Below are 72,089 nucleotides of genomic sequence, written 5' to 3' on the forward strand. Positions count from 1 at the left end.
GTAAGGTCTCTTTTGAGAAATCAGCTGACAGTCTGATGGGAACTCCTTTGTAGGTAACTGTCTCCTTATCTCTTGCTGCTTTTAAGATTCTCTCCTTATTTTTAGTCTTGGGGAATTGAATTATGATGGGCCTTGGAGTGTTCCTCCTTGGGTCCAACTTCTTTGAAACTCTCCGAGCTTCCTGAATTTCCTGTAAGTTTATTTCCTTTGCCAAATTGGGGAGTTCTCCATTATTTGTTCAAATAATTTTTCAATTTGTTGCTCTTCCTCTTCCCCTTATGGTACCCCTATAATTCAGATGTTGGAATGTTTAAAGTTGTCCTAGAGGTTCCCAAGTCTGTCCTCATTTTTTTGAATTCTTGTTTCTTCATTCTCTTCTTGTTGAATGTTTCTTTCTTTCTTCTAGTCCACTCCATTGATTTGAGTCCCAGTTTCCTTCCCATCACTATTGGTTTCCTGTATATTTTTCTTTATTTCATTTAGCATAGTCTTCATTTTTTTTGTCTAATTTGCGACCAAATTCAACCAATTCTCTGAGCATCCTGACTACCAGTGTTTTGAATTGTGCATCTGATAGGTTGGCTATCTCTTCATTGCTTAGTTGTATTTTTTCTGGAGCATTGATCTGTTCTTTCATTTGGGCCTTTTTTTTCTCAGCATGCCTGTTATGTAGTAAGGGATGGAGCCTCAGCTGTTCACCAGGGCAGGGGAACCTATGTCACTGCATTCTGATGCTGTTTGTGGGGCAGGGGTCTGAGAGGGAAGAATGGTGCTTGCTCCACTTTCTGATGGTTTTCAGTCACTTCCCCCACTACCCACAATCAAATTGGGCCCTTCTGGTGCAGACTCCCTAGTGGGTGGGCTTGTGTACATTCTAACACCCTGTGGGTCTCTCCAACAAACTCTCCTGTGAGGTTGGGAGTTTCTCCTGCTGGCTCCTCAACCCCCACAGGTGTTTTCAATCCGTCGTTGGAGGCTTTATTTTCTCACACTGGGACCCTGGGCATGGTCTGTTTCACTCCCCAGCTGTTCCTCCTGGTTTATGGGTGCACAAATTGGGACTACCCGGTCCACCTGCTGCCACCTGGCCAGGTCCACCAGCTGCAGCCTTGCCACAAGTTCTCTCCACCGGGCTCTGCCCCTCCTACCAATCTGGATGAATGTGTCTTCTTGAACTCCTTCATTGCCAGACTTCCATACAGTCTGATTTTCTGTCAGTTCTCACTTTTTGTTCTTAAATTGTTGTCCTTCTTTTGGTTGTGTGAGGAGGCACAGTGTGTCTACCTATGCCTCCATCTTGGCCAGAAGTCTAGCCATTATTAATATAATTAGAACAATTTGCATGGTATCGATGTAAACTGGCAGCCAAAGATAGTGGACTGAAATGTGCAGGTATGAACAATAGTATCTTCACTGTACTAGTCACTGGGGATGGTAGACACCACTGAGTGAACTTGTGTACCATGTACTTGTGGCATTCAATATGGCTGAGTAGAACAATGAATATGATTCCAATTTTGCATTAAGCTAGGATGTTCTTCCACACATACTATTTGTACTATTCAGAAGGCCATAGCTATGGGCAACTGGTGATTGGCAGCTTCATCATGACAAAGCATCTGCACATATACTATGTCTCATGCACAGGCTTTATTGAAACTTCAAATCACCCAGGTGACTCAGCCCCCCTACAGCTCAGATTTGGCTCCATGTGACTTCTGAGAACTGTGTGAGATCCCAAGGTGCCTACTTTAAAGGGCATTGAAGCATCATAGTCCTATGTATAATGTTTCTTATATCTTTTTAAAATTATATTTTATTTATTATGCTATTACAGTTGTTCCAATTTCTCCCATGTCCCTCTCTACCCAGCTTCCCCCACTCCCTCAGGCAATCCCCTCCAGCATTGTTCATGTTCATGGATCATGTGTATAAGTTCTTTGGCTAGTCCACTTCCTATATTGTACTTTACATCCCCATGGCTATTCTGTAACTGCCTATTGGTACGTCTTAATCCCCTCACTAATTCACCCATTCCTCAGCACCCTCCCTCCCATCTGGAAACCATCAAAACAGTCTCCATATCCATGATTCTGTCTCTGTTCTTCTTGTTTGCTTAATTTGTTTTTTTAAGATTCAACTGTTGATAGATATGTATTTATTGCCATTGTATTGTTCATACTTTTGACTTTCTTCTTTTTCTTAAATAAGTCCCTTTAACATTTTATACAATAATGATTTGATGATGATGAACTCCTTTAGTTTTGTCTTGTCTCGGAAGCTCTTTTATCTGCCTTCAATTCAAAATAGTATCTTTGTTGGGTAGAGCAGTCTTGGCTGAAGGTCCCTTCTTTTCATGACTTTGAATATTTCTTTTTAGTCCCTTCTGGCCTGTAAAGTTACTTTTGGTAAATCAGCTACTTCTTGTATCTTCTTCAATAAATGCCTCTATTTTTTATATTACATGCACAGATAGCTTCTGGACTGACCATAATATAAATATTCATCTCAGGCCTGAAAGAAAGTGCTAGTTTTCTTTAATTTTACTCTTTGTAGTTCCCAATGTTCTTTTTAGCATACTTGACGACCTTCTAGCTTTTGGGTGTTCAAATCTGGTAACAGGAGTAGGGATTAAAATACAAGTCAGGACAAAATGCACACTTTGAAGCATCAAGTAATACCTCAACCTTGAGCCCATGGTTTATGAGTGTTGTTGAAGGAAAAGATTCAGTCTGACAGTTGTAATCTGAGCATTATTATAAGCATCATCACCTGGCCTTAAAGGCTAGGTTGTAAACAAATAGAAATCTCTTAAAGAAATGAAATAATAATTTTTATTAATTCAAATCTTGAACCAGGGACATGTGTAAGTAGAAAATTGTCAATTTAAAACAAAATAATAACAGATGCTTAGATACATAAAACAGGCTGATAGCTGCTGGAAAGGAGAGGGTGGGGACAGGATGAAAGATGGTGAGGGAATTAACCAAAGAACATTTATGCACCACACTTGGACATGGGCAATAATGTGAGGATCAACTTGAGGAGGGGAGAGGGTGGGACTGGGTGGAGGTGGGGAAAAGGAGAGAAAAGAGGAACACGTGTAACACCATAAACAACAAAAAATAAAATAAAATAAAAATAAGTAAAATAAGCAGCTAACTAAACCTTTATTTTTTTTTTGCATTTTTCATACCCAGGCTAAATAAGGTGGAGAGACAAGTCTAGAATTTGAACTCAGCCTTTAACAGAGTGTCTTAGTTGAAATGCTTTTCTTTTCTGTACCTGTTTATTTGCTTAGAAAAAATCTTTCTTACCTCTCATAAATTAAAGTATAAGAGTTTCAGCCTTGGCTGATGTAGCTCAGTGGATTGAGCACCAGCCTGCAAACCAAAGGGTCACCAGTTCAATTCCAATTAGGGCACATGCCTGGGTTGTGGGCCAGGTCCCCAGTAGGGGTCTCATGTGAGGCAATCACACATTGATGTTTCTTTCCCTCTCTTTCTCCTTCCCTTCCCCTCTCGCTAAAAATAAATAAATAAAATCTTTTAAAAAATAAGTACAAGAATTTCAGCAAATCCATCCAAAATATATTGGGGCTATACAAGGTAACTCCATCAAAGGCCTAAACCAAGGAATTTCTCATCTATCATGAAATTATCCTCTTTGGGGTTAGGTGAATACAGGCTGAGAAATTTTGCCACAGATGGTTATGTATGAGGCTGGTGACCCAGAGTTTGAAAAGGCAGACTTTTTCATTTGTGAGGAGTGTGAAAACAGGTATTTAAACAGGACCATTAAATAAGCAGGCCAAATTCATGCTAGGACACTAGCAAATAGATAGTACAAGAAAAAAAACTTTTTCAGAATATTCTCAGACTTGGTATTAAATAAGAAAACAAAATATAAGCCTTAGAAGTAGTCATTATTAGAAGTGTGGACTTCCATTCCTTTATTTTTATGCTTCAGTATGGTTTTTGTTTTGAAATACATATGGCAAGGGTGTAAAACTCATTTTCAACAGGGGCCACATCAGTCTCGTGGTTGCCTTCAAAGGGCTGAAATAATTTTAGGGCTGTATAAATGTAACTACTCCTTAACTGTTAAGGAGTTGAAATTACATTCAGCACTTTTAAGGCAACCTCAAGGCTGATGTGGCCCCCAGTGAAAATGAGTTTGACACCCCTGATATATAGGAAGAGTGACTCTTGAATTCTTATGAGTGCTGAGTGTCCTTAAATGTCTTACTGTGGCTCTAAATAGACAATTAATATAGATGACGTCTTCCTTATCTGTTGTTCTGGACACTCCACATTCCATCTTACATGGCTTAATCTTATCTATGAAAAAATGCAGATCTCTCACTGCCTTCATTCTAAGCCCAGCCCAAGGAAGCCTTGTCAGTTTCATCAGCCTAACATTAAACTTCTGTCCTTCCTGCAAGAAAATATTCATTGTAGGAAAAGTGAATTTGAGAAGATGAGGATTCTTGATAGTTTGTTCATTTTTTTGAAGGAAGAGGTGGTACAAGATTTTTTTGGGCAGATGGTTCCAGTGTCCAAGAATTCTCATTCTCAAGTTCTTCTTAAGACTAACTTAATTTTTCTTGCTGAAATTTAAGCTCATTTCCATTTGCTCTGTTTTGATTAATTAAAAACAGTTCATCAATTCTGTCTTTTAAGAAGGGAAGAAGGATATTATATTAGAGTTTTTCACTACCAAATAATCTCCTATTGACCAACACTAAGACCTGTTCTTTTCTCTAGGCATTAAGTTCCTCATCTGTAAGTCAAAGAAAACAGTACTTTTTTCCAATTTTTTTTAATTTAATTATTTTTCAAGTACAGTTTTATCTCTATTACTCCCATCCCACCCCCCGTGCTTCCCCCTCCCTCCCCTTTCCACCCTTCTCAGTTGTTGTCCATGTATCCTTTATATATGTTCCTTTAAATCCCTCCCCAATTTCCCCTGAAATTCCCTCCCCTCTCCCTCTGGTCACTGTCATCCTGTTCTCTATTTCAGTGTCTTTGGTTATACTCTGCTTGCTTGTTTGTTTTGTTGTTTAGCTTCCTGTTAAAGGTGAGATCATATGGTATTTGTCCTTCAACACCTGGCTTATTTCACTCAAAGAAAAGGTGGAAGTCTCAGAAATAATGTCAGATGAAAGAGAGGCAAGTCAGCTATCAGATATTGAATTCAAAGCACTAGTTATCAGGAAATTCAAAGAGCTCACAATGAGCTACCAGAAACTAGAGGGGAGCTACAATGAGCTCTCTGCAAACTATATCCACATGAAAAAGGAAATAGAAACTATCAGAAAAGGCCAAGAGGAAATGAAGAATACAATTTCTGAACTGAAGAACACAGTAGAAGGAATGAAAAGCAGGATCGATGAGGCAGAAGATCAGATCAGCGAGTTGGAGGACACAGTAGAAAGAATCTCCCAGAAAGAGCAAGAAAGGGAATAGAGGCTCAAAAAGAATAAAGAGGGACTAAGAGAAATGCAAGATAATAGGAAACGTAATAATATCCGAATAATAGGAATACCAGAAGGAGAAGAAGAAGAACAAGGGATAGAAAACCTATTTGAAAGAGTAATGATAGAAAATTTTCCTAATTTGATGAGAGAAAAAGTTACAAGAATCCAGGAATCACAGAGAGCCCCATTCAAGAGGAACCCAAAGAGGCCCACTTCAAGACACATCATCATTAAAATGGCAAAACTGCAAGAAAAAGAGAGAATCTTAAAGGCGGCAAGGGGGGAAAAGGAAGTAACATACAAGGGAGCCCCAATAAGGTTACCTACTGACTTCTCAATGGAAACACTGTAAGCAAGAAGAGAATGGCAAGAAATATTTCAAGTAATGAGAACCAGAGGCCTACAACCAAGGCTACTTTACCCAGCAAGGCTCTCAATCAAGATAGAAGAAAACAGTACTTTACCCAAATGGTTGGTGTGACCATTCAGTGATGAAGCATCCATGTAAAGAGTGTGCATTGGTTTCTGACATAATAATAGATATATTCAGCACACTGTTTTCTCAATCCATATTTTGCTTTTTTGCCTACATTCCTCATTCTCCTTATTAATCTGTATTCAATAATTTACATATGTTTTACTTTTCTGTACAAGAGCTCAGCTCAAAACATGACAATTCAAAGTGTTAGTTGTTTGCTAATAGGCAGACTGTATCAGAAAAAAAAAGAGAGCTCCTTCACAACTTTTCTTTTCCCTAGGAAACAGAAAAAAAAACCAAAAAAACAAAAAGAATGCAAGGAGAGTTAATACCTCAGAAAAAGGAGGAAGGCATTTTTTTTTCTACAGAAGCAGAAGATGATAAAGCATACTAATTGCTTAGGGTATTCAGAAAAGTATTATCAGCAAAGTTGAGTTAGTGTTAACAAGTGCCAGATGGCCTTCAGTTAAGTTGATGGTACCGTAGGCTATATCACTAGGTGTGTGAGTCCCAAAACAAGAAAGATGGCCATCTTGCTTTATTCTAGTTTGTTTAGAATCTCTGTAGTGCTATACAATAAGTTCTAAGCTGTATATACTTATCCTTTTCTCAAAATAAATAATATTTATGGTAAATAATTTGAAAATTACATGACATGACACATAAGAAAATAAAGCCATGATTGCTGATATACCAATGTTAAAGTACTGGTAAATTTCCTTTTGTTTTGTGACTATTTTACAAATATGTATGTGTATATAGATATATAGATATAGACACATATACAATCATATAAAAAACAAAGTACTTGATGTCATACAGCTTTTACTTTTTTAAGATTTTATTTATTTATTTTTAGAGAGAGGGGAAGGGAGAAGAAAGAGAAGGAGAGAAACATCAACGTACAGTTGCCTCTCATGCACCCTCCAGTGGACACTTGGCCCACAACCCAGGCATGTGCCCTGACTAGGAATTGCACTGATGACCCTTTGGTTCACAAGCTGGCACCCAATCCACTGAGCCACACCAGCCAGGGAAAGCTTTTACTTTTCTGTAATGGCTTTACAACAGCTTTTCACTGAATATACCTTAAGCATTCTTCTATGTTGATTTTCTTCAAAATCATTTTAATGGCATCAAAACACTGCAATTAATATAGAAATGATCCCTAAAATTATAGGTGGGTATACAATGCAATATGCAGAGGATGTACTATAGAACTGTACACTTAAAATGTGTATAATTTTTATCAATGTCACCCCATTAAATTGAATAAAAATAAAAAATAAAAGCACTGCAATTGGAAGTATTGTCCACAAATTAGTTTGCATTTCTAATTAATTTTTAACATTTCCCTAAAATTATATTACTGAGTCAAATTGGAATGAACATTTTTAAACTAGAGAAAGTAATAGGATCAGCCATGGTGGTAGCTAGAATTTAACCTTATCCGAACATCATTTACCAAGCCTTGTGCTAGGTACTTGATAAACAAACATAAATCAAATCTTATCTTTGTCTGCAAGAAACTCCCAGTATAGGAGGGACATTATATAAGTAAACAGACAATTTTGAATTAGTATAATCATCGTTAGAAAGTAAAATGCACAAAGTAAAATGGAATTTTAAAAGAAGAAAAGGCTCAAAATATGTAACATGAAGTTTCTCCTAAAATGTGTCTGGAAGATAAAATTCAGACTAGATTGAGCTTCCCTGGTACCTTGTTGGTATGAATCCTTGTTTAGCTGAACCTTTGTCAGGAAGAAGAGGCAGCAATGAACTTAGTCCAACCAAGACACCTGCCATAGGCCTATGGGAATGATGTGACAAAGGAATGGGCAGAATGATCAGTAATTCAGAGTGCATCAGTATCCAAAGCAGAAGTTGTGTGAGAATGGAGGTGTCAGACAAAATAACATCCACGTTAGATGGGCTTGAGTTGTGAGAATTTGAGGCTAGGTAGGGTTCACTTTGATTGTGAGACTTAAGAAGAACAGAGTGGACAGTTCACCTCTGCAAAAAATCAGGTAGAGTAAATAGGACCTATTGGGTACCAACCAATGGAAAATATGGACAGATACACTGGAGAACCCATAGACCTTTGTCAAAGAGAAAGAGAAAAAGTGAGGGAAGATTATGGGTGGATGTCAGTGAAGATTGTTGCATGAAGATGATGTGTGGATGTCAGTGTCTTATCCTCTGCTCCCAGCTTTTCACAACCAACATCACCTCTATCACCATCACTAGATTCTCTACAAATGCTGTATTTCTTTTCTTTGAAACACTTATGTAATTTTAAATTATGTATTTATCTTTGTATCTATTTGTTCTATTGTTATATATCCCATTGAAATAGACTTTCTTTTCAGGTAAGCAATGGTATTCAGCTCTATTCATATTCTTACTTAGGACAAATACAGGCACATTATAGACTTCCTTTAAGCATCTGTTGAATGAATGAATGAATGAATGAATGAATGAATTGATTAATGATATGTCTATGGCTCCAATAACCAAAAGAAGCTACAATGCCAGGGTCTTAGAAAGAAGACTCCTGGGCTTGTAAATCAGAGAATAAAATAATTTGACTAAGCTTTTATTTTCTTTTTTAAAGTACATTTAATTGATTATCCTATTACAGTTGCCCCATTTCTTTCTCCCCTCTATTCTCCTCCATTCTGCAAGCCCCCATCCTTCAGCATTCTCCCTCCTCTTAATTCATGTTCATGGGTTGTACATATAAGTTTTTGGCTTCTCCATTTCCTATACAATTCTTAACCTTCCCCTGTCTATTTTATACCCACCGGCTATGTTCCTTATTGCCTGTGTGTTTTCAGCCCATGCTCCCCCTCACCGCTGATAAACACCATGTGATCTCCATTTCTTTGATTCTGTTCCTGTTCTGGTTGTTTGCTTAGTTTTTGTTTTTCTAGTTCAATTGTTGACAGTTGTGAGTTTGTTGTCATTTTATACTTCATAATTTTGATCTTTTTTTATTTCTTAGATAAGTCTCTTTAACATTTCATGTAATAAGGGCTTGCTTGGTGATGATGAACTCCTTGAACTTGACCTTATCTGGGAAGCCCTTTATCTGCACATTCATTTTAAATGATAGCTTTGCCAGATAGAGTAATCTTGGATGTAGATCCTTGCCTTTTATGACTCTGAATACTTCCTTCCAGCCCTTTCTTGCCTGTAAGGTCTCTTTTGAAAAATCAGCTGGTAGTCTTATGGGAACTCCTTTGTAGGTAACTGCCTCCTTTCCTCTTGCTGTTTTTAAGATTCTGTCCTTATCTTTAATCTTAGGTAACTCAATTATGATGTGCCTTGGTGTGTTTTTTCTTGGATCCAATTTCGTTGGAACTTTCTGAGCTCCCTGGACTTCCTGGAAGTCTATTTCCTTTGCAAGATTAGGGGAGTTTCCCTTCATTATTTTTTCAGATAAGGGTGGTGGGGAGGGTGGGGGGAAAGGGCATAAAACTGTACTTGAACAACAATAAAAAAGTCTTCAATTTCTTCCTCTTCTTTTTCTGTTTTGGGCACCCCTATGGTATAAATATTGGAGCACTTAAAGTTGTCCCAGAGGTTCCTCAGGCTCTCCTCATTTTATTTTATTGAATTCTTGTTTGTTTATTCTGTTCTGATTGGATGTTTATATCTTCCATTTGTTCCAAATCACTGATTTAAGTTCCAGTTTACTTTGCATCACTGTTGGTTCCCTGTATATTTTCCTTTATTTCACTTTGTGTAGCCTTCATTTCTTCCTTCACTTTGTGACCAAACTCAATCATTGCTGTGAGCATCCTGATTACCTGTGTTTTGAACTCTGCATCTGATAGTTTGTTTATCTCCTCATCACTTAGTTCTTTTTCTGGAGAAAGAGAACATTTCTGGAGTTTTGATTTGTTCTTTCATTTGGACAATATTTTTTTTTGTCTCGGTACACCTCTTATGTGTATGGGATGGAGTCTTAGGTATTTGCCAAGGTGAGACAACCTTCTTTGCTGCATTGCAGTGCTGCCTGTAGGGGAGGAGTCAGAGAGGGAACAAAGTCACTTGCTTATCTCTGGCCCCACTTTCCACAACTTCTCTTGCTTCTCACAAGTGATGGTGCTGATTCCCAGGCAGGTGGGTTAGTATATATTCTAGGACCCTGTGGGCCTCTCCAATGGACTCTCCTGTGAGACTGGGTTTCTCTGACTTTTGCAACCCCCACAGAATTCTACTGCCAGAGGTTCTGTGTCTTTAATTTCCTGCACTGAATCCAAGGGTTGTACAGTATGTCTCCATCCTCAGTTGTTCCTTCAAGCTTATCTGCATGGGAATGTGAGATCTCTCAGTCCACCAGCCCCCGCCTTGCTTGTGTAGTCTGCCACCTTGTCACACATAATCTCTGCCCAGCTGCCCAACTCCACCCCTCTTACCAGTCTGGATGAATGTTTCTATGACTCCTTGGTTGTCATAATTCCATGCAGATTAATTTTCTGGAAGTTCTGAATGCTTTTTTGGTTTTTTTAGTTGATTGTTATCCTTCTTTTTGTTGTGTGATGAAGCAAAGTGTATCTACTTATGCCTCCATCTTGGATGGAACTCCCTTTTGACTAAATTTTTAATCAGTTGTTCCTGATGAACATTTTGATATGTATTATTTAAAACATTAAATATGAGGAATTTCAGTCAAGACCTGTACTCACAAAACTACACAACAGCAAAGAAAGAAACTAAGGAAGACACAAATAAATGGAAGCATATATAATGTCCACGAATTGGAAGAACTGGCATCATCAAAATGTCCATATTACCTAAAGCAATTTATAGATTCAATGCAATCCTTATTAAAATACCAGTGACATATTTCAAAGATAGAGAAAAAACATTTCAAAAATTTATATGGAACCATAAATGACCCAAATAGTTGTAGTAATTTTGAGAAAGAAGAACAAAGTAGGAGGGATCACAATACCTGGCATCAAACTGTATGACAAGGCCACTGTAATCAAAACAGCCTGGTATGGCCATAAGAACAGATACATAGACCAATGGAAAAGAATAGAGAACCCAGAAATAAACCCAAGTCTCTATGGTCAATTAATATTTGACAAAGTGGGCAGCAGCATAAAATAAAGCAAAAATAGCCTCTTCAATAAGAGGAGAGAATCTTAAAGCAGCAAGAGAAAAATGCCTACTCACACACAAAGTATCCTCAGTAATATTTAATAAATGGTGCTGGGAGAGCTGGACAGCTACATGCAAAAAAAATGAAACTTGATCACCACTTACACTATACACAAAAATAAATTCAAGGTGGATAGAAGACTTATATATAACTCATGATACCATAAAAGTCCTTCGGAAGAACATAGGCAGAAAAATCTCATATTTTTCATGCAGCAATGTTTTCACTGATATGTTCTCTAGACCAAGGGACATAAAGAAAAAATAAACAAATGGGATCCCATCAAATTAAAAAGCTTCTGCGTAACTAAATAAAACAGCATTAAAATGAAAATAGAAGCAACAATATGGGAAAACATATTTATCGCTGGTGCCCCAGACAAGGGTTTGATATCCAAAATATTTAAAGAACTCACATGACTCCACTCCAGGAAGACAAACATTCCAATTAAAAAATGGGCAAAGGACTTGAACAAACACTTCTCCAGGAGGGACATACAGAGGGTCCAGAGACATATGAAAAGATGGTCCAGTATTGCTAGACATCAGAGAGATGCAAATTAAAACCACAATGAGATACCTCTTCACACCTGTGAGAATGGGTATCATAAACAAATCAACAAACAATAAGTGTTGCAGAGGTTGTGGAGAACAGGGAAACCTAGTGCACTGTTGGTGGGATTGTAAACTAGCGCAACCACTATGGAAACAGTATGGAGTTTCCTCAGAAAACTAAAAATGAAACCACCTTTTGACCTAGCCATCCCACTGCTGGGATTATACACTAAGAAGCCTGGAACACCAATTGAAAAGAACCTTTGCACACCAATGTTCATAGCAGCACAATTTACAATAGCCAAGTGTTGGAAGCAACCTAATTTCCCATCAGTAAATGAATGTACCAAAATCTATGGTACAGCAAAATATAACCAAAGACACTGAAGTAGAGAACAGGTGGACAGTGACCAGAGGGCAGAGGGGAGGGAATTTCAGTGGAAAAGGGGAAGGATATACAGGAACTAGTATAAAGGACACATGGACAACAACTAAGGTGGGTGGAAATGGGAGGGAAGTGGGGAGCACTGGGGGGGGTGGGCTTGGCTGGGAGTAAAAGACAGAAAACTGCACTTGAACAACAATTAAATAAAAAACCTATGATACATTTACGCAATGGAATACTATGCAGCAGAAATAAATAAGGAGCTCCTACCCTTTGCAACAGCATGGATGGAATTAGAGAGCATTCAGCCAAGTGAAATAATCCAGGCAGTGAGAGACGAATACCATATGATCTCACCCTTAAGTGGAACCTAATCAACAAAATGAACAAGCAATCAAAATATAACCAGAGACATTGAAATTAAGAAAAATCTGACAGTAACTAGAGGGGAGGTGGGAGGGGATAATGGGGGGAAGGGTTTTCAAGAACTACTACAAAGGACACATGGACAAAACCAAGGAGGAAGTGGAAGTACGGGATAGAGCTGGGTTTTGCTGGGGTCAGGGGAGTGGTAGGGGGTAAATGCCAACAACTGTACTTGAACAACAATAAAATAATTTTCTTATAGAATAATAAAAAATTAAAAATGGAACTGCATTTTGACCCAGCAACCCTACTTCTGGAAATATATCCTAAGAATCCGGAAAGACTAATCAAAAAGAATATATGCACCACTATGTTCATAGAGACATTATTTATAGTAGCCAAGGTCTGGAAGCAGCCCAAGTGCCCATCGATTGATGAGTGGATACAAAAGCAGTGGTACATTTACACAATGGAATCCTATATTTGTATAAAAAAGAAGGAACGTTTACCCTTTGTGATAGCATGGATGGACCTGGCGAATAGTATGCTAAATGGAATAAGTGATTCAGGGAAAGATGAGTATCATATGATCTCATTCATACGTGGAATCTAATGAACAAAATAAATTGAGGAACAAAATAAAGCTAGAGGCATGGGCAGTTGGAATAGACTGGTAGATCACAGAATGGAGGAATATAGAAAGACTGGACAAAATTAGCCAAAGAACATATATGCATATGTGCATAGCCCATGGACACAGACAACAAAATGGTGAAAGCTGGGGAGGGCGCTTTGTGGAAGAAGGAAAAGAGGGGAAAATGGAGGATATCTGCAATAGCGGCAAAAATAAAAAATGTTTTTACTTTTTCACTCAATATCCATTGTCCTACTGATTTAGGCAAAGAAAGTAAGCCAATGGTAGAAATATAAATGCATAAAGTTGCTCATTTTAGTACTATTTAAAAACAATTTACAGCAGTTCATGTAGTAGATTATGATATATGTCTTGAATGAAATATTAGTTGTCCATTAACTTAATAATTAACAAGACTGTGAAACAAACATAGAAATTTCTCATGAAGTTTGAAAGAAACAAAAATTAAATTTATTCTGTGACCACAACTACATAAAAATAATGTTTGTGGATAAAGATCAAAAAGAGTATGGAAACATGGAAATTTGATATTTTAAAGTAACAAAATGGAGGAAGTGTTTTTCCTTGCTTTTCTATTAGTGTTGTTTCATGTTTTATACATTAAAAATAAAAGTAGTAAAACTGATCCATCTTTGTTCCCAAATTGTTGTAAGAAACAATGAAAGAAATGATTACCTATGAAAGTACTTTCATAATTAGAAAAGAGATATTCTACAGTTTTAAACTAATGCTTAATTTTTCTAAAATTATTTATACATAATCCACATAAAATTAAATAATAAACTTTTCATTTGGAGCATTGTATCACTCAGTGGTCCTTAAACTAGTATTTTGTATGAACATTGTAAAACCAACAAAAAATAGATTAAACAGATGATATAGACAGAAAGACAGATCTCTGGACTGGTAGAGAGAAGACTCTGATAATATGCTGTTCTATGAAACCACTGAAAACACTGACAGGACTGTATAAATCAATTATTTTTAGAACTCTACAATTTAGTAAAATCTCATAACAATCCAATAAGTATTCTTCAAGAAAAAGACATTTCAGGAAGAGAGGAAAGATAAAGAAAGGCAGAAAGAATATATGGAAAAATTATTTCTAAAGATTTCTCCAAATATGATTAAAAACTTTAACCTGTTCATTCATCAAACTCCAAGTTGGATAATCTCAAAGAGATCCACATTTAGATACTTAATGGTTAAACTACAAAAATACAAAGAGAATCTTAAAGCAGCAAGAGAAAAATGCCTATTCACATACAAAGTATTCTCAGTAATATGTGTAGCTTATTTCTGTTCAGAAACCAGGGAGGCCAGAGAAAGTCTTATGATGTATTCATTTTTCTGAATTGAAAAGGAAAACACCAGCAAACAAGAAGTCCATATGTCATTGAAATTATCCTTCAACACATGAAGACATTCCAAGATAAACAAAACTGAGAATTTTTTCTAGAGACCCACGCTTCAAAAAAACACTCAATAAGTTTTAAAGGATTGAGTTTAATAACAAACTGACAGTTACCAGAGAGGAGGAGGAGGAGAGGGATAACCGGGGAAAATAGGGGAAGGGTTGTCGAGGAACATGTATAAAGGACACATGGCTTTGGACAAAGCCAAAGTGGGTAGGATCAAGGGTGGGAAGTGGGGAGCAATGGGGTAGGAGGGAATGGTGGGGAGGAAACTGAGACAACTGTACATGAAAAACAATAAAAAATAAATAAGAACATCCAAAAAAGGATTGAAAGCATACAGAGTATGTCTCTGAACACAGTGGAATTAAATTTGAAATGAACAACAAAAAAGATGTTTGGGAAATTCACAGACGTGTGGAAATTAAACAATACACTGTTAAATAAAATCACAAAGAAAATTAGGAAATTCTTTGAGATTCATAAAATAAAGAAAATAAAACACAAAACATATAGAATTCAGCTAGAGCAGTGCTTAGCTGAAAAATTTATAGTTACAAATTCTCTAAAATAAAGGAGAAATAAAGACATTCCAAGATAAATAAGAGCATTAAAATTGTTACTAAAATATCTGTTTATGAGAATTACTAAAGAGAGTCAGGCAAAAAAGAAAAGCACACTTGACAGAATTCAAATTTACATGGAAAAATAAAGGACATTTGTAAATGTAACTCCGTAGGTAAATTAAAAGGATATAAAATAAATTTTATTTATAACTATAATTCTATGCTTTTAAAGATTTTATTTATTTGTTTTTTAAAGATGGGGAGGGGGAAAGAGAGAGAGAAACATCCATGTGTGGTTGCCTCTCATGCCCCCACTGGGGACCTGGTCCTCACCCCTGGCATGTGCCCTGACTGGGAATTGAGCTGGCAACCCTTTGACTCACAGGCCAGCTCTCAGTAGACTGAGCCACACTAGTCAGGACTCCATAATTCTGTTTTTAGAAGGATACTAGCATTCAGTAATAATTATAAAACTTCGTTATTGGGCTGTTCAAAAGTCCTTTTTGTATGATAGTAGGATAAAAAAAGGATGGAAAACATGAAAATAACCAAAAAATCCCTTTTAAAAAATTATTTTCATAAAACAAAATTTATTAAAGAATGACCCTTTATTTTGTGACTTCCTTGCCTCCTTTCTGTGTTAATTCTGTTTGTTTGTTTGTTTAATATATTTTACTGATTATGTTATTACAGTTCCATTTTTTTCTCCCCTTTAATTCCCCTCTGCCCTGTAGCCTCCTCCCACCATCATTCCCCAACCTGAGTTCATGTCCATGGGTCATACATATAAGTTCTTTGGCTTCTCCATTTCCCATACTATTCTTAAATCCCACTGTCTATTTTATGTCTATCATTTATGCTTCTTATCCCCTGTAACTTTCCCCTCATCCTCCCTCCTTTCTCTCTACACTGATAAGCCTTCATGTGATCTCCATTTCTGTGATTCTGTTCCTGTTCTGGGTGTTTGCCTAGTTCATTTTAATTTTTGTTCTTTTAGATTCAGTTGTTGACTGTTGTGAGTTTGTTGTCATTTCCCTCATAATTTCACTCATTCATAAGTTTGATTATCTTCTTTTTCTTAGATAAGTTCCTTTAACATTTCATATAATAAGTGCTTGGTGATGTTGAACTCTTTTAACTTGACCTTATCTGGGAAGGATTTTGTCTGCCTTCCATTCTAAATGATAGCTTTGCTGGATAGGGTAATCTTGGATGTAGATTCTTGCCTCTCTTCACTTCAAATACTTCTTTCCAGCCCCTTCTAGCCTGCAAGTTTTCTTTTGAGAAATCAGCTGCTAGTCTTATAGGCACTCCTTTGTAGGTAACTATTCTTTTCTCTTGCTGCTTTTGAGATTCTCCCCCTATCTTTAATCTTGGATAATGAAATTATGAGGTGCCTTGGTGTGTTCCTACTTGGGTCCAACGTTTTTGGGATTCTCTGAGATTCCTAGGCTTCCTGGAAGTCTATTTTGCTTTATTTTTCCCCAGTAACTTCTCGAGTTCTTGCTATTCCTATTCTTTTTCTAGCACTCTTACGATTTGGATGTTGGAACATTTAATGTTGATCTGGAGGTTCCTAAGCCTCTCCTCATTTTGTTAAATTCTTTTTTTATTGTCAATGATTAAATTATTTTGTTTTATTTATTTTAATGTTATTCAAGTACACTCATCTCCATTTTCACCCCACCATGGCACCTGCGCCAGCCATCCCCACTTCCCACCCTCGAACCTACCCCCTTTCGGCTTTGCCCATGTGTCTTTTATACATGTTCCTTGATGGCCCTTCCCCTATTATTCCTTTACCACCTACCCTCTGATAAATGTCAGTTTGTTCTTATTTCAATGTCTCTGGTTGTATTTTGCTTGCTTGTTTGTTTTGTCAATTAGGTTCCACTTATAGGTGGGATCATATGGTATTTGTCTTTTACTGCTTGGGTTATTTCATTTACCATAATGCTCTCTAGTTTCATCTATGCTGTCCTGAAGGACATGAGCTCCTTTCTTTCTGCTGCATCGTATTCCATTGTGTAAATTTTGAGTTTTTTGATCTACTCATTTACAGATGGGCACTTGGGCTGTTTCTAGCACTTGGCTATTGTAAATTGTACTGCTATGAACATTGGGTTGCATAGGTTCTTTTAAAGTGGTGTTTCGGGGTTCTTAGGGCATAATCCCAGCAGTGGTATTGCTGGGTCAAAAACAGTTCCATTTTTAGTTTTCTGAAGAAATTCTATACTGTTTTCCACAGTGGCTGCACCAGTACACATTCCCACCAACACTGCACTGGGGTTCACTTTACTCCACAACCTCTGCAACATTTACTGTTTGTTGATTTGTTTATTATGGCCATTCTGACCAGTATGAAGAGGTATCTCACTGTGGTTTTAATTTGCATCTCTATGATGGCTAGAGTGATGCTGAGCATCTTTTCATATGTCTCTATAGTTTTTATTTGTATGCTCTCCTTGGAGAAGTGTCTGTTCAAGTCCTTTGCCCATTATTTAATTGGGTTGTTTGTCTTCCTAGCATAGAGTTGTGTGTTTCTTCATTTTGTTCTGATTTAATATTTATTCCTTCCTTCAACTCCAAATCATTGATTTGAGTCCCAGTTTCCTTCCCATCACTGTTGGTTTCCGGTACATTTTCCTATATTCCACTTTTCATAGCCTTCACTTTTTCTCTATTTTATGACCATACTCAACCATTTCTGTGAGCATCTTGATTACCAGTACTTTGAATTCTGCATCTTATAGGATGGCTATCTCTTCCTTGCTTGGTTGCATTTTTCCTGGAGCTTTGATTGGTTCTTTCATTTGGGCCATATTTTTTTTCCTCAGGGAATCTGTTACACAGAGCCTTAGGTTTTTGCCAGAGTGGGGCAATCCAGGTCACTGCATTGTGGTGTGTATGTGGGAGAGGAGTCAGAGAGGGAACAATGTGGCTTGCTCAGCTCTCAGCTGGCTTTCAGTCTCTTCCTCCACTGCCCACAAGCAAATTGGTCCCTTCTGGTGCTGATTCCATGTGCATGGTTTTGTGTACACTCCAGGACCCTGTGGGTCTCTCCAACAAACTCTCCTATGAGGCTGGGAGTTTCTCCCACCACCTCAATTCCCATAATATTTCTCAATCAGAGGTTTTAAGGCTTTAAATCTCCACACTGGAGAATTGGTCCTTGGGTTGTGTGGTCTGTCTTCCCTCCAATTTTTCCTCCTGGTTTATCTGCACACAAATGTGTGATCAATCACTCCACCAGCTTATGCCTCACCCAGTCCACCAGCCACTACCTTGCCCACCCTGGTCCTCCATTGGCCACCTTGCTGTGAGTCCACGCCACCTCACTGCCTGTCTCTCCCCCTCCTACTGGTCTGGATGAATGTTTCTTCTTTAACTCTTTGGTTGTTGGACTTCCATACAGTTCAATTTTTCTGGCAGTTCTGGTTGTTTTTTGTTTTTAAATTTATTGTTGTCCTTCTTTTGGTTGTGCAAGGAGGCAAAGTATGCTTCCATCTTGGCTGGAAGTCCAAAGCACCCTTCAGTAAATGATTGGATAAAGACGATGTGCTACATTTAGTCTTTTCTACTTCATGATGCCTGCACTTCCAAGTATTGGTTGGCCAGAAACTTCTTTTTTTTTTTTCCAGTGGTTCTAGTGGCGATTAGTTTTCCTCAACTTCATTAGAAACAACTTGGCTAGATTGCATTGTGACAGCTGTCATATTGGCATGCACTTAAAAACTTATCAAAATTGGTGAAATTTTGTGTAGCCATTTTAATATGAAGATGAAAGAAAATAGGTAACATTTTATTGGCTTTATTGTTTCAAGAAAGGTAGAAGTGCAACTGAAATTAATAAAAAAGATTCATGTAGTGTATGGAGAAAGTACTGTGAGTGATTTAATGTGTCAGAAGTGGTTTGTAAAGTTTCATGCTAGAGATTTCTCGCTGGACAATGCTCTATGGTAGGATAGCCCAGTTGAAATTGATAGCAATGAAATCAAGACATTAATTAAGAACAATTAGCTGGAGATGTCTAATTAAAAAAGAAAAATGATGTCAAATCAAACCTAACATCCTACTAAAGAAACTAGTAAAAGAAGAACAAACTAAATATAAAACAAGAAAGATGAAAGTAATAATAACCATATAGCAAAGATAAATCAAAATAAGAATTAAAAAATAATTGAGAAAATAAGCAAAGTTAAAAGTTGGCACCTTAAAACAAACAACAAAATTGACAAATCCTTAGCTAGACTGATCAAGAAAAAAAGGAAGTTCAACTTATTAAAATTAGAAATGCAAGAAGGGACTTTACTACCAACCTTATAAAAATAAAATGCTATGAACAATGATATGTTAATCAGTTAAGTGAATGAACATATACCTAAAAAAAGCAAAAAAAAGCTACAGAAGATACAGAAAATATGATATAAAAAGTAAAAATATTCATTAAGTAATTCAAAATACAGGGCTCAGCAGAAGTAAAACCTGCTTGAATGTGGTTGGTTGGTAGGGTCATAATATCAGTGTGATAATTTATGTTTTTTTTCTTTTTATTGTTGTTCAAGTACAGTTGTCTCCATTTTTCTCCCACCACTCCAGCCAGGGCCCCAGCCCCACCTCCCACCCTCACTTCTACCTACTTTAGTTTGGTCCATCTGTCCTTTATACATGTTCCTTGATCATCCTTGCCCTATTTCCCCCCTTTATCCCTCTCCCCGCTCTCCTCCGGCTATTGTTAGATTGTTCTTAATTTCAATGTCTCTGGTTATATTTTGTTTGCCTTTTTCTTTTGTTGTAAAATACAGTTGAAAAATAAAGTTAAAAATTTAAAAGGCACACTTTTTATTATTGTTTATTCTATTACAGTTGTATTAATTTTCCCCCTCCACCCAGTCTACCCATGCTCCCCAGTCAATCCCCACACCACTGTCCATATCCATGAATCATTCAGACATGTTCTTGACTAATTCCTTCTCCTTCTTTCCACCATTCTCCCTCCCAAACCCTTCTGACAGCCACAGTCTGCTCCATGTTTCCATTTCTATGGTTCTACTTTTCTTACTAGTTTATTTTGTTCATGAGATTCTTTTTTTAATTTTTTAAATTAATTTTTATTTATCTTTAGAGGAGAAGGGAAGGAGAGAGGGAGAGAAATATCAATGTATGGTTGCCTCTCGTGCGTCCCCTGCCAGGAACTGGCCTGCAACCCAGGCATGTGCCCTGACTGGGAATCGAACCGTGATTGTCTGGTTTGCAGGCCTGTGCTCAATCCACTGAGCTACACCGGCCAGGCATGAGATTCTTCTTATAAGTGAGATCATATGGCATTTGTCTTTCACTGACAGGTTTATTTCACCTAGCATAATACTCTCCATTTTCATCCATGCTGTTTCAAAAGGTAGGAATTCCTTCTTCCTTTCTGCTGCATAGTATTCAATTGTGTAAATGTACCATAGTCTTTTGATCCACTCATTTAATGATGGGCACTTACGCTGTTTCCAGCACTTGGCTACTGTAAACAACACTGCTATGAACATTGTAGGCATAGGTTCTTTTGAATTAATATTTCAGGATTCTTAGGATATGTTCCCAGCAGTGGAATTGCTGGGTCAAAAGGTAGTTCCATTTTACCTTTCTGAGGTAACTCCATACTGTTATCCACAGTGGCTGCACCAGTCTGCATTCCCACCAACAGTGCACTAGGGCTCCCCTTTCTCAACATCCTCAGAAGATGCACTCTTGACATAAACTTGACCACTAGTACAGCACCATGCAACCAGGGGGGAACCTTCAACTCTCAGGTTCTCTCTGTTGAGCAAAGGGGGTGAACCCTACATAGAGCACTCCAACTTTTAAAACTCCCACTCAAGGTCCACATGACTATAGTAAACTGAAAGCTCTTAAAGGATATGCAGGCATTTTCCAAGATGATTTATATATAAATTGTAAATACAGTATAAATTTATATGTAAATTATATGTGAATTATATATCATTAAAAATAACAAGGAAAGAAAAATAATTAAATACATTTAAAAAAGAATTATTCACTTAAAAATAACAAGGAAAAATGTCAGCAGTAATTCTTATATAAACTGATGTCCTGGCTCAGATCCATGGGGCTCAGTAGGCTGGATGCCATCCCATAAACTGAAAGGCTGTGGATCAATTCATGATCAGGGCACATGCCTGGGTTTCAGGTTTGGTCCCTGCTCACGGGACATAAAAGAGGCAACCTATCAATGTTCCTCTCTCACATCATTTAAGGCAGAAAATTTTCCTCAGAGTATTACTTTGCCAATATTACATGGGTTTTGACATTTAATGCTCTCATTGTCATTAATATGTTAAAGAGCTAAAGAGAAAAAGCAAAAATACAGGTTTCAAAACATTAATAATTATTATGTCTGGGAGAATATAGGTCATTTTTGTTTTTTTTCTATTTTTTGTTTCCTGAAAAGCTAGTATTACTATTAAAGCAGTGAAACCAAGATTTCTGAAAAAAAAGTTGATGCTTTTAACTGATTATAGAAAGGACAATTTATTTGCAGGCAAATTATATTTCTTATTTCTACTTTTCTCTTTTTCCATATTTTCTGTACTGGATGTATTTTTACAAAAACTCCAAAAATACAATACAAAGTAATAAAAATTTTAAATAGGAATATGAAATTCATAATTGCTCTTTATATGTGTTAGCAGTTGATGCATACAAGTGAATAGATTCATTGTGAATGAATCTTACAAATATAATGCTGAGGGGGAAAAGCAAGTTACCAAAAATGCTTATTTTGTGATACTCCTCAAAAAGAAAAACAGCAATAATTTAGGTTACAGACTAGCAAACTTTTTGTGTGTAGGGCCGTATTGTAAACATGTAAAGCCTTATAGGCCATACTTGGTCTCTGCCACAGCTCTTCAACTCTGCTGTTCAGCTCATAAGCAGCCATAGAAAATACATAAATGAACAGGCATAGTTGTACTCCAATAAAACTCCATTTACAAAACAAACAGTTGGCTGCATTGGACCTACAAGCCATGGTTTGTCAACCCTTACTCTAAATTGTTTAGGGATACAAACCCATGTGTATCACTGTAAAAAGAATTTATTACTGTAAAAACCAAGCTATGATTACCAGTGGGGGAAAGGCAAGGGTTACATACAACTGGCTAGGAATATATGAGGAAACTCCAGGGAAAGAGTAGTGTTTTATTTCTTGATTTCAGTGGTTATTACATAGCTGTTCACTATATAATGCATTAAATTTTACATATATTTTATACTGTTTCCTGTATATTATATTTTATAATAAAATTTTTAATAAAATGTATAAGAATTAACTGGAAATAAAAATGAGTTTAGCATTACAAAACAAAAAAGGAATTCCTCATATGCCATTCTTTATTACAATTTTTTTAAAGTCCTAAAACTCACTTCTTATTTTCACATGAGCTCAAAACCAGGTTCTCATTTAAAATTTTGCAATAAATAGCCCTGGCTGGTGTGGCTCAGTGGATTGAGTACAGGCCTGTGAGGCAGGGGGTTGCCGGTTCGATTCCCAGTCAGGGCACATGTCTGGGTTGCGGCCCGGGTCCCCAGTGAGGGACACATGAGAGGCAACCACACATTGATGTTTCTCTCTCACTCTTTCTCCTTCCCTTCCCCTCTCTCTAAAAATAAATAAATAAAATATTTAAAAAATAAAATAAAATTTTGCAAGAAATAAAAAGAGGCAACTGAGAGATAAAGGACATTAACTCCCAACCCATTTTTCTTGTAAAGCTATCTCTTTTGGCCTCTGTGAAAAACAAGCTTTGGTGTCAGCCACACTTCATTTTAAATCTGGTCCCTGCCATTTGCTAACTAGGGGAACTTGGGCAGAGGTACTTAACCAGACTGAGCTTTCATTTCTACATTTGCATAATGAGGCCAAGAATACTTATCTTTAAAGTATTCTAAACTGAGAATGATTGGACAGATAAATAGATAATTAGATAGATAAATAGGTGGTTGATAGATTAATAGATAGCTAGATGGATGAATAGATACATAGATGATAGATGATAGATAGATAGATAGATAGATAGATAGATAGATAGATAGATGCTAGCAGTGTTTACTTTTTTGGAATCACTAAATTTCTGAGAACTCTCTTTCCACAGTCATTTATTTCATTATTAGGGCTATTAAATTAAATTATACCAAGATTTCCTGAACATTTTACTATGCCAGGCATAGTAAACATTTCCTGCCAGGCAATGGGCTAGATGTGGATGAGACCCCAAAGTCACTGCCTGTGAGAAACTCACAACCTAGCAGAGGAGCCCAAATACATTCAAGATCTACTCTTGGGAACCCTGAAGAAAGATGCCACAAGTTGGAGTCCCTGGAAATCAGAATCATCATACAGCATGCAGGAGATACATCTTGAGATCAATGGGTTTGAAAAGGAAGGAAAAGAAGTAGGATTTGGCAGAGAATTGAGCCATGATTCAGTAACAAGAGAGGCCTAAGAGAATTCTGAAACTGGAATTATTCTCCAGAGTTATCTCCAGAGTTGGGGTAAGATGACAAAACTTTTATATACCAGTATTTACCGAACTTTGGAGGCATACCTCTCTGTCCTAGCTCTAGGATAGGGGCATGACCTTAGGCAAAACAGCTCTCTTCAAAAGAGGAAATTCCTGATGGAAGGTGATAGCTGAGGGCCACATTTCTCTGTTGCTTCCAGCATTGCCAGTGGGAAAAGAAATTTTTTGTTAATTCCTGTGAGGTAGCTAGGAGGGAGATCATTGAAGACCACCACAGCTCTGCCACTAGTTGTTGAATGATCCTTTCCCTGTGCCTGCATTCATTTTTGTCAACTATATCAAAAGCCCCTCGTGGGCTCTGCAAAGAAAAGGAGCTCAATAAAAGCATATATGCCAAATAATGGTGAGACCAGTTTTGAACTTGTGGAAAAAAAAAGGTGCAACAAATGAGGCAACTTTTTTGTTGTTGCTGTTGTTTGCGTTTCTTGTTTTTCTTCTTTATTATAGTTTTTGTACATCATTTCAACTATCTTTAATTAATGGTACATTTTTATGGACTTCTGCCCCCAACCTTTTAAGGCAAAGGATATGTTTCTGAAAATCTATGAAGAACTGAATAATAAATAAAGGGACAAGCAGTGAAGTACTCCTCTAAAGAAGGCATATAAATTGAAATCCAAAGCAGAAAATGGTGCAGCTCATTGTGGTTACTGACAGCCAGGGTGGGCCTCTTGCATAGATGGTTTCATCTCAATTACTTTTATTCATTTTCAGGAGCTGTAAGGTACAATCTTGCCAGTCCACCTTGTGGGGTTAAATCCAAGGCACCCTGAGAAGCAGTTGATTTGGGTACATCCAATGATCCAAGCACTTTAATAATTTGAACAAGGTTCTGTTTTCAACTCACCTACATCCATAAAGCCACTTTTCAACCTTTCAACTTATGAGAGTCAGAGAAAGCTGGGGAAAAGAAAGGACTTAGTGAAGGAGCTCAGAATATTTGGGACAGTTGACAAGGAACTGCCTAAGCACCCATTCTGTGCCAGGCCCTGTGCTGGGCCCTGGGAAGATGATAACACAGATAGATTCCCTGTCCACTAGCAGTTTCTAACCTACTAGGGTATACTATAGGAAAGAAGACAATTTTAAAAGAAAATTTTAATATATTTTCTTTTTTTATTCTTATACAAGTACAGTTGTCTCCATTTCCCAGCTACAACTTTACCCCACCCAACCCACCTCCATCTCCCACCCTCAATCCTAACCCCCTTTAGTTTTGTCTACAGGACCTGTATACGTGTTTTTGATGACCATTTCCCTTCTTTCCCCCATTATCTTCCTCTACCCTTTCCTCTGGTTACTGTCACTTTGTTCTTAATTTCAGTGTCTCTGGTTATATTTTGCTTGCTTATTTGTTTTGCTGATTAGGTTCCCCTTATAGGTATGAGATAATATGGTATTTGTTGCTCACCACTTGGCTTACTTCACTTATGCTCTCCAGTTCCATCCATGCTGTCACAAACAGTAGGAGCTCCTTTTTTCTTTCTTTCTGCTGCATGGAATTCCACTGTGTAAATGTACCATAGTGTGTTTTTTTTATCCATTCATTTATTAATGGGAACTTAGGTTGCTTCTAGCACTTGACCATTGTAAACTGTGCTCCTATGGACATTGGGGTGCACAGGCTCTTTCAAATTGGTGTTTCAGGATTCTTAGGATATAAACCCCATAGTGGAATTGCCATGTCAAAAGGCAGTTCCATTTTTAGTTTTCTAAGGAAACGCCATACTGTTTTCCACAGTGGCTGCACCAGTCTGCCTTCCCACCAACAATGTACTAGGGTTTCCTTTTTTCCACAACCTTGCCAGCACTTGTTGTTTGTTGATTTGCTTATGATGGCCATTCTGACCAGTGTGAAGTGGTTTCTCATTGTGGTTTTAATTTGCATCTCTCTGATGGCTAATGATGCTGAGCATCCTTCCATCTGTCTCAGGGGCCTCTGTGTGTCCTCTTTGAAGACAGAGATCCTTTGACCATTTCTTAATTGGATTGTTTGTCTTCCTGGAGTGCAGTCAAGTGACTTCTTTATATATTTTGCATACCAAACCCTTGTCTGAGGTGTCATTTGCAAATACATTTTCCCATACAGTTGGTCCCCTTTACATTTTGCTGATGTTTTCTTTAGCCATGAAGAAGATTTTTATTTTGATGGAGTCCCATTTGTTTATTCTTTCCTTTATGTCCCTCGCTCTAGGGAATTTATTGGTGAAAATGTTGCTGCATGGAATATCAGAGATTTTCCTGCCTATGATCTCCTCTAAGACTTTTATAGTATCACAACTTATGTTTAAGTCCTTTATCCATCTTGAGTTTATTTTTGTGTATGGTGTAAGTTGGTGATCGAGTTTCATTTTTTTGCATGTAGCTGTCCAGATCTTCCAACACCATTTGTTGAAAGGGCTATTTTTACTCTATTTTATGCTTTTGTGCCTTTTGTCAGATTTTAATTGACTGTAAAGACATGAGTTTATTTCTGGGCCCTGTATTTTGTTCCATTGATCTATGTGTCTGTTCTTATGCCAGTAACAAACTGTTTTAATTACTGTGGCCTTGTAATATAGTTTGACACCAGGTATTGTGATCCATCCTACTTTGTTCTTCTTTCTCAAAATTACTGCAGCTATTTGGGTCACTTATGGTTCCATATAAATTTGTGAAATGCTCCTTCTATATATGTGAAATATATCAATGATATTTTAATAAGGATTGTGTTGAATCATAAATTGTTTTGGGTAGTATGGACATTTTGATTATGTTAGTTCTTCCAATCCATGAACACGGTATGTGCTCCCATTTGTTTGTGGCTTCCACAGTTTCTTTCTCCAGCATTGTGTAGTTTTCTAAGTACAGGTCTTTTACATCCTTGGTTAAATGTATTCCTAGGTACTTTATTTTTCTTGTTGCTATAGCAAATGGAATTTCTCCCCTGATTTCTGTTTCTGATATTTTATAGATGGTATACAAAAAAGCCTTCTATTTTTGAATATTGACTTTGTATACCACTGCTTTGCCAAATTCACTAATTAGATCAAGCAGATTTTTGGTGGAGTCTATAGGATTTTCTATGTACACTATCATGTCATATTCAGACAGTGACAGTTTTGTTTCCTCCTTTCCAATTTGAATGCCTTTTATTTCTTTTTCCTGTCTGATTGCTGTTGGTAGGACTTCCAGTACTATGTTGAACAGAAGTGGTGAAAGTGGACATCCTTGTCTTGTTCCTGTTCTTAGTGGGAAAGCTTTTAATTTTTGCCCATTGAGTATGATGTTGGCTGTAAGTTTCTCATATTGGATTTTATTATGTTGAAGTTTGCTCCCTCTATTCCTGCTCTGTTCAGTATTTTTATCATAAATGAGTGCTGTCCCTTATCAAATGCTTTTTCTGCATCTATTGATATGATTATGTGATTTTTGTCTTTCCTTTTGCTTATGTGGTATATTATATTTATTGATTTGCAAATATTGTACCATCCTTTCATCCCTGGGATAAATCCCACTTGATCATGATATGTGATTTTTTTAATGCATTGCTGAATGTGGTTTGCTAATATTTTGTTAATTATTTTAGCAACCATATTCATCAGCAATGTTTACCTGTAGCTTTCTTTTCTTTTGTGTTTATATATGGTTTTGGGATTAGGATGATGCTGGCCTCAGATAGAGTTTGTGCATCTTCCCTGTTTTTGGATTTTTTGGAATAATCTGAGAAGGATAGGGGTTAGCTTCTGAAATATTTTGTAAAATTTTCCTGTGAAACTGTCTGGTCCAGGGCTTTTGTACACTGGGAGATTTTTTATGACTGCTTTGATTTCTCCATCTGTTATTGGTATGTTCAGGTTTTCTGCTTCTTTTTGATTCAGTTTTGGAAGATTATATTTTTCTAGAAATTGTCCATTTCACCAACGTAGAAAAGCAGGCAATTATAAGACTTGTTGAACAGGTAGGGGCACTCATTCAAGAATAATGATAAGAACCATCGTTCAGGAGATAGAATTTCAAGGACTTAAGAGCAGTAAGAGATATATTGCCACTGGCAAGGAGAGAATCAATAAAGATCTATGTACTGATAGAAATATACTCCATTCTATGTCCAGCTATCTGTCATCCCCAACATATGGCTACCTCTACTAGGGGCATCTTTTATGTAATTTGCACAAAGCTTCTAAATTGTGAGATTAGAAAGTAACTAACACAAGCCCTGTAGATGTTTGTGGCTGCTCTGAACATTTAATGGTGTGAGGAGGGGGAATAGGGAGGCAATGGCAGAAAGGAGGGGTTGGGAAATAGCTGAGCAGGAGTTTGATCTTGAAGGACATTGCATTATACTGAGCTCTTACACAGTCATCAAAGGGTTTTGAAAATATAAATGACAAGCTCTTATCTTTTCTTGGTAATTAAAATTTTACTTTATGATAATTGTGAATTCACACGGAATTATAACAAATCATATAGAGTGATTCTGTGTATCCTTTACCAAGTTTCCCCAATAATAAAAACTTTCAAAACTTGAATGCATCACAAATAAATATTGACTTTAATGTAGTCAAGATATAGTATATTTCCACAAGGATCCCTCATGTTGCTTTTTTATTAACACATTTACTTCCCTCTGGCTCCTACCCACTACCTAAAACCTGTCCTCCATTCCTATAATTTTGTAATTTCAAGAATATTATATAATGGAAATAGACATTATGTAATCCTTGGAGATTTTTTTACTCAGCATACTTCTCTGAAGATTCATCTAGGTTTTTTCATGTACCAGTAGTGTATTACTTCTAATTGCCAAGTAGTAGTTTGTGATATGGATATGCCACAGTTTGCTTAGTCATTCAAAAGTTCACAACCATTTAGATTGCATACACTTTTTACCATTTTGAGTAATACTTCTATAAACATTTGTGTACAAGTAAATCCCCATTTGTACACAAGTTGAGCTTGAATTCCCACTTCCCTGAGACGAATGTCCAAGAATATAATTGCTGGGGCATTTGGTAGTTGTGATTCTACCATTTTATTATTTTTATTTCTTTTTTGTTGTTGTTGTTCTACGATTACAGTTGTCCCCATTTTCTCCTCATTACTCTCCCCTGCCCTACTCACCCCTACCTCCCTTCTTACTACTTTCCCCCTTTGGCTTTGTCCATGGGTTCTTTATATGTGTTCCTTGATGACCCTTCCCCTTCATTCCCCTCTCCCCTCCCCTCTGGTTACTGTCAGTTTGTTCTTAATTTCAATGTCTCTGACTGTATTTTGCTCACTTGTTTGTTCTGTTGATTAGGTTCCATTTATAGGTGAGTGACTCTACCATTTTAAATTAACACCAGCATAATACTCTCCAGTTAGAAAAGTATTAGGCTAAGTGAAATAAGCCAGGCAGTGAAAGATAGATAACATATGACCTCACCTATAAGTGGAGCTTAATGAAAAAAACAAACTAGTGAAATAGAACCAGAAACATGGAGATAAGGAACAAATTGACAGTGATCAGAGGGGAGGGGGAAGAGGGATAATGGGGAAAGAAGGGGAAGGGTCTAGTCAAGGAACATGTATAAAGGACCCATGGACACGGACAACAGGGTGGGAACTGACTCAGGGAGGGGGCAGGGGAGAGCAGCGGGGGGAAATTGGGACAACTGTGATTGAACAACATTAAAATAAAAAAGAAAATTCAAAAAATAAGTTAATACCAGCAATGTATGAGCGATTCAGTTTTTTTCATCATCGCCAATATTCAGTGTTGTCACTATTTTTTATTTTAGTCATTCTGATAGCTCTGTATTCATATCTAATGGTGATTTTAATTTGCATTTCCCTAGTGAATAGCAATGTTGAAAATCTTGTCATGAATTTGACATATTGGGTGAAATATCTGGTCATGATTTTGCATACCTTCTAATTAAAGTGTTTGTTTTGTTACTCATGAGTTTTGAAATATTCAACACATATTATAGATATGAGAAGTTTGTCAGATATGTGGTTTACAAGTGTTTTCTCTTAGCCTGTAGGTTCATTTTATATACTCTTAATAGGATTCTATGAGGCATGTAATTTAAAAAAATTATAAAATCCCATTTATTGATTTTTTAATGGAGTGTGATTTGGTGTCACATGTAAGACTTCAACAAGCCTTAGCTTGCAAGAATTTGCAATTGAATTTTGTCAAGTGCTCTCTCTCTGTCATTTAATATGATCATGTTATTTTTCTTCTTGTTCTGTTAATATGGTAGATTACACTGATTAAAGTTTGGTACTATCAAACCATTTTTTAAAATATTTTATTTATTTGCTATTCATTTGTTTATTTACTTTTTAGGGAGAGGGAAACAAGGGAGAAAGAGAAACATCAGTGTGAGAGAGATACAGAGACTGATTGCCTCTCACATGGGGAACCTGGGCTACAACCCAGGCATGTGTCCTGACTGGGAATCAAACCTGTGACCTTCTGATTTGCAAGCGAGTGCTCAATCCACTGAGCCACACCCTCCAGGGCTGAACTATTTTTGATTCCTACAATAAACTCTGCTTGATCCTGTAGTATAATTGTTTTTATTTTGATGAATTTTATTTTTTATTTTTTATTTTTTTAAATTTAATTATTGTTCAAGTAGTTTTCTGTCTTTTCCTTCATTTCCAGCTCAGCCCCTCAGTGCTCCCTACCTCCCTCCCATTTCCACCCCTCCTTAGTTTTTGTCCATGTGTCCTTTATACTTGTTCCTGTGAATCCTTCCCCTTTCCCCCTGAAATTCCCTCTCCTCTCCTCTCTGGTCCCCGTCTGCCTGTTCTGTATTTCAGTGTCTTTGATTATATTTTGCTTGCTTGTTTGTTTTGTTGTTTAGGTTCCTGTTAAAGGTGAGATCATATGGTATTTCTTTCATTGCCTGGCTTATTTCACTCAGCATAATAAATTTTATTAATTAACATTTTGTTCATTATTTCTTAAACATTTTGTTAATGATTTTTCTGTATAAATTTTTCAGATACTTTGGTTGGTACCTTTCTTTTTTGTACTGTCTTTGTCTGGTTTTGGTATTATAGTAATATTAACTTCATTTAAAAAGTTGGAAAATGTTCTCTCTGCTTCTGTTTTTTGGAAAAGACTGTGTAGGATTACTATTTATTCTTTTTAAAATATATTTTATTGATTATACCATTACAGCTGTTCTATTCCCCACCTTCATTCCCCTCCACCCGCACACTCCCTCCCCCACCATTCTCCCCCGCCTAGTTTATAACCACGTGTCTTAAGTTGTTTAGATTCTATATTTCCCCCACTATTCTTGCCCTCCCCCTATCTATTTTCTACCTACTGTCTATGCTATTTTCTGTACCTTCTCCCCCCTTCTCCTCCTCCCACTCCCCTGTTGCTAACCCTCCATGTGTTCTTCATTTCTATGGTTCCACTCCTGATCTAGCTGTCCTCTTGGTTTGCTTATGTTTTAGGTGTGGTTGTTAATAACTGTGAGTTTGCTGTCCTTTCACTGTTCATATTTTTCATCTTCTTTTTCTTATATAAGTCCCTTTAGCATTTCATATAATAAGGGCTTGGTGATGATGAACTCCTTGAACTTGACCTTATCTGAGAAGCACTTTATCTGTCCTTCCATTCTAAATGAAAGTTTTGCTGGATAAAGCAATCTTGGCTGTAGGTCTTTGGATTTCATGACTTGGAATACTTCTTTCCAGCCCCTTCTTGCCTGTAAGGTCTCTTTTGAGAAATCCGCTGACAGTCTGATGGGTACTCCTTTGTAGGTGACTGTCCCCTTATCCCTTGCTGCTTCTAGGATTCTCTCCTTCATTTTGGTCTTGGCTAATGTAATTATGATGTGCCTTGGTGTGTTCCTTCTTGGGTCCAACTTCTTTGGCACTCTCTGAGCTTCCTGGATTTCCTGGAAGTCTATTTCCTTTGCCAGACTGGGGAAGTTCTCCTTTATTATTTGTTCAAATACATTTTCCACTCATGGCTGTTTCTTTCCCCCTTCTGGTACCCCTATAATTTGGATATTGGAATGTTTAAAGATGTCCTGGAGGTTCCTAAGCCTCTCCTCATTTTTTTGAATTCTCATTTCTTCATTCCTTTCTGGTTGGATGTTTCGTTCTTCCTTCTCATCCATTCCATTGATTTGAGTCCCAGTTTCCTTTCCATCCCTATTGGTTTCCTGTGCATCTCCCTTCATTTCAATTAGTTTAGCCTTCATATGTTCCTCTAATTTGTGACTATAATCAACCAGTTTTGTGAGCATCCTGATAAACAGTGTCTTGAACTGTGCTTCTGAGAGGCTGGCAATCTCTTGGTTGCTTAGAGTTATCGGCTCTGGGACTTTGAGTTCTTCTTGCACCATCTTTAGGGCTGTTCGTGCCTGTTACATAGCAGGATCGGAGCCCTAGGTGTTCACCAAAGCAGGGCAACTCAGTTGCTGGGTTGTGACGCTGTATGTGGGGGCGCGGTGAACGAGGAGCAATGGCGTCCCATCTGCCACCTCCTGCCACGGCCCCTACAGGTGCGGCAGCTGCCACCATCACCGGGGCCCGAGCGTTTCGTCCCACTGCATGAGAATGTGCCACCGCTGTCAGCCCTCGCCCTCTGGGGCCTGCGTGGTCCGTCTAACTGTGCGCAAATGTGCGACTGCACTCAGTCTGCCCCATACCCTGACTGGGTCCGGGCCACTTGCGCGCCTAGGTCGAGGGATCTGCCCTGCCCCACCCTGCTCCGCTGCTGGCTCTGCCCCTCTTACTGTCCCTGTTGAAGGGTTAGTTGTTGTGGGACTTCCGTATAATTCTATTTTCTGTTCTTTGGCTGTGTCTTTGTTCTCCAAACCTTTGTTGTATTCAAACTTGGTTGTGGGAGAAAGCACAGTGTTTCCACCTATGCCTCCATCTTTGCGGAAGTCCACTATTTATTCTTCTTTAAACATTTGGAAGAATTCTTCAGTGAAACCATCTTGTCCTCGGTTTTTTTTTAGTGCTATTCTATTACAGTTGTGCCAACTTTTCCTCCTTTCCCCTCTTCCACCCATCCCACCCCTGCTCCCACAATCAATCCCCACACTGTTGTCCATGTTCATAGCTCATTCATACATGTTATTTGTCTAGTCCCTTCCTCTTTTTCCAATATTATCCCCCTCCTCTCTCCCTTCCGGTCACTGTTAGTCTGTTCTACATTTGCATGCCTGTGGATTCTGTTTTGTTCATTAGTTTATTTTGTTCATTAGATTCCTCTTAAAGGTGAGATCATATGGTATTTGTCTTTTGCCAACTGGTTTATTTCACTTATTGTAATATTATTCAGTTCTCAGTTTTTAAACTACTAATTCAATTTCTAAGAAGTTATGGAGCTATTTGAATTATCTATGGCATACCAAGAGAATTATAATGGTTTGTGGGTTTTTTTCACTTGATCCACTACATCAAAGTTCTGAAATTTGTGTGTACAGATATGTTCATAATATTTACTCATTATCTTTTTAATATCTGTAGGAAAGTGGCTATATTTTCTTTTAATTCCTAATATGGTAATTTATGTCTTGTCTCTTTTTTGTCAGTCTTGATAGATATTTGTCAATTTTATTCACCTTTTAGAAGAACTGACTTTTTGTCATTTATTTTTCCCCTGTTTTTCTACCTACAGTTTCATGAACTGCACTCTTATGTTCATTATTTCCTATTTTCTGCTGACTTTGTGTTCATATTTTTCTTTTCTATTACTAGATTATTGAGGTGGGAGTATAAATTATTGATATGATATTTTCCTCTTTTCCAATATATAAATTTGGCACAATAAATTTTTCTTTCACACTGTTTTGATGTTTTTCACAAATTTGCCTGTATTAAATTTTAATTTTTATTTAGTTCAATGTATTATTTAATTTCCCACGAGACTTCTTATTTCACTCATGTACTATTTAGTAGTGTGTTGCTTAGTATCCAAATATTTGGATACTTTTCTGTGATCTTTGTTACTGATTATTAGATAGAGTCTGTTGTGATCACAGAATATAATCTGTATGATTTAAATTCTTTTAAGTTTATTTAGAATTTTACTGGGTCCAAAAGTATGGTCTATCTTGTTATAACAGAATACATACTCATAAAAGTATGTATTCTGTTATTAAGAGGAGCTTTAGATAAATGGATGGGTGACAGATAGATGATATATAGGTAGATGATGGATGGATTGATAGACAGATAGATAGATAGATGATAGATTATGTCAACCTGTTGTTTGATATTGCTGTTGAATTTTATATACTATACTGATTTCCTGTCTACTTGTACTGTCAATTGCTGAGAAAGGGGTATTGAAATCTCCAACTGTAATTTTTTAAAATATTTTATTTATTTATCGTTAGAGGGGAAGGAAAGGAGAGAGGAAGAGAAACATCAATGTATGGTTGCTTTTCCTGCATCCCCTGCTGGGAACTGGCCCCTGCAGAGAACTGGCCTGCAACCCAGGAATGTGCCCTGACTGGGAATCGAACCACAATCATCTGGTTCACAGGCGCACGCTCAATCCATTGAGCTATGCCAGCCAGGGCTTCGAACTGTAATTTTGATTTGTCTATTTCTCTTTTACTGCTATCAATTTTTGCTTTACATGTTTTGTGATTCTGTTGTTTATTGCATGCATATTAATTGCTGTTTTCTTTGGGGATCATGCCTTTCACCATCATACAATGTCCTTTTCTCTCTTAATTTTATTTGCTCTTAGTGAACTTTACCTGATATTGACATAGTAACTCTTGAATTTTTTCTTAATGTTGTAATGGTATATATTTTTTCATCCTTTTACTCTTATACTGTCCCTATTATTGTATTTGAAGTATTTAGTTATTATTTCATACAGAAATTAATTTGTGTTTTTAAACGTATTTTATCACTCTCTGTCTTTTAACTTTATTTTTTATTTTTTTACTTAATTCTTGTTCAAGTACAGTTTTCTGTCTTATATTCCCAGCACTGCCCATCCCCCCGCAGTGCTCCATACCTCCCTCCGATTTCTGCCCCCCACCTTAGTTATTGTCCATGTGTCCTTTATACTCATTCATGTGAGTCCTTCCCCTTTTCCCCTGTGATTCTCTCCCCTCTCCCTTCTGGACCCTGTCAGCCTGTTCTGTATTTCAGTGTCTTTGGTCATATTTTGCTTGCTTGTTTACTTTGTTGTTTAGATTCCTGTTAATGGTGATATCATATGGTATTTGTCTTTCGTTGCCTGGCTTATTTCACTCATCATAATGCTTTCCAGTTCGATACATGATGTTGCAAAGAGTAGGAGATCCTTCTTCCTTTCTGCAGCATAGAATTCCATTGTGTAAACTTACCATAGCTTTTTGATCCAGTCATTTACCAATGGGCATCTAGGTTGCTTCCAACTCTTGGCTATTGTAAATTGTGCTGCTATTAACATCAGGGTGTATGGGTTCTTTTGGATTGGTGTTTCAGTGTTCTTAGGATATACTCCTAATAGTGGAATTGCTGGTTCAAAAGGCACATTCATTTTTAGTTTTCCTAGAAAGTTCAATACTGTTTTCCATAGTGGTTGTACCAGTCTGCAATCCCACCAAGAGTGAACTAGAGTCCCCTTTTCCCCACAACCTCTCCAACACTTGTTGTTTGTTTCTTTGTTTATGATAGCCATTCTGACTGGTGTAAAGTGGTATCTCATTGTGGTTTTAATTTGCATCTCACTGATAGCTAGTGATATGGAGCATCTTTTCACATATCTCTGGATCCTCTGTATGTCCTGCTTGGAGAAATGTCTCTTCAAGTCCTTTGCCCATTTTTTAATTGGGTTGCTCGTCTTCTTTTAGTGGAGTCGAGTGCGTTCTTTGTATAATTTGGAGATTAAACCTTTGTCTGAGGTATCATTGGCAAATATGTTTCCCCAAGCTGTTGCTTCTCTTTTTATCTTGATACTGTTTTCCTTAGCCATGCAGAAGCTTTTAAGTTTGATGAGATCCCATTTGTGTATTCTTTCCTTTATGTCCCTTGCTCTAGGGGACATATCAGTAAAAATCTTGCTGCCTGGAATATGTGAGATTTCCCTGCCAATGTTCTCCTCTAGGGCTTTAATGGTTTCCCGGCTTATATTTAAGTCGTTTATCCACCTTGAATTAATTTTGGTGTATGGCGTAAGTTGGTGCTCAATTTTCATTTTTTTGCATGTAGCTATCCATATCCTGGCTGGTGTAGCTCACTGGATTGAGCACGGACCTGTGAACCACATGCATGTAGCTGTCCAGTTCTACCAACACCATTTGTTGAAAAGGCTATCTTTACACCATTTTATGTTACTGCCCCCTTTGTTGAATATTAATTGACTGTAGAGAGTTGGGTTTATTTCTGGGATCTCTGTTCTATTCCATTGGTCTATGTTCTTCTTTTTATGCCAATACCAGGCTGTTTTGATTACAGTGGCCTTGTAATACAGTTTGATATCAGGTATTGTGATCCCTCGTACTTTGTTCTTCTTTCTCAAAATTGCAGCTGCTATTCGCGGTCTTTTGTGGTTCCATATAAATTTTTGAAGTGTTTGTTCTATGTCTGTGAAATATGCCATTGCCACTTTAATAGGCATTGCATTAAATCTGTAAATTGCTTTGGGTAGTATGGACATTTTGATGATGTTAATTCTTCCAATCCATGAACACAGTATATGTTTCCATTTGCTTGTGTCTTCCTTGATTTCTTTCTTCACTGTTGTTTAGTTTTCTGTGTACAGCTCTTTAACCTCCTTGGTTAGATTTATTCCTAGATATTTTAGTTTGGTTTTTGCTATATTGAATGGAATTTTTTTCTTGATTTCTGCTTCTTCTGTTTCATTGTTGGTATACAAAAATGCCTTTGATTTCTGGATGTTCACTTTGTAACCTGCTGTTTTGCCAAATTCATTGATTAGTTTGAGCAGTTTTTTGGTAGAGACTGTAAGATTTTCCATATACACGACCATGTCATCTGCAAACAATGGCAGTTTTGTTTCCTCCTTTCCGATTTGGATGCCTTTTATTTCCTTTTCTTGTCTGATCGCTGTGGCTAGCACTTCTAATACTATATTGAATATAAGTGGTGAAAGTGGGCAACCTTGTCTTGCTCCTGATTTTAGTGGAAAAGATTTCAGTTTTTGCCCATTGAGTTTGATGTTGGCTGTAGGTCTTTCATATATGGCCTTTATTATATTGAGGAATGCTCCCTCTACTCCCATTTTCCTCAGTGCCTGTATCATAAATGGGTGTTGTACCTTAACAAAAGCTTTCTCCACATCTATTGATATGATCATGTGGTTTTTGTGTTTGCTTTTGTTTATGTGATCCATTACATTTACTGATTTATGAATATTGAACCATCCTTGCATCCCTGGGATGAATCCCATTTGGTCGTGGTGTATGATCTTTTTGATGTATTGTTGGATGTGATTTGACAATATTTTATTGAAGATTTTAGCATCTATGTTCAACAGTGATATTGGCTGAAAGTTTTCTTTGTTGCGTCTCTTTCTAGCTTTGGAATTAGGGTGAGGCTGGTTTCATAAAAAGAGTTGGGAAGTTTTTCCTCCTCTTGGATTTTTTGGACAGTCTGTGAAGAATAGGGGTTAGCTCTTTCTTAAAAGCTTGTAGAATTCTCCTGTGAAACCATCTGGTCCAGGGCTTTTGTGTGATGGAAGTGTTTTGATTACTTCTTCAATTTCATTTGCTGTTATTGGCCCATTCAGATTTTCTACTTCTTTTTCATTAAGTTTTGGAAGATTATATTTTTCTAGAAATTTGTCCATTTCACCTAGGCTTTCAAATTTCTTGGCATACAGCTCTGCATAGTAATTTATTAGAATCCCTTCTATTTCTGTGGTATCAGTTGTAATCTCTCCTCTTTCATTTCTGATTGTGTTTATTTGGGTCTTCTCCCTTCTTTTCTTGATGACCCTACTTAAAGGTTTGTTTATTTTGCTTATTTTTTCAAAAAACCAACTCCTGGATTCATTGATCCTTAGAATTGTGCTTTTAGTCTCTATGTCATTTAATTCTGCTCTGATCCTGCTTATTTCCTTCCTTCTACTTTCTCTGGGCTGTCTTTGTTGTTGCTCTTTGAGTTCTTGCAGGAGTAGGGTTAGGCTTTTTGTTTGAAATGTTTCTCTCTTTTTTAGGTAAGCCTGTATTGCTATGAACTTCCCTCTCAGGACTGCCTTAGCCGTGTCCCATAAGTTTTGGGTTGTTGTGAGTTCATTTTCATTTGTTTCCAGAAGCTTTTTGATATCTTCCCTAATTTCAATCTTGACCCATTAATTGTTTAATAGCATACCATTCAGTCTCCATGCTTTTGGGTGTTTTGGGTTTTTCCTGTGGGGTTGGTTCTAATTTCAGTCCCTTGTGATCAGAGAAAATGCTTGGTATGATTTCAATTTTCTTGAATTTTTTGAGGCTCGTTTTGTGTCCTATCATGTGGTCTATCTTTGAAAATGTTCCATGCACATTTGAAAAGAATGTGTATTTAGCTTCTTTGGGATGAAGGGCTATATATATATATCAGTCAAGTCCATTTCATCTAGGGTGTTGTTTAGTGCAGCTGTATCGTTGTTGATATTTTGTTTGGAAGATCTGTCCATTTTAGACAGTGGGGTGTTAGAATCCCCTAGTATAATTATGTTGCTGTCAATAAGTTTCTTGAGGTCCTCTAGGATTTTCTTTATATATTTGGGTGCTCCTATGTTGGGTGCATATATATTTAATATGTTAATGTCTTCTTGGTGGATTCTTCCCTTGAGTATTATGAAATGACCTTCTGGGTCTCTCTTTATGGCCCTTTTTTGAAGTCTATTTTGTGTGATATGAGAATTGCTACTGTGGCTTTTTTTTTCTTGTCTATTTGCTTGGAAAATTTGTTTCCAGCCTTTCACTTTTAGTCTGTGATGGTCTTTTGTCCTGAGGTGGGTCTCTTGTTGGCAGCATATGTGTGGGTCATGCTTTCTTATCCATTCATCTTTTCTATGTCTTTTAATTGGTGCATTTAATCCATTTACGTTTAAGGTTATTATTGAAAGATACTTATTCATTGCCATTTATGAACCTGTGTTCCTCTCCATGTCTCTCTTTTCCTTCCTTTCCTTAAAGCAGCCCTTTTAGGAATTCTTGTAGAGCTGGTTTGGTGGAGGTGTATTCTTTTATACTTCTTTTGTCTTGGAAGCTCTTTATTTGGCCTTCTATCTTGATTGAGAGCCTTGCTGGGAAAAGTAGCCTTGGTTGTTGGTGTCTGTTTCTCATTACTTGGTATATTTCTTGCCATTCTCTTCTTGCTTGGAATGTTTCCTTTGAGAAGTCAGTATCCAACCTTATTGGGACCCCCTTGTATGTCACTTCTTTTTTCTCCCTTGCTGCCTTTAGGATTTTCTCTTTGTCTTGGAGGTTTGCCATTTTAATGATGATGTGTCTTGCAGTAGGCCTCTTTGGGTTCCACCTGATTGGGACTCTCTGCAATTTCTGGATTCATGTGACTTTATCTCTCCTCAACTTAGGAAAATTTTCCGTTATTACTCTTTCAAGTAGGTTTTCTATCCCTTGTTCTTCTTCTTCTCCTTCTGGTATTCCTATTATTTGGATATTATCATGTTTCATATTGTCTTGCATTTCTCTTAAACTCTCCTCATTCTTTCTGATTCTCTTTTCCATTACTTAGTCCATCTCGGAGATTCTTTCTGCCCTGTCTTTGATCTTGCTTATGCAGTCTTCTGCCTCATCGATCCTACTCTTCATACCTTCTACTGTGTTCTTCAGTTCAGAAATTGTATTCTTCATTTTCTCTTGGCCTTTGCTGATGGTTTCTATTTCCTTTTTCATGTCGGTATAGTTTGCGGAGAGTTCATTGTAGCTGCCCTGTTGTTTCTTGTAGCTCATTGTAAGCTCTTTGAATTTCCTGATAACCAGTGCTTTGAATTCAATATTTGATAGTTGACATGCCTCTGTTTCATCTAACATTTTTTCTGAGACTTCCTCCTTTTCTTTTATTTGGGTATTGTTTCTTTGTCTTCCCATTGTTTGTGAATCTCTACTTGTTGCCCTAGCTTCAAAATTGATCTGTTCTGTTTCCCTGGGTTTATGGTGTGAACTTCTGTGGTAGGATACCTTTGAAATTCAATGGTGCAATCTCCTGCAGGTGTCTTGGTGTTCTCCACTTCCACCTGCTCCTCTTGTTGGTTTTCCAGCTGATCAAACCTTTTCTTCTGGTCTCACTAGCTGCAGCAGCCTGAGGGTCTATTAGTGTGGCCTCTCTCTCATCTCGGTGAACTCAGCTGGTCTCACCAGTGCCCTGCCAAGACCCAGACTGGTGCCGCTCTCCAGCACGCCACTGAGAGCAGATTTTTCCCCAGGCTTCCCAGCCCTGGCCTGCGGTGAGGGTGAATGCTCCCAGCCAGTCTTTCCTGGTCTCGCAGGCTTGGGCCTGGACCTTTCCCAGTGCTGTGACTGAACACACAGGGCAACTCACAATTCTCCCATGCGACAGCCACAGCCTGATTCCTGGCACTTCTCAGTCTGTGCCCTGCTGGGTCGGGAGCGGGCTGGTGACTGACTCTCTTCTAGGGGCCTTACTAGTAGTCCAAGACTCCCAGGGTCTGTGGCAGACCTGGCTCTGACCCCGTGCTACAGGGAACGCATGGGTGACTCTCAGTTCTCCCAAGCCTACTGCCACAGCCTGACTCCACGGATTATCAGAGCTCTCTGGTTTGCTTCCCAATGCCCTCTCCTCTCTCTGCCACTACAGGCAAACCGATCTTTCCTGGTGTTTCCCAATCTGCGCCCTGCCAGATAGGGAAGGTGCGGGTGACTAGTTCTCTCCCAGGGTTGTTGTTGCCTGCCCTAGACTCTCAGAGACCAAGGTGGCCCAGCCAGGGCCCTGGCGCAGCCCAGCAGAGGGCCTGCAGCCTCTGTGCTGTTCCTTCATACCTTGTTGATCTGCCGTTGTCTCCTCTCCTCAACCTCTGGTCATTCAGTGTCAGCTACACTTTCTGGAATCCTGCCTTCCTATATGCTGGGTTCCTGTTGGCTATCCACTGCGCTCTTCCGCAGGTCAGGTCAGTTTTTCTCCAGCACGTGGAGGGAAGCGAAATCCTTCTTCTCCTCAACCTGTCTTTTAACTTTAAACTCTGTATTTTGAACATTTAATTTAATTTAATTATTAATATTAAAGCTCAAACTTTCCATTTTACTTTTGGTTTTCTCTTTGTTCTTTGTGCTCTTATCTTTATTTGTTTTATTTGTTCTTTCTTTATATAATGTGAGCATTCTTTAAAATTTTGTTGATTTATACATAGAGTTTTGAGTTTATCTCTTTGCATAGCTTTATAGTGGTTAAATATTACTTTATTTTACTTTTTATATTTTTTAGTTTACTTTATTGTTTGTATTATTTTATATATATAAAACTTATCAGTCTACTGTTGTTATCATGCTACCAGTTTATTTTACCTAATTTAAAGTATAATTGTCTTAAGTATTTCTTGTACAGCCATTGAAAACCACATCAGAACAACATCAGATAATGTAATTTTTTGTTTAAAATATCAAATAAGAGGTATGTCTGGGGAAAGTCTAGCCATTGTTAATATAATGAGAAAAGTTTGCATGGTACTGATGTAACCTGGCAGACCAAGGTGAGTGCACTGGAATGCACAAGCATGAACAATGATGACCACTCTGTACTAGTCAGTGGGAGTGGTAGACACCATAGAGTGAGCATGCGTACTGTGTGGCCACTGCATTCAAAATGACTAAGCACCTGGCTGGTGTAGCTCAGTGGATTGAGCACGGGCCTGTGAACCAGATGATCGTAGTTCAGTTCCCAGTAAGGGCACATGCCTGCGTTGCAGGCCCGTTCCCAGGTGGGGACACACGAGAGGCAACCATACATTGACATTTCTCTCCCTCTCTCCTTCCCTTCCCCTCTAAAGATAAATAAATAGTTTAAAAAATGACTAAGCAAGTAGAGCAATGAATCTACATCAAATTTTGCATCAAACTTGAACATTCCTCCACAGAAACAATTTGGATGATTCAGAAGGCTTTTGTGGACAATGTAATGAGTGCAGTGCAAATAAAACTGTGGCACAAGCATTTCAAAGATGGTCAAAAATCTGTTGAAAGGCCTACAACAAGCAGAACACCTGGGAGTGTTGAACATATATAGACTGCAATCAACAACGATCAGCAACTGACATTGCAAAAACTAGAAACTGATCTGGGGATTCCAAAAACTACTGTGTCCAAGATTTTGATGCAGGATCTTAGCATGAAGTGTGTTGTGACAAAATTTCTGCAGTTGTAATGACTTCCCTAAGGTCGTGTTGAAACATGAACCAGATTTCCTCAAGGTCATCAACAGAGATGAATTGAGAGTCTATAGCTATGATCTGCAAATGAAGGCCCAGTAATCCCAATGGAAGTCACCTGGTTCTCTATGCCCAAAAACGGCACAGCAAAGTTGCAGCAAGATAAAGACCATGTTAACTGTGGATTTTTTTGAAGATTTTATTTATTCATTTCCAGAGAGAAGAGAAGGGAGGGCAAAAGAGAGGGGAACATCAATGTGTGGTTGCCTCTTGCATCCTCACTACTGGGGACTTGGCCTGCAAAGCAGGCATATGCCCTGACTGAGAATTGAACCAGCAACCCTTTGGTTTGCAGGCCAACACTCAATCCACCGAGCAACACCAGCCAGGGTGTTAACTGTGTTTTTTTTTTTATTGGGAAGGTGTTGTCAATCATGAGTATGCCCTTCTAGGCCATACGATTAATAAGGAGTACTACCTCAATGTTCTTCATCAGTTGAGAGATACAATACAATTAAAATGGCTACAACTATGGGCAACTTCATCTATGGCTGATTGGTAGCTTCATCATGAAAATGCACCTGTTCCAGCATCATGTCTGGTGCAGAGTTTTTTGTTAAACATCAAATCACCCAGATGACTGGGCCCCGCAGTAGCCCAGGTTTGGTGCCCTGAAACTTTTGGCTTTTCCCCAAACTAAAATCACTTTTGAAAGGGAAGAGCTTTCAGTGAGATTCAGAAAAATACGATGGGACAGCTGATGGCAACTGGGAGAACTGTGTAAGGTCCAAAGGTACCTATTTTGAAGCAGACTGAGGCATCATTTTCACATGTACAATGTTTCTTGTATCTTGTATTTTCTTCAGTAAATGTCCCTATTTTTCATAGTACATGGGTGGATACTTTCTGGGCAGACCTCATATAATTTTAAAATATCAAGAGAAAATAGACATTCTAACTTATCTATATTTTTGAGTACTATTTCTTCGTTCTAATGTTTTAGATTCTCTCTTTGTTTTCAGTAATTACTTTTTAAATATATATATATATCTATAGTTGTTCAAGTACAATTGTCTCCATTTTCAACCTCCCATGCCTACACCACCCATCATGGCCTCCTGCTATCAAACCTACCCCCTTTGGCTTGTCCATGTGTTCTTTTTTGTTTGTTTGTTTGTTTGTTTTTGGGGGGTTGGGGTTTTTTGTTTTTTTGTTTTTTTAATATATTTTATTGATTATACCATTACATTGTTCTACTCCCCCCTTCATTCCCCTCCACCCGCACACTCCCTCCCCCACCATTCTCCCCCCCCTTAGTTTATAACCACGCGTCTCAAGTTCTTTAGATTCTATATTTCCCCCACTATTCTCGCCCTCCCCCCTATCTATTTTCTACCTACCATCTATGCTATTTTCTGTGCCTTCTCCCCCCTTCTCCCCCTCCCACCCCCCTGTTTCTAACCCTCCATGTGTTCTTCATTTCTATGGTTCCACTCCTGATCTAGCTGTCCTCTTGGTTTGCTTTTGTTTTAGGTGTGGTTGTTAATAACTGTGTGTTTGCTGTCCTTTCACTGTTCATATTTTTCATCATCTCTTTCTTATATAAGTCCCTTAACATTTCATATAATAAGGGCTTGGTGATGATGAACTCCTTGAACTTGACCGTATCTGAGAAGCACTTTATCTGTCCTTCCATTCTAAATGAAAGTTTTGCTGGATAAAGCAATCTTGGCTGTAGGTCTTTGGATTTCATGACTTGGAATACTTCTTTCCAGCCCCTTCTTGCCTGGAAGGTCCCTTTTGAGAAATCTGCTGACAGTCTGATGGGTACTCCTTTGTAGGTGACTGTCCCCTTATCCCTTGATGCTTCTAGGATTCTCTCCTTCATTTTGGTCTTGGCTAATGTAATTATGATGTGCCTTGGTGTGTTCCTTCTTGGGTCCACCTTCTTTGGGACTCTCTGAGCTTCCTGGATTTCCTGGAAGTCTATTTCCTTTGCCAGATTGGGGAAGTTCTCCTTTATTATTTGTTCAAATACGTTTTCCACTCGTGGCTGTTTCTTTTCCCCTTCTGGTACCCCTATAATCCGGATGTTGGAACGTTTAAAGATGTCCTGGAGGTTCCTAAGCCTCTCCTCATTTTTTTGAATTCTCATTTCTTCATTCCTTTCTGGTGGGATGTTTTGTTCTTCCTTCTGGTCCACCCCCTTGATTTGAGTCCCAGTTTCCTTTCCATCACTATTGGTTTCCTGTGCATCTCCCTTCATTTCAATTAGTTTAGCCTTCATATGTTCCTCTAATTTGTGACTATGTTCCTCTAATTTGTGACTATAATCTACCAGTTCTGTGAGCATGCTGATAAATAGTGTCTTGAATTTTGCTTCTGAGAGGCTGGCAATTTCTCGATCGCTTAGAGTTATTGGCTCTGGGACTTTGAGTTCTTCTTGCACCATCTTTTGGGCTGTTTGTGCCTGTTCCATAGCAGGATCAGAGCCCTAAAGTGTTCACTAGAACAGGGCAACTAAGTCGCTGGGTTGTGACGCTGTATGTGGGTGCGGGGTCAAAGAGGGACTATGGCGTCCCGTCTGTCACCTGCCGCCCCAGCCCTCACCGGTGCCGCAGTTGCAGCCGTCACCGGGCCCACGCGTTTCGTCCCACTGAACGCGAGTGTGCCACCGCCGTCAGCCCTTGCCTCCTGGGGCCTGCATGGTCTGTCTCACTGTGCGCGAATATGCGCCCGCAGTCAGTCTTCCCCACACCCCAACTGGTTCCGGTCTGCCTGTGCGTCTGGGTCGGGGGCCCTGTCCTGCCCGACCCTGCTCGCTGCTGGCTCCGCCCCTCTTACCGTCCCCGTTGAATGGTTAGATGTAGTCGGACTTCCGCATAATTCCATTTTCTGTCCTTTGGTTGTGTCTTTGTTTCTCCAGCCTTTGTTGTATTCAAACTTGGTTGTGGGAGAAGGCACAGTGTTTCCACCTATGCCTCCATCTTGGCGAAAGTGCCTCCATGTGTTCTTTATACACGTTCCTTCATGGCCCTTCCCCTATTTTCCCCCATTATCCTCCCTCTCCCCCATCCCCTCTGGTTACTGTGAGTTTGTTCTCTTTTTCAGTGTCTCTGGTTGTATTTTGCTTGCTTGTTTCTTTTGTTGATTAGGTTCCACTTATAGGTGAGATCATATAGTATTTGTGTTTCACCACCTGGTTTCTTTCTTTCTCTGTTTAGAGAAAGAAAGAAGCCAGGTGGTGAAACACTGCTAGACTGTATCCTAAGAACCCTAAAACACCAATCCCAAAGAACCTATGCACCCCAATGTTCATAGCAGCACAATTTACAATAGCCAAGAGTTGGAAGCAACCTACGTGCCCGTCAGTAAATGAATGGATCCAAAAAATGTGGTACATATACACAATGGAATTTTATGCTGCAGAAAGAAAGAAGGAGCTCCTACCTTTTGCAACATCATGGATGGAACTGGAAAGCATTATGCTGAGTGAAATAAGCCAGGTGTTAAAGGACAAGTACCATATGATCTCATCTTTAACAGGAAGCTAAACAACAAAACAAACAAGCCAGCAAAATATAACCAAAGACACTGGAATAGAGAACAGGATGACAGTGACCAGAGGGGAGAGGGGAGGGAATTTCAGGGGAAATAGGGGAGGGATTTAGAGGAACCTATATAAAGGATACATGGACAACAGCTGAGAAGGGTGGAAATGGGAGGGAGAGGGGAGCATGGGGGGTGGGATGGGATGGGAGTAATAGACAGAAAACTGTACTTCAAAAAAATTAAATAAAAAAATTGGAGAAAAAAAAGAAATTCCTTGCTAGGAACATGTATAAAGCACCCATGGACAAAGACAAGAGAAGGGGGATTAAATGTAGAAGAGGGGTGGTGGGTAAGGCAGGGCAGAGTAATGGGGTAAAATGAAGATAACTGTAATTTGAACAACAGTAATTTTTAAAAAAATTACTTTAGCTATTTTCATAAAGTTGGTCTGATGTCAAACTTTTTTAGTTGTCCTTATCTGAGAATGTCCTGCTTTTCCTCATGTTCCCGAAGGATATTTTCATACTGAATATAGAATTCTGAGTTGTTTTTTTCCCAGCACTTGAAAAATGCTATGCCATTGCCTTCTGATATTCATGGTTTATTTTGTTTATTTTCAATTTTATTTTATTTTTTAACATTTGGATACATTTATACTTCTGGATTTTTTAAAATCCATCGAATTCCTTCCAATAGCTTTAATTCTCTCTCTAGTACACTTAACCTAAAAGTTAAAATAAAATACTAGGTTTAGTTTTTTTTAATTTCATTATTGTTCAAGTACAGTTTTCTGTCCTTTACTCCCATCCCAGCCCCCCACCCAGTGCTCCTCACCTCCCTCCCAGTTCCACCCCCTGTTAGTTTTTGTCCATGTGTCTTTTATACTAGTTCCTATAAATCCTTTCCCTTTTTCCCCTGAAATTCTCTCCCCTCTGGTCACTGTCCCCCTGTATTCACGGTTTCTAATGAGAAATCCACTATAATTTGAACTGTTTTGACTTACAGTTACTTTGCAACTTGTCTTTTTCTGTTTTAAGTTTTTTTCTTTGTTTTTAATTTTAAGAATTGTGACTAAGCCCTGGCTAGTGTAGCTCAGTGGATTGAGCACGGGCCTGCGAAGCAGACAATTGTGGTTTGATTCCCAGTCAGGACACATACCTGGATTGCAGGCCAGTTCCCAGCAGGTGATCCACGAGAGGCAACCATACATCGATATTCTCTCCCTCTCTCCTTCCCTTCCCCTCTAAAGATAAATAAATAAAATATCTAAAAAAAAAGAATTGTGACTGAGTCTTAGTGTGGATTTCTTTGATTTATTCTATTTTAAATTTTCTTTATTCTTCTATTCTGTAGGTTTATATCTTTTGTGAGATTTTAAAAGTTTTCAATAATTATTTTTTAAGTTTTATTTCTATTGTTATTTAATTACAGTTGACCTAATTTCCCCCTGTTGGTCTCCCCTGCCCCGCTCCCTGCTCCTTCAGTCAGTCCTCACCCTGTCGTCCACTGCCATGGGTCCTTTTATATGTTCCTTAACTAGACCCTTCCCCTTCTTTCCCTCATTTTACTTCTCCCCCCCTCTCTGGTCACTAATTATTTTAAGATTATTTTTCAACCTAGACCTCCTTTGCAATTCTGATTGCATGAATGTTAGACCTGTTGTTATAGTCCGAGAAGTTCTTGAAGTTCTGTTCTTTTTGTTGTTGTTGTTGTATGTTTGTTTATTTTCTTACTGCTCTTCTGATTGGGTAATTTTTATTCTTCTTTTTTTAATTTTTAAAAATATTTTATTTATTTATCTTCAGAGGGGAAGGGAAGGAGAGAGGGAGAGGACTATCAATGTATGGTTGCCTCTCGTGGGTCCCCTGCCGGGAACTGGCCTGCAACCCAGGCATGTGCCCTGACTGGGAATCGAACTGCAATCATCTGGTTCACAGGCCCACGCTCAATCCACTGAGCTATACCAGCCAGGGCTAATTCTTATTTTTCTATCTTTCATTTCATTGATTCTTCCCTCTGTCTCCTCCAGTCTGCCCATCCATTGACTTTTTTTAAAAAATGTTCATTGTATTTTTCAGTGATAAAATTTATATTTGGTTATTGTATATAGCTTCTCTTTTGTGTTGAAACTTTTTTCTGAAATTTTCTGTTTTTTCATTTGTCAGTGTGTTTGTAATTGTTCATTGAAGCATTTTTATGATGGCTGCTTTAAAATCTGTGTCAGATAACTCTAACATTTGTTATCTCTGTATTGGAATTTATTTAGTTTTTTATTTAATCTGAGATCTTCCTATTTTTGGCAATGATGAATGATTTTTTTAATTTAAATAGGAGCAACTTGAGTAATGTGTTAGAAAATTCTGGATCTTACTTAAGCTCTCTATATTAGCTTGTTTCTTCTGACATTGCTCTAGAAAGAAAAGACAAATACGCTACCTTATTACTGTCAGGTGGGATTAGAAATCCAAGTTCCCCGCTAGATCCCCACTGACACCCAACAGGAGCAGAGGAACTGGAATTGCTCATTGGCAAAGATGAGTTCTGATTCCCCTCTAGGCCTCCATTGATACTTCTCTGGTTAGGAAGTATAAAAATGTATTTTTATGGCTCCTAATATCCCTTACCCTGATGAAATACAGGTGTTGCCCTTGTTACTGTTCAGCAGTGATGAATGTTCTGACTATCCAATGGCCTCATCTGATATCACTCGGAAAGGGAAAGGGAAGGAGGAGAGTCACGCTGTTTTGGCCAGGAAAGGGTGTAAGTTCAAGCTTCCTACATGCTCTTCACTGATAAGTAGTGCTGGGGGGGTGCTCAGTACTTCTCAGTAGTGATAAAAGCCCTGAATCCCTACTCAATCTTCTCTGATACCTCCTTGGCAGGGGGTGTTTGAGTGCCTTGGCATAGCCTGGTAAGGGTGGAAGTTTGGGTTTCCCAATTGTTCCTTGCTGGTATGGTGGCAGTAGTTTTTTCTGTGGTATTTGGCTGAAGTAGAGATGTTATTGTTAAAAACTAGCAGTCTTCCTATGCTTCCCTTTTTCTAGTCCTCTGGCTAGCAAGGGCAGACTTTTATTTGAACTTTTTCTCTATAACTGTTGGCATTTTGGGGTTGTTGGCTTCTTTATTTTCAATTTTGGGATATATGAGGCAAAAGGAAAGCTGAGGAAAGTCACCAGAATTTTGTTCCTAGGTGTTTGCAGTCCCTAAGCAGTCTGCGTACATCTTTTCAACATTCCAGCTCTTCTTATGTTCATTTTATACATAATGTCATGAGTGTATAATTTTAAATACTTGGAAGACTGGGGGAAAAGTAGATGCACTCCATACTTCTAGAAGGAGAAATTAATACCTGTTTTAAAAGATGACTGTGGAGGCAACATGGTGAATGGTATTAGAGAGGATTCTTGCTGGGGGCCTGGCCAGCTCAGGGGAGTGCAGTAATGTCGACCCCACTATTGTTGATTATTTGCTGTTTATTTAGTCAGTTTGGGTTTCTATAACAAAATACCATGGCCTGGATGTCTTAAAAAATGAAATTTACTTCTCACAGTCTGGAGTCTGGAAGTCCAAGATGAATATACCAATATATTTGGTATTTGGTAAAGTCCCAGTTCCTGGTTCATAGAAAGCTGTCTTCTTGCTGTATCCTCACACGGTGAAAAGGGCTAGGGAGTTCTCTCTTTTTTTAAAAATATATTTTATTGATTATGCCATTACAGTTGTCCCATTCCCCCCCTTTATTCCCATTCACCCTGCACACCCCCTCCCACCCACATTCCCCTCCTTTAGTTCATGTCCATGGGTCATACATATAAGTTCTTTGGCTTCTACTTTTCCTACATTATCCTTAACCTCCCCATGTCTACATTGTACCTACGATTTACACTACTTACTCTCTGTACCTTTTCCCCCTCTCTGCCCATCCCACTCCCCCACTGATAACCCTCCATGTGATCTCTATTTCTGTGATTCTGTTACTGTTCTAGTCATTTGCTTACTTTGTTTTTGTTTGTTTGTTTGTTTGTTTGCTTTAGGTTCAATTGTTAATAGCTGTGACTTTGTCGTCATTTTACTTTTCATATTTTTTATCTTCTTTTTCTTAGATAAGTTCCTTTAACATTTCATATATAAGGGCTTGGTGATGATGAACTCCTTTAACCTGACCTTTTCTGGGAAGCACTTTATCTGCCCTTCTATTATAAATATTAGCTTTGCTGGATAGAGCAACCTTGGACATAGGTCCTTGCCTTTCATGACTTTGAATACTTTTTTCCAGCCCCTTCTTGCCTGCAATATTTCTTTTGAGAAATCAGCTGATAATCTTATGGGAACTCTTCTGTAGGTAACTGTCTCCCTTTCTCTTGCTGCTTTTAAGATTCTCTCCTTATCTTTAATCTTGGGTAATGTAATTATGATGTGCCTTGGTGTGTTCCTCCTCAGGTCCAACTTCTTTGGGACTCTCTGAGCTTCCTGGACTTCCTGGAAGTCTATCTCCTTTGCCAGATTGGGGAAGTTCTTCATTATTTTTTCAAATAAGTTTTCAATTTCTTGCCCTTCCTCTTCTCCTTCTGGCACCCCTAGGATTCAGATATTGGAATGTTTAAAGATGTCCTGGAGGTTCCTAAGCCTCTCCTCATTTTTTTGAATTCTCGCTTCTTCATTCTGTTCTGATTCAATGTTTATTTCTTCCTTCTGCTCCAAACTGTTGATTTAAGTCTTGGTTTCCTTCCTGTCACTGTTGGTTCCCTGTAGAGTTTTTTTTTTAATATTTTTAAAGATTTTATTTATTTATCTTTAGAGGGGAAGGGAAGGAGAGAGGGAAAGACACATCAATGTATGGTTGCCTTTTGCGAGTCCCCTGCTGGGAGTTGGCCTGCAGGGAACTGGCCTGCAACCCAGGCATGTGCCCTGACTGAGAATCAGACCACGATCGTCTGAGTCGCAGGCCTGTGCTAAATCCACTGAGCTAAACCAGCCAGAGCCTAGAATTTTTTTTTAATTGCACATAATATAACCTTCATTGCTGACTGGGTCTTTCTTATGCTTTTGAATTACACAGTGAGTTCCTGGAGCATCCCGATAACTAGTGTTTTGAACTGTTCATCTGATAGGTTGGCTATCTTTTTGTTGGTTAGTTGTATTTTTTTCTGGAGATTTGAACTGTCCTCTCATTTGGGCTATTTTTTTTTTGTCTTGGAGCCTCTGTTATGTAGTAAGGGGCATAGCCCTAGTTCTTCACCAGAGCGGAGCAACCCACATCACTGCCGTGACACTGCAGTGGCAGAGGGCTCTGAGAGGAAACAGTGCAGCTTGCTCCACCCTCTCCTGGTTTTCAGTCACTTCCCCAGCTACCCACAAGCAAATTGGGCTCTTCTGGTGCTGATTTCAGGGTAGGTGGGTTTGTGTGTGTTCTAGGACCCTGTTAGTCCCTCCCATAAACTCTCCTGTGAGGCTGGGAGTTTCTTCTGCCACCTCAGCCTTCACAGGTGTTTTCAGTCAGATGCTTTAAGGCTTTATTTCCCTGTACTGGAACCCTGGGTTGTGTTGTCTGTCTCGCTCCCCAGTTGTTCCTCCCAGTTTATCTCCACACAAATGTGGGACCGCTCAGTCTGCAAGATACCACCTCGTTGGTTCCTCCAGCTGCTGCCTTGCCCACTCCGGTCCTCCAGTTGCTGCCTTTCTCTGAGTTCTCTTCACTTGGTTGCCCGTCTCCACCCCTCCTACTGGTCTGGATGAATGTTTCTTCTTTAAGTCTTTGGTTGTCAGACTTCCGTACAGTTTCACTTCCTGTCAGTTCTGGTTGTTTTTTGTTTTTAAATTTGTTGTTGTCCTTTTTGTTGTTCCAGGAGGCACAGTGTGTCTACCTAGGTCTCCATCTTCACCGAAGTCTCCGGGAGCTCTGCTTTATAGGGTCTGTTTTATAAGGGCTCCACTCTCATGATAAGATTACCTCCCAAGTAATATGACATTGGGGATTAGGTTTCAATATATAAATTTTGGGTAACCACAACAATTCAATCTATAGCTGTTTTAGTGGTCATTTTTTTCTTAAACAAACACTTCTTGCAGAAAAGGAAGGGTAGTAAGAAGCTATGTGGCAACTGTTGTTCAGATATCACAGAAAAGATGATGATTATTTAAATGTTACTGGACTCACACTAAAATGGTGGGCTGAGCCAGGTTAAAAGAAGAGCAAGGTTGGGTGTTTAGATTTGAGACTTTTGAGGTATCTTTATTGACATTCATACCAGCATAGTTGAAATATACTTTAGAGACACTCTGTTGCAATGTTTAATACTTGGAACAACCAAATGTGCAAAATTCCATGACTGATTTGAACTAGTGCCCACTAGAGGATAAAAGGAAAAAATTTCTTTCAAAAATCTGTTTCACAGTTTGTATACAGTGTAAGGCAATTTGTGTTTATAAACTATGTGGCAGCAATGCTAATTTTTGGATAAAAAAGCATACAACAATGAGTAGTTTTCAAGGCAGATTTCTGATGATGTGAAGAGTAAAACATGTAGCTAGAAATGAAAACTTGAGAGAAAATAATGAGACAGACTGTATTTCAAGTTGTGTTTGGAATGACACTTATAACCCATCATAATCTATTTTGTATATGGTATAAGTATACGCATGTATGCATGTAAGGTGAGAGTTTAGAATAGGATACAAGTGAAGATAAATAGTCAAGAGGACTAAAGGAGATATTACAAATCTGTTACTATGCACGTACTTCAGAGAAAACACAGGCTGGAGAGATGAATAACGAGAGCTATTATCAGCTCAAAATAGTTCTGATACTGGATATCACCTGATCTAAATATTTATTGTGGAACAGAGTAGAAAATGGATTCAGCAATCACCAGAGATGTTTGTACTCAGATTTCCAAATCCTGCAAGAAGTCCAGTCTAGGGGATGAAAGACCTAAGTCCAATAGTCTTTCCCATTGTTTATTCATATATAATCATGGGTGAGTTATTTCCCCTTTTCAGGCCTTGGTTTCCATCTGAGTATGAAAAGATTACACTAGCTTAATCCTGAAGGTTTATTCCAGTTCTTATTTTCTCTGATTTTATTCCATGGGTAACCATGAAGCATTTAAAAAGTGTGAGGATGACAATGTCTTGTCATGGATGTCTATAAAACCTACTCCCTAAGGATATATTTTCCAAAATGTTTCCAGGAGGTTGGTGCCCAGAACTCTAGATTTAACTAGTGATTTACTGATTCTGATGCAGATGATATAATTATCACATTTTAGAAAGTATGGCTTCAAGGCATAGCTCCTTGAAGTTGTTTGAGCATGTGTGATAGAAGGGAACGATGTGGACTTGGAAAATGGTCACTTAAAGACACATGTATGCAAGTGCACACACAATGTTATATGTGTGTTTCATGTACAATGGTCCTTGTTTGCGTGTGTCCCTGAGGCTTAAAATGTTTGAAATGGAACTCATTTATGATTTACCTTTCATTCCCACTTGCTAGATCTGTTCTTCCTGTATCCCCATCTTGTTTAATAAAATCATTATTTATATAGCAACCCTAGCTAGAAATACTGAAGTTATCTTTGACTATTTTTCCCTGAAGCTTAGTAAACAATGTACTTTCTTTCTAAAGTACTCTTTACTCCCATTGTCTGCTTGCTAACCCCTAGTCTTTCTTCAATCCTTCAAATTTTGGTGTACACTTCACTTCACCTAGCTTTTCCTGACCTAATGTCTCTACCTTCCATCACAGATGTATTTATGAATCTTTTTCTTTTCTTTGTGGTTATCACTCTGTATTGTAATTCATTCAATTAATATTTGCCTTTCTTATTAGAGTAGGTCTTTGAGGGCAGTGGATTTTTCATGTCTCTGCCCCCTGGCTAAGACAGAGTATTTGTAAAATTAAATGTTCATGCACTTTTCCAGCAGACTAAGGTGGTTTTAAGATCTAAGGCCCTATATACTCTGTCCCAAGGTCTTGGAGGGAGAGAACATTCATTCTGTCAAAGTGTGGTCATGGAAGGTGATTTGACTTTAGGTGGTGGGCAATGAAATACACAGACCATGTGTCATAAAAATGTGCATTTGAAACCTATATAATCTTATTAACCAATGTGACCCCAATAAATTGAATTAGAAATTTTTTAAAAACACATTAATGGGTTAAAGATATCATGGATACCTTCAAATATCTAAGGAACTTCCACTAGAGGATGGACAGGATTTTATTAATCCCTGTGATTACAAAAATGTCAGAAAAATACATAGGAGCTATAATGAGACAGATTTCATTTTGAGAGAAACAAGAGATACTAGGATTGTTAAAGGGAAAATATTCTGCCCTGAGAAGTACTGAGTTTTCTGTCACTGCAGGTGCATCAGCACTAGCATAGAAGCTACTTGCAGAATACATTACAGAGAAGATTTAAATCCACACATAGGAGAGTTAGACTTAACAGTCTTTAGTGTCCTTCTAGTTTTCCTTAAAACCAAATGGAATTGAACAGAAATGGAATGTATCTCCCCCTATTCCTCTTCTATTTTCTTCTAATATGTTAATGGCACTCTTACCAGCACTCCAGTCTCAAAAACAGAGAATCATATATCCCTCCATCACCTCATCCCAGTTTTTAAGATCTGTAGATTTTTTACCTTTACATAATCATATCATCCCTTTTTAAAGTATTTTTATTTAATTATTTTTCAAGTACAGTTTTCTGTCTTTTACTCCCATCCCAGCCCACCCCCCATGCTCCCCACCTCCCTCCCCTATCCACCCCCCTTAGTTGTTGTCCATGTGTCCTTTATACTAGTTCCTGTGAATACCATCTCTTGAATTCCCTCATTCCATCTACATTGACTTGATTTTTTCTTTAAAAAAATTTTTTATTGTTGTTCATGTAGTTTTCTGCCTTTGCCCCACCACCCAGCCCTTCCCATCTCCCTCCCCCATTTCTACCCACCCCCCTTGTTACTGACTTTGTTTTAAATCAGGTGTTCTTTACCTCTCCTCCTGATCATTTCAACAGTCACCTCCTAACTCCTGGCCATAGTTATTGGAACAATAAACATAAAATATCATTCTAATCATATTACTCCTGTGTTCAAAAGCTTTCAATGGCTTCACACTACCATTAGAAAAAATCAAATACCTTATCCTATGATTCAAAGGTCCTTCAAAATCTGATAGTGAACTATCTTCCCAGCTGAATATAACCATGCTTCTCTACATAACACTATTCTAAACTATTATAATATTGAATGCTTCCAGAACAAACCCTGTTCTTCACTTTTTTCTCTCTTCTTTCTAAATGTTGTGCCTATCTTTCCAGGAACAGTTAAAATAACATCTCTTTATCACATCCATTGTAATTACTTCCCTTCTCCATCACTTTCTAGTGAATATTTCTCCTCTAAACTCTACAAATATAATTTTTATTAATGATTGCAAGATGTATATTTTATTTTTTATTGTTGTTTAACTATAATTGTCTCCATTTTCAACCCACCACACCCCCAATCCCACCCATCTCTGCCTCCCACCCTCAAATCTATTGCCTTTGGCTTTGTCCTTGGGTCCTTTATACATGTTCCTTGATGGACCTGCCCCTATTTTCTCCACTATCCCTCTCCCCTCCTCCCCTCTGGTTACCGTTAGCTTGTTCTTTATTCCAATGTCTCTGACTATATTTTGGTTGCTTGTTTGTTTTGTTGATCAGGTTCCACTTACAAGTGAGATCATATGGCATTTGTCTTTCACCACCTGGCTTATTTCACTTAGCATAATGCTCTATAGTTCCATCCATGCTGTCACAAATGGTAGAAACTCCTTCTTTCTTTCTGCTGCATAGTATTCCATTGTGTAAATGTACCCCAGTTTTTTGATCCACTCATTTACTGATGGTCACTTTGGTTGCTTCAAGCAGTTGGCTATTGTAAATTGTGTTGCTATGAACAGTGGAGTGTGCAAATTCTTTTAAATTAGTGTTTCAGGCTTCTTAGGGTATAATCCCAGCAGTGGTATTGCTGGATCAAAGGCAGTTCATTTTTTGTTTTCTGAGGAAATTCCATACTGTTTTCCACAGTGGCTGCACCAGTCTGCATTCCCACCAACAGTGTACTAGGGTGCCCTTTCCTCCATAGCCTCTCCAGTGCTTGTTTGTTGATTTGTTTATGATGGCCATTCTGACCGGTGTGAAGTGGTATCTCATTATGGTTTTAATGTGCATCTCTCTGATGGCTAGTGATGCTGAACATCCTTCTATCTGTCTCAGGGCCCTCTGCATGTCCTCCTTGGAGAAATGTCTGTTCAAGTCTTTTACCCACTTTGTAATTGGATTGTTTGTCTTCCTGGAGTGGAATTGTATGAGTTCTTTATATATTTTAGAGACCAAATCCTTGTCTGAGGTATCACTGGCAAATATATTTTCCCATACAGTTGTTTCCCTTTTCATTTTGCTGTTTTCTTTAGCTGTGCAGAAGCTTTTTATTTTGATGAGGACCCCTTTGCCTATTCCTTTGTGTCCCTTGTTATAAGGGGTATATTAGTGAAAATATTGCTGAATGGAATATCTGAGATTTTCCTGCCTATGTTCTCCTCTGAGACTTTTACAGTGTCATGATTTATATTTAAGTCTTGTATCTACCTTGAATTTATTTTTGTGTATGGTGTGAGTTGGTGACCAGGCTCCATTTTTTGCATATAACTGACCAGATTTCCCAGCACCATTTTTTGGCGAGGATATTTTTACTCTCTTTTATGCTTCTGCCCCTTTTGTGAAAAAATTAATTAATCATAGAGACTTGGGTTAATTTCTGGGCTCTTTATTCTGTTCCACTGTGGTCTCAAGATGTATATTTTAAAAGTTGTTTTATTTCAACATGCCTGTGTTTACATTAAAAACTTTCTTTCTATAGGTAGCATATACTTGTGTTTATTTTTTTTAATTCAGTCTGACAATCTCTGCTTAGCCATAATAATTTATTTGTACTTTTCTTATAAATCATATGACTTTTTAGCTTGTATAACAATGCAAACAGCTAAGATTTTTAATGTTTGCTATGCATTAGTTACTATTCTAAATATTTTACATATATCTTTTATTATGTCCTTATAATAAATTTATGAAGCTGAGACTATTATTATCCCCATTAAAGAACTTTAGGTTTAAGAACTTGAGATATTAAGTACAGGGTTGGGCAACAGTTAGATTACAGTTGTTCGTGTGGAAAAAGACATGCACATTATGATTATTACAATAGCTTTATTAACACTGTGCTTTGTGTAACCACAACTGTTAACCTACTTTTGTCTACTCCTGTATTTTGCTAAGTTATATGCAGATCAGTTAAGTAATTGTTCAATGAAAGACATGTGTTTTCCACAGTGGCTGCACTAGTCTGCCTTCCCACCAACAGTGCACTAAGTTTACCCTTTTTCTAAATCCTTGCCATCACTTGTTATTTGTTGATTTATTTATGATAGCCATTTTGACAGATGTGAGATGATATCTCATAGTTGTTTTAACTTGCAGATCACTGATGGCTAGTGATATTGTGCAGTTTTTCATATCTATAGGCTATCTGTATGTCCTTCCTGAAGATATGTCTTTTCAGGTTGTTTGTCCATGTTTTAATCAGATTGTTTATCTTTCTGGCGCTAAGTTGTTTAAGTTCTTTTTTATTGTTCTTCAAGTACAGTTGTCTCCATCCCCCCCCATCCCCACCTCCCCCCTGGAACCTACCCCCTTTGGCTTTGTCCATATGTCCTTTATACATGTTTCTTGATGGCCCTTCCTCTATTATCCCCTATTATCCCTCTCCTCCCTCTTCCCTGGTTACTGGCCATTTGTCTTTATTTCAATGCCTCTATATAAGTTCCTCATATATTTTGGAGATTAAACCCTTGACTGATAGATCATTGGCAAATATATTTTCCCATACGTGTTGTTTCCTTTTCATTTTGATGATGGTTTCTTTAGTCTTGTAGAAGCTTTTTTAGTTTGATGCAGTCCCATTTGGTTTTTTTCCCTTTATTTCCCTTGCCCAGGAGATATATCAGCAGAAATATTGCTATGTGAGATTGCTGAGATTTTACTGCCTATCTTTTCCTCTAGGATTTTTATATTATCATGACTTACAAAGTCTTTTATCCATTTTGAGTTTATTCTGCTGTATGGTGTAAGTTGGTGGTCTAGTTTCATTTTTTTGCATGTACCAGTCCTGTTCTCCCAACACCATTTATTGAAGAGACTGTCTTTACTCTTATATGCTCTAAAGAGATGATTTACTTTGGGTTTTGAGGAAGCTTTGACTGGGATAAGACAAAGAAGGGGGCAACCCTTCCAAATGGGAAGCATGATGTGTAGTGCAGAGGAAGAGGAAGCTCAAGGCATGCTTAAGGAATGAGTAAATAGATTTAGTTGGGGCCAAATTATTTGGTAGGGAAACATTAAAATATTTGGGTAAATAAATGTGGAAGGCCTAGATTGACAGGTTGTCTACCTCCCATGAGACCATAGTATTCAATTATCCTGTGAGGAAGGCCATGTGGACCAATAAAAGATCATGTGAATTGCCAAACATCACATATCTTATCATGGACCCATGGCAGATCTAGATTTGACCTTGACTTCTTATATCACTTCAGCCAATGTCCTTTCCAAATAAATTCAGGTTCTACAGTATTGCCTTCTCTAGGGACAATATTAAGCACTGATATCTACCAAAGACCAAGATATGTGTAGAGATTGTTTTCACTACCAAGCTTTTTCAAATGACTTGGTCAATAACCCAAATCTGTCCTTATTTGGAGGGATTTGGAAGCTGTGGATCAGCATCACCTTCCCATCTCTTCCTCAGAATGATATACAATACTAGGTTTCTTACATCCTTAATCCACCCTCAACAGTCTTCAGATTCAAAAGGGACTAGGGAACTCTCCAAGGAAATGAGACCCAGGAGAAATAGGCAGACTTGGTGTCAACTATAATAAGACATCAAATCAGAAAATTTTACCCTCTTTCTCTAAGGCTACATTTTACTTTGATGGCTTTTGAAATGTGTTGGTTGGAAAAATGAGGAAAACCTCTGTGTCTGTGGTTGCACTCTTGAAGCTCCAATAATCATTTTTGCTCATTGCCTCTTGCTTTTCAGTCTCACCTGCCCAGTGCCACTTCCTTTCTTCTTGTTTCTTTCCTCCTCCTCCTAGTCTCCAATTGCCAGAAGGTCATTCACTGATGCCCTAGTTGTTAGTAAACCATAGTCACTAATAAATCAGTAGAGTTTGGGGTGCGACACCATATGAGATTTTGTCTTAACTATAAAGCTTGCATGCGTTTGGCTACTGATTGACCAAAAATATCTTTCTTAAACCACTGATTGAAGTTTTAGAATAAACAAATAAAAATACCCTCATAGAATCTGTCTTTAACTTGGAGAGGAACCAAAGAACCAAGCTGTTCTTCTGACACGGATGAAAAGGCACATCTGAAAAATATCTGAACCCACTCAAAATTTCAAAAGAACATGACCCAGGGCCCAAGCCCTGGGAGATGTCTTCTACAGAGGCAGCTGGAATGCTACAGGGAGAATGCAAATTTTTTGTACATTTTCATCTAATCCCACGCAGATCTAATCTCATTTTTCAAGAAATGAATGCCCAATGAAATTCTGTGTAAATACAGAAGGGGGAAAAGCACCTCAAATACAATTTATGTTTTATTTTTAGCCTAATTAACTCTCAGAGCCATTAACTTTGCTGTGGCTTCAGGGCTTCCCTGGAGCAAAGCGCAGAGGCCTTTAAGCCTCCTCTAACAAAACTCCCTATCTTCCTTCAGTACTGAAAGAGTTTAGGGCTTGAGTTTCAAGACATAAACCCCAGGGTCTTAATTTTTAAAAAAATTATTAATGCACAGGTTTACCAAAGCCTGATTTCTTTGGCATCAGTCTTTGTTTTCTTTATTTTATTGTTGACACTATTAGAGATGTCACCATTTACCCCACTTTGTTCCTATCCCCCCCTTTGCCTGCCTCCACCTAGGCACCACCCCTCCTTCCCTCTGGCCATCACCACACTGTTGTCTGTTAAAGAATCATGCAAATATGTTCTTTCACTCATCTCTTCACATTCTTCCATCCAGTCCTGTCCTCCTCTTTCCACTGACAGCTCTCAGTGTTTTCCACATATCCATGCCTCTGTTTCTATTTTGTTCATCAGTTTATTTTGTTCATTAGATTGCACATATGAGTGAGATCATATGGTATTTGTCTTTCTCTGACTGGCTTATTTCACTTAGCATAATATTCTCCAAGTTCATCCATGCTGTCACAAAGGCTGGGTGTTTCTTCTTTTCTACTGCTACATAGTAGTCCATTGTGTGAATGTATTACAACTTTTTAAATCCAATCATTTACTGATAGGCATTTGGGCTGTTTCCAGAGTTTTTGTAAATAACACTGCAATGAACATAGGGATATATATATATATATATATATATATATATATATATATATATATTCTTTCTGATTGGTGCTTTGGAATTCTTAGGATAAATATCTAGAACTGGAATTACTGGGTAAAACAGCAGTTCCGTTTTTAGTTTTCTGAGGAAATTTCATGCTGCTTCCCACAGTTTCTACACCAGTCTGCTTTTCCACCAACAGTGCACAAGGGTTCCCCTTTCTTCACATCCTTGCCAACACTTGCTGTTTGTTGATTTATTAATAATGGCCATTCTGGTAGGTGTGAGGTGATATCTCATTCTGGTTTTAATTTGCATCTCTGATTATTAGTGTCATTGCTCATCTTTTCACATGTCTATTGGCCATCTGTATGTCCCCTTTGGAGAAGTGTCTATTCAGGTTCTTTGCCCATTTTTTGTTTTTGGTGTTGAGATGTGTATGTTCTTCATATATTTTAGAAAGTAACTCCTGATTACATATATCATTGGCAAATATGGTCTCCTATCTAGTCGGTTCCTTTTCCCTTTTGTGGATGATTTCTTTGATTTACATGAGGCCCAGAGCCTCAGGGGTGTGACCTAATTGAACTAGCTACTACAACTCAAGTCTAACTTTTGTATATTGAAATGTAATTTTAGACAAAAAGAACTTTTAAAAGTTACAAATATGGCCCTGGCTGATATAGCTCAGTGGATTGAGCGTGGGTCTGTGAACCACACGATCGCGGTTCGATTCCCAGTCAGGGCACATGCCTGGGTTGCAGGCCAGTTCCCCGCAGGGAATGCATGAGAAACAACCATACATTGATATTTCTCTCCTCCTCTCCTTCCTTTCCTCTCTAAAGATAAATAAATAAAATCCTTAAAATTTTTTTTAAGTTACAAATATGTCCACAATTCTCTTTCTAAACATGCTTTCAGTTATATTTGTGAACTCGAAGAAGTCATATTTCCTTTGTATGTTTCAGTTCTTTATATAAAATGGAAGAAGAAAAAGGTGGATTATATCAATGGTTCTCAAACTTTGTGGTACATCAGAAACACTGGAGGAGCGTGTTAAAAATACACATACCTAAGCATCAGCCTTATTAATTCTGATTTAATACACCTGAGGTATACATAACTCTGGGAGTTAAATTTTTAACAAGCTTCTCAGGTGATTCTCATGAGTATCACTGACCTCAGTGCTTCGTAAAGGTCTGTACATACCTAACAATTAAGAAATTGATATTTCCTGAAGAAATGTTGAAATGCAACTTGTCCATTCACTTTACTAAGAGCTTTAGACACATTACTCAATGCATTGAAATTGGCCAGAGTTCTAAAAACCCCAGCTGATGATGAGGATAGTGACTTGGACACAAAAAAGATCCATAAAAGTCAAGAATGAAATTCAGGTCTAGATAGGTAATAAAAATAAGGATATATATATATATATATATATTGTTTAGGGCCCTTCTCCAATAAAGTCGTTCTGTTTGAATAATGTTCAATATCCCACCTATGTAGAAGTAAAAGAATGTATAACATTTTTAAGCTATGTAAAAGGACTTGGATGAAGGTCACATGATAAGATAGAAACAAGGCCTAAATTAAACTAGTTCAACTGTCACAGTTTGAGCTTCTAAATGATAAGGGATCTGCATGAGGCTCCTAGAGCCTCTGACCACCACACATTCTAAGGTTGTCTGGTAGCATTTTCCACTCCAACTCCCGTGAAGTGTTCTTCAAATCAAGCTCGGTGCATAGACTCTGTTTGTGTGAGAATAATAGACCCAAGCTTTCCCATATAATACTGCTCTTGTCCAGAGTGTTCTAGCCAGCACAGTTTGTCTCTATGGAAACCCCTGTTTTAGCTCAGCATGAGGAATAGGATGACTTCATTGCACACACCTAATAAGGAGAGTCAGGATTTACTGTATAAAAAGGATTCTTATTCCAAACAGCAACGGTCAACAAAGCAGCCATGTTTGTTCCTTTTAGGAAAGATGGCTTGTAGCCACAGAACATCTGTCCTCAACAGGCCCCGCAAGGCACCTGTGGCCTCTCTCCTTCTTGCTTCTCCCATCTTCCCTATCTAAAGGTTTTACAAGCTTGAACTTTGAAAACCCCAAGAAAATCACCAACCTCATTCCATGGGTATACTTTATATTGCCCCATGTGACTGTGCTTTCTAAGATTTAGATTACCCTTTATTACTTGGAAGATGGATTGACTTTATCAAGGGTAGACTTCAGTGATAGAAATTAGTCCAATGAGTGGAAGTCATAGGAAGGCATATTTTAGCACAAAGTATATGGGAAAGTATGCAATATTACCTCAATGTTCACTATATACCAAGTCTTTTTTTATATATATTTTATTGATTATACCATTACAGTTGTTCTATTCCCCTCCTTCATTCCCCTCCACCCGCACACTCCTTCCCCCACCATTCTCCCCCCCTTAGTTTATAACCACATGTCTCAAGTTCTTTAGATTCTATATTTCCCCTACTATTCTTGCCCTCCCCCCATCTATTTTCTACCTACCATCTATGCTATTTTCTGTGCCTTCTCCCCCCTTCTCCTCCTCCCACCCCCCTGTTTCTAACCCTCCATGTGTTCTTCATTTCTATGGTTCCACTCCTGATCTAGCTGTCCTCTTGGTTTGCTTTTGTTTTAGGTGTGGTTGTTAATAACTGTGTGTTTGCTGTCCTTTCACTGTTAATATTATTCATTATCTTTTCCTTATATAAGTCCCTTTAGCATTTCATATAATAAGGGCTTGGTGATGATGAACTCCTTGAACTTGACCTTATCTGAGAAGTACTTTATCTGTCCTTCCATTCTAAATGAAAGTTTTGCTGGATAAAGCAATCTTGGCTGTAGGTCTTTGGATTTCATGACTTGGAATACTTCTTTCCAGCCCCTTCTTGCCTATAAGGTCCCTTTTGAGAAATCAGCTGACAGTCTGATGGGTACTCCTTTGTAGGGGACTGTCCCCTTATCCCTTGCTGCTTCTAGGATTCTCTCCTTCATTTTCTTCTTGGCTAATGTACTTATGATGTGCCTTGGTGTGTTCCTTCTTGGGTCCAACTTCTTTGGCACTCTCTGAGCTTCCTGGATTTCCTGGAAGTCTATTTCCTTTGCCAGACTGGGGAAGTTCTCTTTTATTATTTGTTCAAATAAGTGTTCCACTCGTGGCTGTTTCTTTCCCCCTTCTGGTACCCCTATAATCCGGATGTTGGAACGTTTAAAGATGTCCTGGGGGTTCCTAAGCCTCTCCTCATTTTTCTGAATTCTCATTTCTTCATTCCTTTCTGGTGGGATGTTTTGTTCTTCCTTCTGGTCCATTCCATTGATTTGAGTCCCAGTTTCCTTTCCATCGCTATCAGTTTCCTGGACATCTCCCTTCATTTCAATTAGTTTAGCCTTCATATGTTTCTCTAATTTGTGACTGTAGTCTACCAATTCTGTGAGCATCCTGATAAATAGCGTCTTAAATTGGGCTTCTGAGAGGCTGGCAATTTCCCAGTCGCTTAGGGTTGGTTATTGGCTCTGGGACTTTGAGTTCTTCTTGCGCCATCTTTTGGGCTGGCCATGCCTGTTAAGTAGCAGGATCAGAGCCCTAGGTATTCACCAGAGCAGGGCAACTAAGTCGCTGGGTTGTGCCGTTGTATGTGGGGGCGGGGTCAAAGAGGGACAATGGCTTCCCTTCGCCGCCTGCTGCCGCGACCCCCACTGGCACTGCAGCCACCACTGTCACTGGGCCCACGTGTTTCGTTCCACTGCACTCGAGTGTGCCACCGCTGTCAGCCCTCCACCACTGGGTTCGTCCCCTGGGGCCTGCGTGGTCCGTCTCACTGTGCGCGAATGTGCAACCTTGGTTAGTCTGCCCCGCACCCCGACTGGCTTTGGGCTGCCCGAGCGCCTAGCGCCTAGGTCGGGGGATCTGTCCTGCCCAACCCAGCTCCATTGCTGGTTCCACCTCTCTTACCGTCCCCGTTGACTGGTTTGTAGCTGTTGGACTTCCATATAATTCCATGTTCTGGTCTTTGGGTGTGTTCTAGTTCTCCAAAACTTTTGTTGTAGTCACATTTTTTACATGTTTAATCATTGATACAACCCTGTTTGACAGATTTTTTAAAAAGATTGTGATTAAAAGAGGTAAAATGATTAACAATAGATCAGATGGCAAGGAACAGAACCAGAATTCAAACCAAGACTTCTCAGAATCCAATGGCTTTTTTCTATATTTTAGTCTTAAATATTTATAGTATTACATTTTTCAAAAAAACTATGACCCATTTTGAATTATTGCTTGTATCAGATTGAGATTTAGGTTACAGTTCAAAATGAATCTTTTTTAATATGTAGAGGTAAAAGTTAAAATCCTGTTCTAAAGTGGAAAAGTGGAGGAACCATTGAGCATTCTAAAGCATTGAGAAACCAAATTGTTTGGCATAATTATGTTAAGAGCTGCCATCATGGTGGGGGGGCTGAGTTGCATTTCTTCAGAGTTATTCTCATATTTGATGAGGGGAGTGGGAGTTCTTCCATGTGCAAAGGGGGCTCAGGAAAGTTCCTGTGTTTGGAAAGGGACAATATGTTCAAGATTACCTTAGTGTAAAGTTATTTAGCATTTCAGAATGAGTAGTTCTGTTTGAACTCTTTTCATTTACCCCAAAGAAACAAAAAAGAATAGTTTCTCAGAAATGTTTTTATTCATGTTTATTGTATTTTCCCATTGACATTTAGTTCCCTTATTCCCTCCCCTCCCCACAATCACCACACTGTGGTCCATGTCCATGAGTCCTTTTTCATTTTTGCTCAATCCCGCCATTCCATCATTTCCCCCACTCAGCTTGCTCTCCATCTATGAGTCTGTCCCCATTTCCTTGTTAGTTCATTTTTTTCATTAGATTCCACATATGAGTGAAGTCATATGGTATTTTTCTTTCTCTGACTGGCTTACTTCACTTATCCTAATGTTCTCCAGGTCCATCCATACTGTCACAAATGGGTAAAATGTTTTGTTTTCATGGCTGACTAGTATTCCATTGTGTAACTATCCCATAGTTGTTTTACCCAGTCATCTACTGATGGCCACTTGGGCTGCTTCCATCTCAGCAATCCCACTTACTGGAATATATCCAAAGGATCCCAAAACACTAATTTGAAAGAACATGAACACCCTTATGTTCATTGCAGAGTTTTTGAAAATTATAAGGGGTTCCCTCCCCCAAAGAACAGTATTGTCCAAAATTTAAAACTTTTTTTGGTCTATGAACCGCTACTCAGCTGGGATCCATATTGAGACTGGTGACCAATAGAGCAGTAGCCCGGTGGGTGACTTAGGTGTGAGCAGAGCACTGGAATGTACCAAATGGGAGACTGTAGTTCACAAGAAAGTAACAACAGCCAGCAGAACTGTATTGGGTGACAGGCCTGCAGTGGGACCTGGCAGGAGCAAACTTGAAAAACCCTATGAGCCATACCTTGAAGATACACAGAAGTACTGGTGAGATTCATGTGAAGGAAGCATATTCTGAAGGGATTTGAGGTCCTGAATGTGCCAGAAGGGTCAAGAGCAGTACAATGTATGTTATTGGCCCAATATAATCCATAGTTTGGTAACACCTGGGAACCAATTATAAATACAGTATACAAAATCCTGCAACAGAATTATAATAAAGTGCTATGGAAATTTGGAGGAAAGAGTGACTAATCAACACAGATTATGAAAGAGTTCATGGAGGTACTAGTATTTCAACTGTAAATGTTAGAATTTTATTAGGCAGAAGAAATAGTATACACAAAGACAAAGAGATGTAAACAAGTCTCAGGAGTTAAAACTGGTCTATCAACAGGTGATTAAATAAAGAATATGTGATCCCACCCTTCATGACAGCATGGATGGATCTCAAGAGCATTATGCTAAGTGAAATAAGCCAGGTGATGAAAGACAAGTACTATATGATCTCACCTATAATGCTAATCAGCAAAACAAACAAGCAAAATATAGCCAGAAACATTGAAATAAAGAACAAACTGACAGTAACCAGAGGGGGTGGGGGAGATGGATAATGGGGGGAAAAGGGGAAGGATCATCAAGGAACATATAAAGGTGAGATGGACAAAGCCAAAGGAGGGTAGGATCAAGGGTGGGACGTGGGGATTGGTGGGGTGGAGGAAGTAGTGAGGGGATAATGGAGACAACTGCACTTGAACAACAATTAAAAAAGAAAAATAATAACTCCAAAAAGAAAATATATGAGAAAAATATATATATACACACACACAATGGAATATTTTTTGGTCATATAAAAGGAAAATTTACCATTTGTGACAACATGGATGATCCTGGAGAAAATTATGTTGAGTGACATAAGTCAGAGGAAGAAATACTGTGTGATATCACTTACATGTGGAATCTAAGAAAATAAAACAAAACAAAAATTAATTCCTAGATATAGAGAACAGATTAGTGGTTGCCAGTGGCCAGAGGCATGCAAAATGGATGAGGGTAGTCAAAAGGTATAAACTTCCAGTTACATGATAAATAAGTCCTAGGGATATAATGTAAAGCATGGTGATTATAGTTAAAAACATGTATATATGAAAGTTGTTAAAAGAGTAGATCTTGAATGTTCACATCACAAAAGTAAAATTTGTAACTATATGTGGTAATGAATGTTAACTAAACTTATTGTGGTAATCATTTCTCAATGTATACATATATTAAATCATTATGGCATACACCTAGAATTAATATATTATGTTTCAATTATATCTCATTTTTAATATATATTATTGATTATGCTACTACAGTTGTCCCATTTTCTCCCCTTTATTTCCCTCTTCCCTGTAGCCTCCTTCTACCATCTTAGTTCATATCCATGGGTCATATATTACATTCCCCCACCTTAGTTCATGTCCATGAGTCATACATATAAATTCTCTGGCTTCTCCATTTCTTATACTATTCTTAACCTCCCTGGCTATTTTGAACCTACCATTTATGCTTTTTATTCCCTGTTCCTTTTTCACCCATTCTCCCCATACCCCTCCCCACTGATAACCCTCCATGTGATCTCGATTTCTGTGAATCTGTTCTTGTTCACATGTTTGGACAGAGGTTCTGACATATCAGTTGAAAAACACTACAAGTAGTTAAATTAATCTATGCACATTAGAGTATGGATTGTGAACTCCCAGTTACAGCTCAATAAAAGGATTTTAAAATAACTACAGAGCAGTCCTTGAAGAGATTGTCTCAGTGAGGGCCTATGGCCTATGGTGTTGGAAACAAAAACAGTATCCTCTCCAAGTGCAAGAAAATATGCACCAAAACTGAACATGAAACTAGATGTCATCCTTCAGGAAAAAGGGAATAGCTGAAGAAGATGTCCACAAAGATCACTAAAATAATTGCAGCTATAGAATTTGAAAAATAATAAGAGAATCAATTACTAGAAGGAGATATTTTAAAAACTATTAATTTGTAAGAGCAATGAGTAATCCTAATAGATTAACATTTATTGAATAATGATATATCAAGTACTGCCTCTGCCCCAGTTTTATCCATAACTGGCATACAACACTGTATAAGTTTAACCTGTACAGCATAATGATTTGACTTACATATATGGTAAAGTTATCATGACAAAAGCCAAGTTGACATCCATTATTTTATATAGATAACAAAAAAATCAAAAGGGTTTTTTTCCTTGTGATGAGAATACATGGGATCCACTCTCAACAACTTTCAAATATAATGTGCAACAGTGTAAAGTATGACCATCATATTATAAATTACATCCCAAGCACTTATTTATCTTGTAACTGGAAGTTTGTACCTTTTTACCACCTTCCATCAATTATTCCTACCCATATACCATGCCTCAGGTAACCCCAAATCTGATCTCTTTGTCTATGAGGTTAGTGTTTTTATTGTTTATTTGTTTTTAGATTTTACGTTAAGTGGGATCATATAATATTTGTTTTTCTTGTTCTGATATATGTCACTTAGCATGATGTCATCAAGTTCCATTTCTGTTATTGCAGATTACAGGATTTCCTTTTTATGGAGGCATATATATTGTATAAATATATATATTATGATAATAGTATACATAGTATACTACAGTTAGATTACAGTTGTTCTTATGGAAAATAATACAATAATGAATAAACAATAATACAAGAATAAACTGTTTTGTATACTCAAAACTGTAAATCTGCTTTTGCTCCACCCTGTATATAGTATATAAAATATGTATTATAATAGCATACATATAAATATATATGTGGTTTGGAAATATTTTTTCCCATTCTGTAAGTTGTCTTTTCAATTTGTTCATTGTTTCTTCTGCTCTGCAGAAGCTTCTTGGTTTGATGTAATCCTTGTATTTTTTATTTTGTTGCTTGTGCTTCAAGTGGCACATCAAAAAAATCATTTCCAAAACCCATGCCTAGGAGATTTTTCCTATATTTCCTTGTAAGAATTTTATGTTTTTTGGTTGCATGGTTAATTTTTAAATCCATTTTGAATTACTCTTTATGATTGGTGTAAGATAGAGGTTTATTTTCATTCTTTTACATGTGAATATAAAATTTTCCCAGTACCATTTATTGAAGAGACTATCCTTTCTCCACTGACTAATCTTGGTTGCTTTGTCAGATATAAGCTAGCCATATATGCACAGGTTTATTTCTATGCCCTCAATTCTGTTCCTTTCTTCCAGGTGTCTATTTTTATGTGAGTACTATACTGTTTTTAATTAAATTTGTTGAGGTAATATTAGTTAATAAAATTATAGAGATTTTCTATGAAACCAATATCACCCTCAAAATGAATTTAAAAAACAGCGATTTTTCAACTGATGAGCTGTGGCATGCTGGCGTGCCTCAAGAATTTTTAAAACATGCAGTACTTCACTATTTAGTCAAGGCACTGACCTCTTTCCCCTCAGACTGTCAAATACAAAAATGACAACAGCCAATCAGTATGAATGCCTTGACTTGAACCATAAATATATGGGTCATATAAAAGAGCAATATCTTACTGATCATATGTATAAGTTTGCATCTAATTGGTTAATTATTGGTAGCAGAAATATTTACATACAAGTATAGGCACCTGAGTTTTTAAAAAGTCACCTTGGAGCGTAAAGGGTAGAAAATTACTACTATTGTTGCTTTTTTAAAATTTAATTATTGTTCAAGTACAGTTTTATGTCTTTTACTCCCATCCCAGCCCACCCCCTAGTGCTCCCCACCTCCCTCCCATTTCCACCCCTCTTAGTTTTTGTCCACGTGTTCTTTATACTAGTTCCTGTAAATCCTTCCCCTTTTCCCCTGAAATTCCCTCCCCTCTCCCCTCTGGTCCCTGTCAGCCTGTTCTCTATTTCAGTGTCTTTGGTTATATTTTGCTTGCTTGTTTGGTTGTTCAGGTTCCTGTTAAAAATGAGATCATATGATACTTGTCTTTCACCACCTGGCTCTATTGTTATGTTTTAAAATCAACATTATACCTATTTTGTCAGATCTGCAAAATATATATATATTTTTGTTGTATTACAGAATTTTAGTGATTAGTTTATCTGTGCCATGAGATGAAAAAGGCTGAAAATCGCTGACCTAGAAAAATGGAACAGAATTACTCATTTTAAGAAAATAATATGGTCTCCTGTGCATTTCCCTTCATTTCAATTAGTTTAGCCTTCATTTGTTCCTCTAATTTGTGTCTAAAATCAACCAGTTCTGTGAGCATCCTGATCACCAGTAGTTTGAACTGTGCATCTGATAGGTTGGCTATCTCTTGGTCACTTAGGAGTATTGGCTCTGGGGCTTTGATCTGTTCTTAAGCCATAATGTTTTGGTCTGTTTGCACCTGTTATGTATCAGGGGCGTAGCCTTAGGTGTTCACCTGGGCAGGGCGACTGGGACTCAAATCAAGGGAGTGGAAGAAAAAAATGACCAAACATAAAAGAATAAAAAACAAGAATTCAAAAAAATGAGGAGAGGCTTAGGAACTTCCAGGACATCTTTAAACATTCCAACATCCAAATTATAGGGGTACCAGAAGGGAAAGCAAAAGAGCAAGTGGAAAACTTATTTGAACAAATAATAAAGGAGAACTTCCACAATCTGGCAAAGGCAATAGACTCCCAAGAAGTCCAAGAAGCTCAGAGAGTCCCAAAGAAGTTGGACCCAAGAAGGAACACACTGAGGCACATTGTAATTACATTAGCCAAGATTAAAATCAAGGAGAGAATCCTAGAAGCAGCAAGAGATAAGGGGACAGTCACCTACAAAGGAGTTCCCATCAGACTGTCAGATGATTCTCAAAAGAGACCTTAGAGGCAAGAAGGGGCTGCAAAGAAGTATTCCAAGTCATGAACTCCAAAGACCTACAACCAAGATTGCTCTATCCAGCAAAGTTTTCATTTAGAATGGAAGGACAGATAAAGTGCTTCTCAGATAAAGTCAAATTCAAGGAGTTCATCATCACCAAGCCCTTATTATATGAAATGCTAAAGGGACTTATCTAAGAAAAAGAAGATGAAAAATATGAACAGTGAATGGACAGCATTCTCAGTTATTAACAATCACACCTAAAACAAAAGCAAACTAAGAGGACAGCTAGATCAGAAGTGGAACCATAGAAATGGAGATCACATGGAGGGTTAGCAACTGGGGAGTGGGAGGAGGAGAAGGAGGGAGAAGTTACAGAAAATAAGTAGCATAGACGGTAGGTAGAAAATAGACGGGGGGCAAGAATAATAGAGGAAATACAGAATTTAAAGAACTTGTGACACGTGGACATAAACTAAAGCGGGGGAATGGTGGGGGAGGGGTGTTCAAGGTGGAGGGGAATGAAAGGGGGGAAATGGGACAACTGTAATAGCATAATCAATAAAATATATAAAAAAGAAAAAAATAATATGACCAGTCAATTTTACTATTATTCTTAATTTGATTTTTGGTGCTTATAAAAATGTATAAATTTGTCTTCTCATAACTGAAAGACATATAACCACGAGGAGCTACATATTGACATGCTACCTATAGCATCATAATCTTAATAAAATATTTTTATTCCCCCCCAAATTATATAGTTTTCAAATTTAAAATTTTATGATAAATGCCCGTGTTTTGCATTATGTGTGTACTACTGAAAGTCAAATCTTCATCTGTCACCATATATTTGACCTCCTTCACCCTTTGCATTCCCTCACCCCTTCCCTCTGGTAACTACCATGCCGTTGTCTGTGTGTATGAGTTTTTTTAATATATTTTTTAAAGATTTGCTCTGGCTGGTGTAGCTCAGTAGATTGAGCATGGGCTGTGAACCAAAGGATCTCCAGTTAGATTCCCAGTCAGAGCACATGCCCGAGTTGTGGGCCAGGTCCCCATTGGGGCCACTTGTGAGGCAACCATATTTTAATATTTCTCTCCCTTCATTCCTCTCTCTCTAAAAATAAATAAAATTAAAAACCTTTTTAAAAAAGTACCCTGATTTGGATAAAATAGAATAAAATAAAATAAAGGTTATATTTATTTATTTTTAGAGAGGGGCAGGAAAGGAGAAAGGGAGAGAAACAGCAGTGTGTGGCTGCCTCTTGTGTGCCCCCTTGCTGCAGACCTGGCCCACAACCCAGGCAAGTGCCCTGACTTGGAATCCAACAGCGACCCTTTGGTTCGCAGGCCCACACTCAATTCACTGAGCTACACCATCCAGGTGCTGTGTCTATAAATTTTTGTTTGTTTGTTTTCTTGTTTGTTCATTTGTTGCTTTCAGTTTTATATCCCACATATGAGTGAAATCATATGGTTCTTATTATTTTCTATTTGACTTATTTCTCTTAGCATGATATTTTCAAGATTCATGTTGTTGCAAATGGAAGTATTTCATCTTTTCTTATGGCTGAGGACTACTACATGTTATATATGTACCACATTTTGTTTATCCAGTCACCTACTAAAGAAGGTCATGATTTTTTTCATGTCTCGGCCACAATGAATCATGCTGCAGTAGATTTAGGAGTGCAAATATATTTGCAAAAAAATGTTTTCAAAATTTTTGGTAGATACCCAGTAGAGGGATTGCTGGGTCATAC

General features: G+C 38.0%; 1 long non-coding RNA gene across 1 annotated transcript; it reads right to left on the minus strand.

Annotated features, from left to right (window-relative positions):
* Positions 1-17,749: 17,749 nt before the first annotated feature.
* On the minus strand, positions 17,750-37,942 carry LOC118997098 (uncharacterized). Its single transcript, XR_005068608.1, has 3 exons — positions 37,932-37,942; positions 36,921-36,922; positions 17,750-17,842 (listed from the first exon to the last, which is right to left on the minus strand). It is a non-coding gene; the product is annotated as an uncharacterized LOC118997098 (long non-coding RNA).
* Positions 37,943-72,089: the final 34,147 nt, after the last annotated feature.

This window comes from Sturnira hondurensis, unplaced genomic scaffold (assembly GCF_014824575.4).
Source record: "Sturnira hondurensis isolate 20B ecotype Veracruz unplaced genomic scaffold, ASM1482457v3 Scaffold0012477, whole genome shotgun sequence".
NCBI classification, from domain to species: domain Eukaryota; kingdom Metazoa; phylum Chordata; class Mammalia; order Chiroptera; family Phyllostomidae; genus Sturnira; species Sturnira hondurensis.